Raw genomic sequence first — 72,089 nt, 5'->3', positions numbered from 1 at the left:
CTTAACATAGTCAATGATGTTGGCAGATATTTTAATCATACAATATCATAGCACAAAAGCAGTGGGCAAACTCATCATGGCCGGGATTGTACAAATACAGAATACTCCAAGTATGGGGAATCTATATGTAGTTAGGGGCTATTCCAGGAAGGCCTGCCGAAAGAGATCCTCCTTGACCGCTTTTTAAAAGCCATCTAAGTTGAATATTTGGCGGATCTCATCTGGCAGGCCATTCTATAGGGTGGGAGCAACAGTAGAAAAGGTCCTCTGGGAGATTACCTTCAATTTAGCCCTTACAGGTTGCAATAAATTCCTCCCAGAGGATCTGGAGCAGATTATATGGAAGCAGGCGATTCCTTAAATAGATTGGGCTCAAGCCATCTAGGGCTTTAAAGATGATAACCAACATCTTGTACTGTGCACGAAAAACTAATAGGCAGCCAGTGGAGTGACTTCAGTATTGGTGTAATATGGTAGCTCCTAGTTGTTCCTGTAATCAACCTGGCTGCCATATTCTGTACCAGTTGAAGTTTTAGGCACAAGGGTAGCCCCATGTAGAGCACACTGCAAAAATCAAGTCTTGAGGTTACCAGTGCATGTACTTCAGTTCTGAGGTCATCCAGTTCCAGGAAAGGGCAGAGCTGGTGTATCAGCTTAAGCTGATAACAGGCGCTCTTGACCATTGCATTCACTTGATTTCTCACATGAAGCGAGAGATCAAGAAGCACCTCCAGAATGCGAATACAGTCCTTCAAGGGGAGCATGAACCCCTCTAGGACTGAAGGTTGCAACCCAATACCTGGTTTGGGGCCCCTACTGTAAGTACCTCTGTTTCATCTGAATTCAACTTGAGCTTGTTTTCCCTCATGCACTCCATTACTGCCTCAAGGCACTGATTGAGGGGAGAGATAACATTTGTTGTCGTCGCTGATGACCGAGACTTGAAGAAATATATTTGGGTGTCATCAGCATACTGATAACACCCTGCCCCATGGCGATTGTTCATGGGAGGGGATAGGAGCATCAGTCATCTGCTTCCCAAGCAACAGGAGGAAGGGCTCCCATTGACTTCAGTAGCTTCCCAGCGAGTGGTGGTTCCAATGGTTGGGCTCACTGTGTACCTCTCTAACTACAGTAGTTACGCATTCTTAAATGCTAAATTTCAGCCATGATGTGTCTGTCAAAGCTATTCACATTTACAAGCTTGATCACAGAGTCACCAAGTTAAGTACATCATTTAATGGGACCAGAACAAAGACCACAGTAAAGTTTGGGATGGCAACCCTCCCTTAATCTTCAGAATCTCATTCTCTTATATTTAATTCAGATGTTTTAAAAATAAGTTAAGTCTTCACATGAAGGGAGAAAATTACTATGAAGTTACTAGCTGTGCTCTCCTCTATAAACTTTCTTATAATTCCCTACATACAGAGGGAATTCATCCATGGTCTAGAACCTTATCTGGGCATAGTTTGGAAACAACTGGTTACAAATAGATCTTCGGAGCAAGAAATTGGTTTTGCACTAAAATATAGCTAAGTTGCATTATGGGTATAACATGATAAAAGATAATTTAATTGCTGCTGGGGTGTATTTATAACCTTTAGGGTCACTTTTGTATTTATGGGTATGTGCCCTGACTAAAAGAGGGAAGAACAATATTATGTGGTTCAAGCCCAGGCTTCATGCTTAGCTGTGGTTTTTGAGAAGATGTCAAAGTGGACAAGGTGAGAGTTTTAGCCCACAGGCCAAAGGTAAGGAGCCTTCAGGTACATTTTTCAAAAGTAACTAGTTAACTATGTGAGAATGAATTTGGAATGTAAACTGTTACTTTTTAAAATATTAGGACCATGCCATTAGGTAACTATTTTGGGAGGGTATTTGAACTACAATTGTGAATGCTGGCTGGTATCTTATATCACAAACAATTATTATTATTATTATTATTATTATTATTATTATTATTATTTCTACCCCATTCTTCAGAAATGTTCTCAGACTTTGTAATTAAAAATGTAATTACAAATTACATTTACGTTTAGATAGTAATGTGTCTAAGGCTACCTAGAAAGTTTCACTGCCAAAGGAAGTTATAATCTGAATCAAGGTTTCCTTCAATCATGAACATTCTGGGAAGAGGGTAGATCTGAATCCATTGGTAGATATCAGGTGTATTTGTAGCAGATGAACAAAAATTACAGCTCCACTTACTTTAACAATCACCACAAGACAGAAATTTCAGAATGAGTAAAGCAGAATGTGACGGTATTGGTTTATGCCATATGTTTCCTGACAAAATGTATATTCAGTCTTTGCTGCTCTCCACCTCTGCTGATAAAAGGATTGGCTGAAGCTCTGAGATATGTCCAGTGCCTTTGCCTAGCTCCTGAATTAGTTTAGAGCAGAGACACGGAGTTTGAATTTGGCTAACAAACTTTCTTTTCTTTTTTTAAAGCAATTGAAGCCAATCTGTAGTCTTGCTGCAAACGTAATGACCACAGCATCTGGCCAGATTTACACCTGGTGTAAACTTATACCTTCACACCCAACTCTTCTTTACTCAGCCTGCAATCTCCATCTTAGTGGTTAGTCTAGAAGCAAGACTAATGGCCACAACATCTGGCCAGATTTTTAAAAAAAAAAATTAGTTTCCCTACCAATCCCCCATCTCCACCCTGATTAAGATTTCTGGAGAATAAAAAACTAGCACACTTTTTCATCATATTGGTTGGTTCTAGATATTATTTAATTTTCACACACACAGAAACAAACACACATACACTTAATTTTAGTAGGAGGTTACCTTGGTGTTACCTGGGTTGATTTAAATAATTTTACTTATGATCTATAAGAAACAAAAATTTGAGCAGCAGCATCTACAGCCATTAAACATTCTTTCACACCATGTAAAGTAGACAAAACCTAACTATTTTCTGAAAATTTCTGACCCTGCTTCATCATGATGATGGAGTTCTTTCATCTTAGCTACTTCTGCGATTGCCACCCTGACTCAAACCTCTACCTCTTAAACCAGGCAGCACCCAAGTGAAAGCTCTCTGAAGCACTTCAGGTCAGGCCAATGGACTTCAGCTCTCTCCTGGTCACAGGGCATGTTTTGCTGCTGGAGAGAATGCTCTGACTATGCCTCTGACTGTTGCAGTGACTAAGGATGGTATCTCTCCTCTGAATGCCTGTCTTGAGTCCTGTGTGTGCTGTTTGTTTCAACACAGACATCTGAATTAAACATGAGAGAATGAGAATTGCATGTTGTCTGCCATAGCTTGCAGGATAGTTTGTGGGGGAAAGGGGAGGTTGAGGTAGATGATGACCTAGAAATTTATGCCAAAGGAACACTGGCTAGAATCCTTGGTGAACTACATTGCCATTGGCAGTGGTGGCAGGAAGACAAAGCATTTGTGGAGTAAATAAGACTTTGTTTTGAGGTGGCAGATTTTACTTAGCTTCACACACCACCACTGTGCAACCTTAGAATAAGTGCAACCAATAACATTGCATGCCAAAATGATTCTATTAGGTAGTTTTTCAAGGGTAATTGTGGGAGTACATCAGCCAGAATCTGATTTACCTACACTAGGGTTCTTACTCATGCAGACAGTAAATAGCATTCTATATCTGAGAGACAGTTCTAGCGATAGAGCAGCAACTGACTCTGGTCAGAAAAGGACATCTTACACAAGTAGCGTACAGATACTGACAAAGCAAAGATGACATTTCTCAGACAAGATTTCTCCTTCTGCTCTGTGAACTAGAAATTCTCAAATGACGATCTGCAAGCAGATTTGACATTTTGACACTGAAAGTGCTGGAAGTTTACTTAATTTAAAATTATATCATATCCCTGTGTAAGGTGCTTTGTTTTGTTTGCAAAAGAAAGCCATAAAACTGCAGCTAGGCAATTCCCGAGTGGTTTATTTTTATTTTTATTATTAAAGTTTATTTATATAGCACCATAAGTTTACATGGCGCTTTACATAGTGAAACATACAAATAAAAGCCTGCCTATGACATACAGTCTAAAAACAAGAGACAGGAAATTCTCATCAACAGCATAATATTAAAATAACTCTAAAACAATCAGTGTATAAAACAATACAGATTAATACACATTATCTACTGTTTTGCATTACAGCACCATATAGATATGCTGAGGGTATTCAGGGAGTTCTAGTCCAAAAAGTAACTTTCCTAAGGTCTAGTCCCATTTTGGCGAGCCTGTGGCATGCATGCCCTCCCTGAGCATCACCCTCTGGAATCTGCCCAAGAGGAAAGAACAGAACCATTGCAGTACATTGTCGCCAATTCCTAACTCTCTCAGGTGTTCCAAGAGGATGTTGTGATCAATTGTGTTGAAAGCCACTGAGAGGTCCAGCAGCACCAACAGGGTCACACTACCCATGTCAATGCCCAGATGAAAGTCATCAGCTAAGGCAACCATGGCAGTGTCAACTCCATATCCTGTCCTAAAGCTGGTTTGAAATGGATCCAGATAATCGATTTCATGCAAAACAACCTGGAGTTGAAGGGCAACAGCCATCTCAATCACTTTGCTCAAAGAAAGTAGATGGGGAAAATTGCCTATAGCTGTTCATCTCCAGGGGGTCGAGGGAAAGTCTTTTTAGAAGTGGCCTAAGAGCCGCTTCCTTCAAACAAGATGGAACTTGACCTTCCCTAAAGGATGATTTGATCATGTTCCTCAAGAACATCCTCAAGGCATCTCCCCCTGGACAGCCAGGATCAAGAGGGCAAGATGTCTTCTTCACTCCACCAAGAAGCTTGTCCACATCATTGGTACTCACAGATTCAAACTGATCCAGTATAATCTCATCTATGGAGTTGCTGGTCAGGGAATAGAGACAGATCAGGGAATAGGGACATTGCCTGTGCTGGATGGAGTTTACTCCGTTAACTCATCAGTCAATTCTGCTAGAACACCAGCGTCCAAATCGGCTCTATAAGAGAGATTTTATCTGAGAAGAAGTTATTGAATGCATCACATTGAATACATCACAGCAGGCTGTTGTCAGGTTAAGTAATGGGTTCTGCACATATGGAATCTGTGTCAGTTCCCTTACCACCCTAAACAGCTCTGCTGAGCGGGAATCTGCAGAAGCAATAATTCCTACCCTCCCCTAAATCATCAGATTAAATAATTAATTATTAAAACATGCCTTAAAATAAACAACATAATCATATTCAAAGGATAATTCAAAGGTCTACAGCATATTCAAAGGGACAATACAGTTTGTTGGTGGCCAGGTTTACTATTCAGGAAAGGCCTGCCAGAAGAGATCCAGCTTGACAGCTTTTTAAAAGTTGTTTAAACTGGTCATATGATGGATCTCCTGCAGCAGGCCATTCCATAATCTGGGAGCGGTTGAAGAAAAGGTCCTCTGGGTGGTTTCAGTCAGCCTAGTTTTTGATACCATTGTCCATGGTATCCTTCTGAGCTGCCTCTCTGGGATGGGACTTAGGGGCACTGCTATGCAGTGGTTCCAGTCCTTCTTTGGGAGGCAGACTGAAAAGGTGGTGTGGGGGATACCTGCTTGACTCCTTGGCCACTGGCCTATGGAGTCCCACAGGGTTCTGTTCTGTCCCCCATATTATTCAACATCTACATGAAACCGCTGGGAGAGGTCATCCAGAGTTTTGGGGTGAGGTGTCATCAGTATGCAGATGACACCCAACTCTATTTCTCCTTTCCATCTGATTCCAAGAAAGTTCTGTACTGAACCAGTGTCTGCGGTCAGTAATGGACTGGATGAGGACAAACAAATTGAAACTTAATCCAGACAAGGCAGAAGTGCTTCAGGTCAGTCATAAGGCAGATCAAGGAAAAGGGGCATTGCCTTTGCTGGATGGGGTTAAACACCCCCTGAAATCTCTGGCTCACAGCTTGGGTGTGCTGCTGGATTCCACTCTGAGCCTGGATGCCCAGGTTTCAGCAGTGGCCAGGAGTGCATCTGCACAGTTGGAACTTGTGCAACAGCTGTGCCCATTCCTTGAGACATCAGATCTGGCTACAGTGACACATGCCTTGATTACATCCTGTTTGGACTAGTGCAATGCACTCTACATGGGGGTGCCTTTGGAAACTTTTTGTAAAATGCCGTTGCCAGAATGCTGACTGGGGCCAGTTATAGGGACCACATAACTCCCTTGCTGAAACAGCTTCACTGGCTCCCAGTTCATTTCCGAGCACAATTAAAAATGCTGGTTATGACTTATAAAGCCCTACATGGCTTAGGTCCAGATAATTTGAGAAACCTTATCTCCCCATACAAACCTGCTAGAGCCCTAAGATCATTTGGCAAAGGCTTTCTCTCAGTCCCTCCACCATCACAGGCTCACCTGGTGAGGACACGAGAGAGAGCCTTCTTGGTGGCTGTTCCTGCCCTCTGAAATGCCCTTCCACAAGAAGCAAGGTTGGCTTCCTCCTTGCTTGTCTTTCGTCGGCAGGTAAAAGGGGCTGTTCAGGCAGGCTTTTAATGTCTAGTCATGGGATGGGTTTTATATGGGATGGGTGTTGTGGTTTTACTGTGGTATTAATGTTTGTATTTTTATATTGTTTTTAGCTGATGTTTTAATTGTTTTATTGTTTTAGAATTGTTATTGTGAGTCACCTTGTGTCCTTTCAGGGAGAAAGGCAGGATAGAAATTAAATAAATAATATGAAATAAAATAAAAATAAACAGTGACTACCTCTCCAAATGTTCATGTATCTAAACAAAACAGATGCACAACTAGTACACAATGAAAGACTATCTCTGAGTCAGTATATATAAATAGCACATTTGGTGCTTGTCTCCTCTTGTCTTTTATTTCTGAGCAGACATGATTATTAATAGGGCTTCTCTGAAGCAAACATTTGCAAGCAATTTCTCTTGAATTCTGGACTTGGTTTTGCACCACATCTTTATAGGCTCCTTTCTCCACATTTTCATTGTTTTTGAAAAATAACATAGGTATCTCCTTTCTAAGAGATTTTCCTTTTTTATCTTAAGAGGGCCTATGCTCATTCTTCTCTTTCTTTCATGGCAAAGATGGTGGGAATGAAAGTTTAAAAAAAAAGATGAAAGGACACTAGAAAATCAATGTTTCAATAAAGGGAAATATAAAATTCTACATCCGAAGTACACTTTAGCATGTCTGTGTGTGTTCGTATAGTTGACAAGAAATGAAGCCTTCATTTCTAAAAGAAATGGGTGTCTGCTAATAAAAAGAGAGAAGGATGAATCAGAAGCCAAATAGATGCACTGGTCAAGATGTTCCTGACAAGAATATCAGTGAATAGGGGGGGAAGCTTTTGAATTTAAGAATGAGCTTGTTCAAACAACTGTGAAGTAAGTAGCTTGCATTTTGTACATCTGATAGAAGAAAACTAATAAAGATAATGGGTTAGTTCCAGGATAAGCTTCCCACAGATAGAGGAGCTTCTTTGTCAGTAGCAGGCTTTTGATCTAAGGGAGCATTTTGGCAGGCTCAATAGGGGGAGATGAAATATTCTCCAATTTCTCCCACTGCAAGGACTGGTCATTGGGGCTCTATGGGCCACAGAGGATGAAGGACTCAGCAAAAGCTTCCTGTTAATGGGAATATTTCTGCCTCCAGATTCATCCTCTTGCGGCATTTTACCAGCAAAATCCTTGGAAATGCCAGCAGCTGTGCTGTTTAAATACTTGTCTAAGGAGATATTCAATGCCCGCTTATGGAAGTTGCTTCCCCGTTTGCTCCAGCACAGTAGCATGCAATCACAGCTTCATCCTCCCCCCCCCCCACACACACACACATACACACACCATGACTTGAATGGCAGCCACAACACTCACCTGCCATTATCATAACCTCTGTATAGACAATGCCTGCTGAGGTTTACACTCCAGTGGTATTGAACACAATATCAGTTTGTAACTCTGGATCCAACCTTCTCTCGCTCTCCCTCTCCCTCTAGATAGATAGACAGACAAACAGATATAATATTACAGTATATTGTGTGTGTGTGTGTGTGTGTGTGTGTTCTTGTTATTGTTGTTGACTCATGGTGACCCTAAGGTGACCCTATCATAGGGTTTTCTTTGTAAGTTTCTTCAGATGGGGTTTGCCGTTGCCATCCTCTGAGGATGAGAGAGTGTGAATTGCCCAAAATCACCCAGTGGGTTTACATGGATTCAAACTCTGGTCTCCCAGTGTCCTAGTCCAATGCTCAAACTATTACGACTTGCTGGCCCATCTGTTTGTGTGTCTGTCTCATTGTGTGTGTGTGTGGTTTTATTTAGAACCCATCTTATTTCCTTTTTACATGGATGCCACGTTAATGACAATATTTTAAATCAAAATGCAGTAAGATCTCCATCTAAAACACCAACAGGGTCATGATAGACAGATAATAGAGAGACAGATATGAGTATATTCCTATTGTAGAAACTCCTGTGCAAATATCCATGCAGATTCCCATTTTGTACAGTGGAGTTTTCTCTAAGACAGGTATGCATACTATTGAAAAACAATCAAAGTTTGGAATTAATGTGTTACAATTAAGGACATTACTTCTGGTGTAAATATTCATTTCCCAAAGGAGCATAACAATGAGTCACTAGTTCTTTGGTGTGACAAGGAATCGCTTGATTTTTTAAAATTATCTCTTTATTGATTAGGAGGGGGTTCTGACTTGACATCCTCCTTTTTCCATTCCTTTTAAAATATCCCAGTTTCTGTCTCCTCCTGCCACTTTCCCACTTGGTCTTAAGCTTACTTTGATTGCTACAACAGAATCCAAAATGCAAAAGTAGTTTCCATGCAATTAACTAAGTATGGGACAGGGCAGTGGAGGGGGTAGACTTTTTTCTTTCCCTTTAGACTCAGGCAAATACAAACTGCTGTTGCCTTTGCCAGCTTGTGTATTCTTTCTCATTAATAACTTTTATCATCTTGACCACACTCTGATGTTGCTTGTCCCAATTTTTGTCTGTGAAATGTTTCTATGATATTGTGGCTTGCCTTACCTATTTGGGGTGCCTGTAGATTTCTTTTTTTCCTCTGTCCTTTACTTTTACTAGATTGATTATTATTTTATTTTAAATTTTTAATTGTTTTATTTGTTGATTGTTTAATAATATTTTATTGTGGTAAGGTTGGGGGGAGGGAATTAATGGGATGTATTTTAACTGTATGTTATGTTTTATCTGATGTTTTATCTTGATCCTACGGGAAAGGCAGCATATAAACAAAACGTTGTTGTTGTTGTTGTTGTTGTTGTTATAAATGGCTATTAAATCACTCAGAGTGACACAAGATTCTGCCCATGTGCTAAAGGCAATGTGGCAATTCCTCCTGCAATGTCATCACTAAAAGTATGCTATTATGTGACTGTCTAGTCCACAGAGGAACAACCAAAGGAGGCATTTTAGCAACCCATTCCTCACAAGCTTCTTGTGAAATTGCTCAGATTCTCTCTGACTTGGGATGCATCTGCACTGCAGAAATAATGCAGTTTGATACCACTTTGACTGCCATAGCTTTAACTGCTATGGAATCCTGAGATTTGTATTTGCAGTTTTGTCACATATTTAGCCCGCTCTGTCAGGGAGCTCTAGTGCCTACAATCTACAAATCCCAGGATTCCATAGCATTAAGCCATGACAGTTAGATAAGTGTCAAACTGCATTATTTCTGTACTTGATACAGATTTAGTGGATATAATTTTGACCCTTGCTTATCCTGAATAGCTAAATATGTTTCAGTTTGTGCTGCCTGAGGTTTTGGAGATGATTCTTGGGGAACAGAGAGTTGTTACATGAATGCAGGGTCTATGCCCTTCCCAGCTTATAGGAGTGGCTAGGTGGAAATTGGATGAGTTGATAAAAGGAATAGGAAATGCCTTATTATACCATGACACCCTGCCTAAAAGAGGCAGTGGCAAGTTCTTTACTGAAAAAATATTTTTCCTGCAATCCACTTGCCACTATCCCACTCTTGGGCAAGATTACAGAGTACATGGTGGTCTCCTAGGAGATTATCACATGCCACTTCCACGCTAGGATGGACACATGTTGTAACTGTCACTGATGGATCTTATTGCACTGCCCTGTGTCCAGGCAGTAGGCAGCCCATATCCAATCTGGGCTTCTCCTGAAGCTTTTCGTGAACAGGATTTTCCCATTCATGAAAAGCTGTGGAAGAAGCCTGGGATATTAGATATTGCTGCCTACTGCCTGGGGCTGGGACAGTGTGACAAGATCCATTGGTGGGGGTTACAATCCGCATCTATCCCAGTGTGGATTTGACATGCAATAATCTCTCTAGTTCTAGTTGGTCTTGGCTAGACCATCTAAATAAGAATAAAACAGTTGCTCAGGGGGCAATTTTTCCTCCCTCAATGCATCTAGGCGTAATGAAAATTATGTCACATCACTTCTGGGTGTCATTTTTAGCACTCTGTGCAAAGGTGTCTTTGGAAAATAGCAATAGCAATAGCAAGTACATTTCTATATTGCTTATCAGTGCACTTAAGAACTGTCTAAGTGGTTTACAATGTGTAAGCTGATTGCCCTAAACAACCTGGATACTTATTTTAGTGACCTCAGAAGGATGCCAGGCTGAGTTGACCCTGGAGCCCCTGGCTAAGATTGAACTCACAACCTTGTGACTGTGAGTGAGTGGCTGCAGTATCGGCATTTAGCCACTGTACCACTAGGGCTCCAGGAAAACATTCAGAAACTTCAGTGCTTCCAAAATACAATGGCAGACTGTTGGACAGGGCTGGTTACAATAAAACATACGTCTCTGTCCCAAAAGCTCCATCAAGTGTCTGAATAGTACTCTCTGTTTCTGGACACATTTCAAAGTTGTGGTCATGATCAGTAAAGTCCCTGGTCCAGACTACCTGAAACACCATTGTTTTTAAATTAAAAAATAGAAAATTCCTCTGACTTGTACAGTTAAGTTGAATGGCAATATTCTCCTTTCCTGACCCTTATTCTATCCACCAAAAGAAGACACAACAAGTAGCATAACATGTTCATTTTATGAAAAGCTAGAATTGTAGAGATGTTAGCAAAAGGAAAACTAAGGGGCTCAACAGATCACCCCAAAAGGGCGGGCTGGAGCCGCCCATTTTTGTTCCTGACAGAACCCCTAGCAACCCAACCCCACAGGCTCTCTCCTCACCAAAAAGAACCTGCTAAAATCAGGTTCTTCTTGGTGTGCATGGCCACTGCCATGAGTGCATCATTGGTGCACTGTGGCACATTGAGGACGCAAGCGTGGGGGCCGCCATGATGGCACCACCACTGCTGCACGCTATGGCTCAGGAGTGTATGAATACTCCACACTCCCAAGCCCTAATTTTGGCCCCAGGCTGCCATAAACTGGCAGTCTGTACTGGGCTTAAAAAACTGGCTTCCCCTGTGAGAGCATGCAAAATTTGGATAATTCTTATCAAACTGGCTACAAAGATATCCCTCATAAGAAGCATTCCTCTTGACTCAAAACCACCGTACAGTACCTGTGGCTTGGTTTCCAAAACAGTTTGCCTTTAGAAGAGCTTTAAAATCTATACAGCCTGCACAGTGAAACAGTACGGTACCAAAAAAAAGCTTTACCATGTGGTTCTGGTGATTATAGAAACTGACCACTCATTCAGTTTAGTGGCATTCTAGATGTGAGTCAGTATGTTTTCCCCACCCCCTTCCCAATAAATGTCCCTGCTTTTATGGTTTATTACACTTAATAGTCCATGTTTCTGCCAAAAGAAGCAAAAGAGAGTTTTACACTGTTCCCATCTAATAATTACAACCCTGTTAGGGAAATTATACCTGACTTTAGAAAGGAAGATTGTACCAATGGATACTGGGGGATTCTCAAAGCTGTCATGCAACAAATAATTTTTCAGACATCTGGATTAGCCTGAGAAATAACCTGGATCCAGCCATGTTGACATTTTTACAAACATGTGAACAAAAATGAAGTGGGATTGAGTTTGCTACTCAAAATGATGGTCCATGGACTTGGACTGGTCCCCAAACCATTGTCTGCCAGCTCAAGAAAGAAAGAAAGAAAGAAAGAAAGAAAGAGAATTGTAGCTGATGGGCAGAAATATAGTGCAAGTTTTAGGGGGAAGGGAGAATGCTCCTCACATAATATACCTTGAGACTCACTGCCTTAAACCATGAGTGTATGTCACATCTTTATTTATTTATTTAGGTTAAGATCCTGCATCATAAGATATAACTAAGATGAAACATCTCCTAATCATAGCTGAATCTGATGACTGTTGCTGTTGTTGTGTGCTTTCAGGTCATTTCTGATTTATGATGACCTTAAGGCAAACCTGTCACAGAGTTTTCTTGGCAAGATTTGTTGGAACAGGGGTTTGCTTTTGCCTTCCTCTGAAATTTAGATACTGTGAGCTGCCCAAGGTCATCTAGTGGGTTTCATGGCTGATCAAGCATTCAGACCTTGGTTTCCAGAATCATAGTCCAATACTAAACCACTAGGCCACACTGGCTCTGATGATGCTACCCCCCCAAAAAAAAAAAAATCCCTTCCTTTTCAGCCAGCTGCAGGATTTCGGAGGCACTGCAGATCAGGGCACTGGTAAATGAAATCCACAGCACTGTTCTGGTCATAGGACACATTGAGTGGAAGCAGCTAGGGAGACCCTGTGGGGTCCTGCTTTGACTACTGTCAATGCACCCTGGGACTGCAAATGTCATATCCCAACATCCTGATCTGTAACGTTTCACAAACTGGCTGGGATGCTGCCTTGCTGAATAAGTAGTTTTGACAAGGGGGGGGGGGTCACATTTGATCGTTAAGGACTATAAACATGAATCACCAAAGTTAAAAGGTTATACATACAGTTTAAAATCCTGTATATCTTAATTTATCATCTGCCTGTCTTCCTACGTAGGATATAATCTCTCTCTCCCTAACACCCACATGTACAGTGCAGGCAGCTCATCAGGAAGGGTGGACTGCATGCATACATCTCTATATTTAGAGCAGAGATGGCTAAACAGTGGCCCTAAAGTCTCTTCTTACTACCTTCGATTCCTCCAGAACAGATCTTTTTCTGCTCCCAAAAGACTGAATTTCCTTTGCAGAATCCTCCAGGAAAGGCTTAAATAGGTTGCAGGGCCTCTTGGTACAGTTTAAAAAACAAATAATATTCATTTTTAACACAACAGTAACATGGACTTGTGTCCACTTGTTTGAGATTTTTTGGCAGCTTTTGCTTCTCCTAAAAGGATCCAGAGGCAGATAGCTGGCCTCTAGAGTCACTGCAATTCCCCATCTTTGATACAGAGACTTCTTTGTGAGCAAGAACTAAAGGTACCTATCAAGGCTGACATAAGATGGTTTCCTACCTGGGGTGATAGACAAGATAGTAGCCTAACCTCCATTACATTGGCATTTGAATCTTATTTTTATACTAGGTACAGGTACGGTTCTCCACCACAGGCTAGTTTAGAGAACAAGACGAGGACTGGGAAACCTTGCCTTTCGGGATAAGAATCCTCCAGCCAGCATGGCCATGGAGACAGTCGAATTCCTGGGGCTTTTGCAGAAACAGTAATGTGGCTTACCCTCAACTTCACGTCAACTTCTAGGAATCCATGTAGACCACAAGTTGAACATGAGTGAACAGTGTGATGTGGCAGCTAAAAAGGCCAATGCAATTTTAGGCTGCATCAATAAAAGTATAGTGTCTAGATCAAGAGAAGTAATAGTGCCACTGTATTCTGCTTTGGTCAGGCCCCACCTGGAATAGTGTGCCCAGTTCTGGGCACCACAATTTACAAAGGGCGTTGAGAAAATGGAGCGTGTCCAAAGGAGGGCGACTAAAATGGTGAAGGGTCTGGAAACCATGCCCTATGAGGAACGACTGAGGGAGCTGGGGATGTTTAGCCTGGAGAAAAGAAGATTAAGAGGTGATATGATAGCCCAGTTTAAATATTTGAAGGGATGTCATATTGAGGAGGGAGCAAGCTTGTTTTCTGCTGCTCCAGAGAACAGGACCCGGAACAATGGATGCAAGCTACAGGAAAAGAGATTCCACCTCAACATTAGGAGGAACTTCCTGACAGTAAGGGCTGTTTGACAGTGGAACAAACTCCCTCAGAGTGTAGTGGAGTCTCCTTCCTTGGAGGTCATTAAGCAGAGGCTGGATGGCCATCTGTCAGGGATGGATTTCCTGCATGGCAGGGGGTTGGACTGGATGGCCCTAGTGGTCTCTTCCAACTCTATGATTCTATGATTCACCAAAGACATTTGCCTCACTCTGCCTAAGGGCAGATCCACCTCTGATTCCTGCTTGCATGGAAGCCTCTACATGTGGACATCAGTAGATGCAAAGTTCCTCTTTTTGCAGATATTTATGTGGATTCAGGGAAGCTGCTACTTTATCCCTGCAACACCACGGGAGAACTACACAGTGTGACACAACTCCATGCTTACATATTCAACTTACTTCAAGATATAACACTTAGCAGGGTAAAGTTTGTGGGGAGTGTATCCTCTTTTAGATCATGCCTCCCAGAATCCCCCAGACAGCATAGACTCTGACCACAGGGGAATTCTGGGAGTTGTCACCTAAAAAGTAACTTTTCCCAATAAGGTTATTGTGACTGTGCTGAAATCAGCTTCATGGCTGATGGGATTTGAACCAGGATTGTCTCATTTAGAGCTGACAAACCTCAGTACCGTTTTCTCTGGTCCTCTCAGCAAGGAGGTCCAGGGTGACAGCACTTCTTTGAATTGGGTGAGTGGGTAAACAGGCATGATCCTCATTTATTAGACTTGGGGTGTTTTATATGAATGGCATACTCCGTGCAACTGTCGTTGAAGTTTAATGTCTCATGCTTAAGAACATCACCGGGGCATCACCCTTTTAATATCTCCCTTGTAACATTACCCTTGTTATGTCACAGGAGGTCCACCTTCTGTGAGATCACTAAAAGTCATCCCTAGTGCTAGTTCACTGATAAATGGTATAGAAATGTATTTGCTATTGCTACTGCTATGTCACAGTTTTGGGCCCTTGAATTATGGAGCCTGGGATAGCCTTATGCTAGCAATTCTAGTCTTCATTCAACTCCTCTTCTCCCAGGCTCCTAGGAGGCAAAAGCATCACAAAGTAATTTTTAAAGTGTTTCTCACAACTATAGTATTGATGAAGAAATCTCTGATTCACTGATATGGATCACCAATGAAGGACTGTGGCTAGGATCAGTTCAAACTGAAAGATAAAAGTGAAAGGGGCCACGGTGTTGCTAGAAATCACAGCATATTGGGTAAAGAAGCCATTCCCTACACTAGTGCACTTACCAATATTAGTTCATAAAAGTAAAAGGAATTTATTTTAGTCTCAGATAATCCACAGACTTGCTTAGTAATATAAATACAGGGATGAGGCTGCAACCATTTAATACCGTGAATGGAATACATACACGCCACTCTCCCATACAATGATGGAAATCTCTCCTAATTCCATCTGACACAATGGGAGATGCTTTGGGTAGAAAATAAAGTTGCAATCACATTTGGGCCCCATATTTTGATTAGCTTGAAGATTCAAAAGGATTTTGGTAAGGAGGGGGGGGGGGAACAGTTTTTCCACCACTGACATTTCAAAACAGGAAATCAAAGCTATGTTGGACATTTATGAAAAAAGTGTACCTGAAATTTTGTGCTATAGGAAATACGGAAAGGTTATTTATCTATTTTTAAAGCTTTTTACGAAGTCTGAAACATTTTCAGCTGTATTTTGTACAGAGTTTGGTAAAGTCCTCCAGAGTTTAGGCCAGCCTTCTCCAACGTACAGCCCTCTAGATGGTTGGAGTTATAATTTATTTCCCATCAACCCTAAACATTAATATTAATATTAAAGAATTATGAGAATTGTAGAACCTGTGTGGTATAGTGGCTTGAGCATTGGACTACAGACCTGGAAACCAGGGTTCGATTCCCCACTCAGCCATAAAAACCCACTGGGTGAACCTAGGCAAGTGACACAGTCTCAGTCCCTGAAAGCCCCATGATAGCTTCTCCTTAGAGTTGCCATAAGTCAGAAATGACTTGAAGGCACACAAAACAGTAAAGTACAAAATTACTAAAGAAACTCAAGAAGGAAAGTGCCAAGGTAGGCTTAATGCTGAACATTAAGAAAACAAAATAATGACCACAGAAGATCTACAAGAATTCATTTTACATAACAAGAAAATTGAAATAATTAAAGAGTTCCCAGACTCTAGTCAAGAAATTAGAAGAAGACTAGAAGTGAGAAGGACAGCTATGAAAGAACTGGAAAGATCCTAAAATGGAAAGCTATTATTCATCACCATGTATAGATGTGAGAGCTGGACAGTGAAGAAATCCAAGAAGAAGAAAATCAACTCATTTGAGATGTGGTGTTGGAGAAAAGTGCTGAGGATACCATAGACAGAAAAAAAGACAAACAAATGGGTCCTAGAACAGATCAAACCTGAACTCTACTTGGAAGCCATCATGGCTAAATTGAGGCTGTTGTACTTTGGCCAAATCATGAGAAGACATGAATCATTAGAAAAGCCAATGATGCTAGAAAAGTTAGAAGTCAGCCGAAAGTGAGGAAGACCAGATGCCAGATGGTTAGACTCAATCAGAGAGACCATGGAATTGAGCCTGCAGGACCCGGGCAGAGCAACTGAGGACAAGAGGCCCTGGAGATGTCTCATCCACAGGGTTGCCATAAATTGAAGTCAACTTGAGGACAGTTAACAAGCACAAAGACCAAAATCAGGTTGGAGAAAGTTGATTTATGCCCTTCATTCGTTTTAGCCATACTTTCTTTTTGGAAAAGGCAAAAGCTGAATTTGTTAGGAATAAACATGAAACAGTTTGCTGATTATTAAAATGTCAGTATGGTGTAGCAATCTGAGTGTTAGACTAGTGGCCTTAGGCAAGTCACACACTCTCATCCTTAGAGGAAGGCAATGGTGAACTTCCCCTGAATAACTCTTGCCAAGAGGGCAACTTTTATTGCACTTCCCTTGCTAGTTATCATTAGGCCTGCAAACTTGCATGTTTGGGAAATCAAAATCTGTAAATCACCCAGGAACAAGCTTAGCATGGAATTTAAATTCACACATTTATAAGTTACAAGGATGTGAGTTCAATACCAGCCAGGGATCAGGCTCGACTCAGGCTTGCATCCTTCCAAGGTCACTAAAATGAGTACCCAGCTTGTTGGGGGCAATTAACTTACAGTTGTAAACCACTTAGGGACTGCTTAGAGTGATGTGAAGCAGTATATAAATAAAGCTGCTATTGCTATATATTTGTAAGTTAAGCTGCCATGAAATAAAATAAATAAATAATATGTTAAATAAAGAGATTGCTCTAGTGTCTGTGTCTACATATTCAAGCCATGTTTGTCTATATTGTTGCTGTCATTTATCCTAGACTGAAGAAATCAAATGCCAATGAAACCAAAACATTCAACTTTGCATTTCACTTCCATGGTTAAGAACTCAGTCCACATCTGATGAACCTAATGCCTTGTGCTACAGAAAACATGAGGAAGAATCATAGGAAGAGCTCATACTAGCCTTGTACCAAGGCATCAAGCTTACATAGTTGAATATCACCTTCTGCAATCAGAATGAAGGTGGACATCATAGCCCATCTTAAGCAGGTCATCAGCCCTGATTTGTTCTCTCTCTACTATTACATCCCTGCACCTCACCCACACCTCCCGTTTTCCAAAGTGGAAAATGTTTCTCTAGGGAACATTCAGCAGTACTAAGAAAAGAAAGGCCCAGTGGACAATTCATTTTGGGTTACATCACCTTGTGTTTAGACCCAGTATGGTGTAGTGCTTTGAGCATTTGACTAGGACTCTGGGAAAAAAGGATTCAAATCCCTGCCCAGCCATGAAAACCCACTGGATGACCTTGAGCAAGTCACACTTTCTCAGCCTTAGAGGAAGTGAAAGAAAAAGTCCCACTGAACAAATCTTGTCAAGAAAACTCTGTAATAGGTTTGCCTTATGTTTATTCTAAGTTGAAAATGACTACACCTTATGTTCTCCCAGCCCAGTTCTACTTTACAGAATGTGAGGCAGTCAGCTCAGGCATCAGACATTGAAAGGTGACAGCAGTGTGATAAAAGAAACTACTGTGTGTCACATAGGCTCTTGCTAATGCTAGCCTTCAGATTTCAGACCCAGTGAAGGATGCGGGCCAATCATCATCATTGGTTTGTGAAGTCGAAGGCTTTCATGGCTGGCATCCATAGTTTTTTGTGGTTTTTTTGGGCTATGTGGCCATGTTCTAGCAGAGTTTCTTCCTGACGTTTCTCCAGCAACTGTGGCTGGCATCTTCAGAGAGTGTTTGCCTGGAAAGGACTTGGCTATATATATTATGTCAGACAATTTATATAGCCAAGTCCTTTCCAGGCAAACATTCTCTGAAGATGCCAGCCACAGTTGCTGGCGAAACGTCAGGAAGAAACTCTGCTAGAACATGGTCACATAGCCCGAAAAACCCACAAAAAATCATCATTGGTTGTTTGCTTGATCCTGACACCAAAACCACAACAGCACCCTTTCTAGTTCAGTTTGGCACATAAATGCATATCAGACAACTTTTATAAACCCAATGGACCTGGCATGGGTGCAATTTTGTTCTTTGAAGAAAAGTGCCCCAGGAAGAAAAATGACTTGGCTCAGTTCTGCTGTTGGCTCTTTCTTAGCCTCAAACGTTATTTGAGTTCTAGTCCATGTTTAGCACAGCTCATGATCTGGCATGTCTGAGAGGGTAACATGCTTTCTTTCATAGAGCTCACCTCCATGAAAAATAATGACTGAAATGACCTGCCAAGATAAAGCCTTGATTGTATAACCTAACCAAGAACTCTCCTGCCTTCTCAACTCTGTTGGTATCAGGCTCAGGCAAAGGTATTGATAGTTCTTCCCTCACATAGAGACACATGTCCCTTTTAGTTCCCAACTAGGTTTCATTCATATTCAGCATCAGCAAGGAAGTGCTCTCCAGGCATCCAAAACAACATATCAAGGTACCAGTTTGTGATTTGATTAACCAGCTTAATCCCATTAGAAACTGATCTTTTAAACAGCAGGAAAACTGCTGACAAAATGCCAACAGAAACATTAAAATTCCACTCGTGGGTGGAATTTAATATCACAATTAGATGCAATTCTACAAAGGCATTGTAAGCATTCATTTGTATTTAGTCAATGACTTAATATTTTGGGAGATAAAACAAAAAGATTGGAAGATTCCCCCAGTGTTTGCTAAGCTGCTTGTGGATAAATGAATGTTGTTTTCACCCAAGGTCTTTGTACAATTCCTTTATAGTTCTCGTTTACCTTCTGCCAACATTTTCAAACCATCAGGCTTCACAAATTGGGGAATTTATGTACCCAGTACAAAAGACAGGAATAACAAAAGACAACATGAACAGAACAAATAAAACTTAGGACAGCTTTCAAATGTTTTAAAGCACTTTACATGCTAAGATTTTAATGGGGCTTTTGAAAGCATTGGAACACCTTCTTTCTTTCTCTCTGAAACTAAAATTATTTTCATTACTTTCGCCAAATTCTAATTGTGTGCTTTGGGTCTTAATACAGATGGAGGGAAAGCTAATTTGTTGTTGTTGAGTTTTTTAAAATAGAAATGCAAATAAAGGGGGAAAGAAAGAATCAAGAAAAAGTGGGTGGGAAAGAATAGCATAGGATATGAACAAGGGCTAGGCACATAAATTAATATAAGTTGACAAAGGCTGAGATCCTACATCACACCGGCAAAGTGTTGTCTCTGCTAACATATTTGTATATAATTATTAGTTTTGCTTGTATAAAACATTGTAGTATGACTATATCTTGGGTTCGGTTTGCATCTTTTTAGGAAGAAAGAGATCACACACAAAACATACACACACTGAAATTTGCAACCTATGTTGCAGATACTGTAATCTATTCAGTGCCAGTTAGTAACCAATATAAAATATCTATCGACTACAGAGCAGTCATTTGCTGCCCTCTTTTGGATCAATGACCTGAGCTAGGGAGTGAATGAGCTGGTGCTGATAAATTCATCCAGCTGTTCATCGAAAATGTTAGCCACAAATTTTCTATTCCTAAATTACTCCTTTCCTCAACTAGAAAACAGTGCATCTGCATCTACTCTCAAAAACTGAAATACACAGGAATCAGTGTTGTACAAATGTTAAACATATGGCATCTCTTTTGTCTTATTCTTCTCTTCCATGTTCAAGGAGATAGATGATTCTCCTCTTCATTATCCTTTCAATGATCCTGTCAGATGGACTAACAATGACTGGCACATGTTCATCTAATGAGCTTCCTAATCAAGGAGGCATTTGCATCTATGTCCCACTGATATTATTTAATTTAATTTATTCATTTATATCCAGCTTTTCTCCAATAAGGTACTAGTGCTCTACTCTCTCTATTTCATCATCCTAGATCAAGGGGGAAAATGTGGAGTTTTAGAATGACAGTTGTTGTTGTCATTGTTGTGTGCCTACAAGTTGTTTACAATTTATGGCAGCCCTAAGGCAAACTTATCACTGGGGGAGGTTTTTTTTTTTTTTTTTTTTTTTTTTTTTGGCAAGTTTCTCTAGAGAGAGTTTGCCATTGCCATCCTCTGGGGCTAAGAGAATGTGACTTGCCCAAGGTCACCCAGTGGGTTTACATGACTGAGCTAGGATTTGAACCCTAGTCTCCAGAGTCATAGTCCATTGCTCAAACCACTATACCACACAGACCCTGACAGAATGCCAGAAAATAGTATAAATAATATATTGTTAGTTACCTACCTGGGATTCTCAGAGCTGTAGTGCAAAATGTAATTTTTTCTAGTTCTTATTGTTAACGGGTGGGGTGAGGCTATTGGAAAATTTCTCTTCTCTAGCTACATACATGGGGGAGGGGGGATAAAGCTATTAAAATTAGCCAAATAATCAAAATCAGTCAAATCAAAGTTAGTCAAATTATCATAATAAATATTTTGAAGAACTATGGGAGGCAGGGGAAAATGGAGGCATTTTAATAATGTATTACCAACAAATGAGAAAAATATGACCTGGTTGTTGGTTTTAATTTTTTAAATAAATATTTATATGCACTTAAATACAAGCACATGCTTTCCGACATTTCATAGATGAAAATTGGGACACACATGGTGAAGCAACATCAGAGTGTCATCATAACACCCAAAGGTATTGTGGAAGAACACACAAGCTAGGAGAGGCTGCAGCAGTTTGAATTTGCTGAACTACTGGGAAGAGTAAGCTTCTTTCTCCTCCTCTCTTCTCACCCCTGCTGAGTTAATTAAGTGCAAACTACTTTTGTAATTTGAACTCAATTTGCATCCAACAAAGTAAGCTGAGAATGAAGGAGGAAACTGGGAGGAGCTGAGAGAAACCAGAACATTTTAAAAGCAGCAGAAAAAGTGGAAGGAGAGAGGATTAATTGGGATTGTTATTGCCAAATCAGGGTAGTTGGAGGGTACAAAGGCAAATGGAGGGTATTCAGCAACAGATAGCATTCAGCTCATGCACCTCTCATACCATTCCTCCTTATTCAAACTGTTCCAATGAAGAAGAAAAATGGGAAGTGTCTCAAGAAACTGGAATGGATGACTAAGAAACTTTCAACTGAGCTAAGTTTTAAATGGGATGTGTATAAGAAATGGAAAAGGGGGGGAATCACCAAGGAGGAATTCAGGCTAATAGCTCTCACATGTAGGGGTAAAGTCAGAAAAGCAAAAATACAGAATGAGCTCAATTTGCTAGAAACTTGAACTGTGGTCTCCCTGTAACCTGCACAGTCAATGATTAAGCAAAAAAGAGTGTGATATCAAGGCCCAAAAAGATATAGCCACCCTCAGTAAAACAGGCAATTTAAAATGGCTGAACTGATTCAAACGCACTTTTCAAAGACCAAATTATCTAAAAATACAAAAACCTGAGAGGCATTTACTCGAGCTAGATTTAATCAGCTTGACACCATGGTAAGATATGGTAAATTGAATGGTGAGCAAACTTGTATTTGTGGAAACCGAGAAATTGAAGATTTAGCTCATATTCTATTCAAGTGCAATTTGTACCAACAGGAAAGAGACCAGTATCTTCGTCCCTATATCAAACGATCATTGTTCTGGGATACCCATGTACTTCATACTTCATGAGTGGTCAAGATTCAAAAATATCTACTACCACAGCTCAGTTTCTATGTAAAGCAATACAGCTGAGAGGTAGATATGTGAGGACAATTGGAGTAAACTGTAGAAGTGATGAGGAATTTTGATGCGTAACTGATGTTCAATCCTTTGTTTTATGTACAGTGCGCCCTTACTCTATGTGGCGGATCCATTCCAGAATCCCCCCTAAATACCGCCTGTGCTCAAGTCCCATTTAAACACGTGGTGGCACGGCGGGGCACGCACACCACAGGAACACCCCCCATTCATCCCTATGGGACCCGCCGCCCTTCTCCCTGTGCAGCTTTCAGCATACGCTGAAAGCCACATAAAACGCACCAGCATATGATGCGGGCGCACCGTACTATCATTTTAAAGCTGTATTTCCCCCCTATCTTTTTTACCCATTTTTGTACTTTGAATCTTTTGTATAGATTTTTTATAATCAAGTTTTATAATTTTGCTTCATTTATGGGTATTGTACTTACATTGTATGGCATTCACATGGTATCTATACGGTATTTTATTCATATTTTAGATTTATTATATTTTAGCTTTTTCTAATTTCTATAGAACTTCTATAGAATTTTATAGCATGTTTTATCTGCTTTTGTATTATTTTGAGATGGTCTAAGGGCTAATCAATAAAGATTGATTGATTGATTGATTGATTGAGATGTTAAAAACAACAAAAAGGTCTTTTAGGGGTAGCTACGTAGCAAAAGGAAGAAGAAGGATATGATAGGGCCACCGCGTGGAGAAGATCGTGAAATGCTAACATTGGACAGAGAATAGGCAGAACTACTCAACACCTTCTTTGCCTCATTCCTCTCAGTAAAAGAAAAGGGTGCTCAGCCTGAAGAAAATAGAGCAAAGGGCACAATAGGAGAAATGCAGCGCAGAATAAGTAAAGAGGAAGTACAGGAATGCCTGGTTAATCTAAACAAATTTAAGTCTCCAGGACCAGAGTATTCAAGGGTATTTTTAAAAATTGCAAGTATAATCTCAGAGCCATTGGCAATAATTTTTGAGAACTCCTGAAGAACAGGAGAAGTCTCAGCATATATAAATGGCAGGAAAAAGTGGAGGAGGGCAAACATCCCCATTTTCAAAAAGGGAAAAAAGAGGATCCCAACAATTATCATCCAGTTAGTCTGACATCAATAACAGTAAAGATTCTAGAGCAGATCATTAAACAGAGAGTCTGTGAACATTTAGAAAGCCATTCCATACTCACAAAAAGTCAATATGGGTTTCAGAGAAACAAGTGATGCCAGACAAATCTGATCACCTTTTCTGATAAAATTACCAGCTTGTTAGATGAAGGGAATGCTGTGGATATAACATATCTTGATTTCAGTAAGGCCTTTGACAAGGTCCCACATAATATTCTTGCAGACAAGCTGGTAAAATGTGGGCTAGACAATGTGACTGTTAGGTGGATTTGTAATTGGTTGACCAGCTGAACCGAAAGGGTGCTCAGCAATGGCTCCTCTTTATCTTGGAGAGAAATGACCAGTGGGATCCCACTGTCCTGAGCCCAGTGCTATTCAACATCTTTATCAATGACTTGGATGAAGGAATAGAAGGCATGCTTATCAAATTTGCTCTGTCCAATTCTGGGCACCACAATTCAAAAAAGATATTGTGAAACTGGAGCGTGTCCAAAGGAGGGCCACCAAAACCATTCCTTATGAGGAAAGACTTAGGGAGCTGGGGATGTTTAGCCTGGAGAAGAGAAGGTTAAGAGGTGATACGATAGCCCTGTTTAAATATTTGAAGGGCTGTCATACTGAGGAAGGAGCAAGCTTGTTTTCTGCTGCTGCAGCTAATAGGACCTGGAACAATGGATGCAAGCTATAGGAAAAGAGATTCCACCTCAACATTAGGAGGAACTTCTTGACAGCAAGACCTGTTCAGCAGTGGAACACACTTCCTCAGAGAGTGGTGGTGTCTCCTTCCTTGGAGGTCTAAGTAGACCACAAATTGAACATGAGTCAACAGTGTGATGTGGCAGCTAAAAAGGCCAATGCAATTTTAGTCTGCATCAATAAAAGTATAGTGTCAAAATCAAGAGAAGTAATAGTGCCACTATATTCTGCTTTGGTCAGGCCCCACCTGGAATATTGTGTCCAGTTCTGGGCACCACAATTCAAAAAGTACATTGAGAAACTGGAGCGTGTCCAAAGGAGGAACTCACGGAAGCTCCACCCCCTCAGAAACAAGCACACCAAAGTTTTTTTAAAAAATTCAAACAGTCACCACTCAAAATGGCTGCCAGCTCCTTCTCTCCTCCTCCTCTCTCTGGCAAGAACTGCTTGTATGTATGTATGTATAGAATTAGAGATCCAGCATGGCATAGTGGTCTGAGCACTGGACTATGACTCTAGAGAGCAGGGTTCAATCCCACTCGGCCATGAAACCCACTGGATGACCTTGCTCTCAGCCTCAGGGGAAGACAATAGCAAACCTCCTCAGAACAAATCTTGCCAAGAAAACCCCATGATAGGCTTGCCTTAGGGTCACTATAAATCAGAAATTACTTGAAAGCACACAACACACACACACACACACATATGTATAGAACTAATGCCCCCCCCCTCACATCTGAGGACATCACACAAAATCTTAGGAAATTCTAGTTACAAAGGCATGTAAACTGTCATTCATAGGCTATGTTGTTTTTATATATTTATAAAGGCTAAGCTTGCCCTCTTTGTTCTCCTCCTGCTGGCAATCAAAGATAGTTAAATTTAGAAAGAAGTCTGGTTATTGATTGTTTGCTGTGGAATGATCTTTTATTGGAGAGTGCTGTACTTTTATTTTTATTCTATTTTAAATGCTTTTAAACTGTTTTCAATTAGTACTATTTTTAATAGGTTAGTTTATTAATTTTAACTGGCTTTTTTTCTTTTCATTTCAACAAAATGATTGCTTTTTGACCTTGTTTTAATCTGTGTTGTAAGCACTCTTGGGCCACCTATCAGGAAAATGCTGAGACACAAAATAAATAAATTATAAAATATAAAATAATAAATATTTGTACCAAAAGAGGAACAGCAATCTTTGTGTCTGTCAGCCTGGATGAATTAAAAAGAAACTCATCAGCCCATATGCTGGAGGATCTATCTGGAACACCAGAAGGAGAATAACACTAATAGGTTAGGACACTGGCCAAGGACACTGTGATTAATATCAGCAGCTCAAATTGCCTATTAGGCCATCTTGCAAGAGATGTTTTGAAATGACTGCAATTCTATATTAAGGAGATCTTGGTATACAAAACAAGTTGCTAGAGATAACATTATTGCGTGCTTAGAGAGACTGTTTAGGCCACTTAATAGTCACTGTGTCTGTATTAAATAAATAATAAATAAAATAATAATAGGTTCATTTAACTGGCTGCACTTTCTTGTATAAGCTACATGTTATGATGTAGGATAGAAAAAACAGATAAAGCCTTTGCTTTTTGTTGAATGCTTGAATAACCGGCCCCAGCTCAGGGCTCTTTTTGGATTTCAACTCCATGCTTCCTTGCCATTGACCACATTAGATAGTATTGATGATAACTCTGCTGGGCATTCAGTATTGCAGTTAAACATTCATAATCTAGAACTGTTGTTGTTAACTGCATTCAAGTTGCCTTGGACCCATAGCAACCCTTTTCATGAGACATTTCCAAGATCTCCTTTCTTCAGCCACTCTTCTCAGGTCCTGAGATTCTGACCCATGAGCTTTCTGATTGGGTCTAACCATCTGGCATGCAAACTTCAGAGTTTATCCTTTTAACAAATAAGCTGGCTTATCTCTTCCAGCTTGAATTCAGGAACCAGGTTGCCCCAGATGTTATCATACCTAAATTGCCACTTATCTAGCTGGGATGCTGCCGCTCAGATGCATCCTCGGTCAAAGCCTCACTCAGCCAGTACTTTTTTCGAAGTCGGGGAGCTTCTGACTTCAAAAATTAGCCAGCTGAGCAGGGCTTCGACCTGGGATCCATCCAGGTGGTGACATCCTGGCAAAATAGGCAGCAATTTAGGTATGATAACATCTGAGGGTATCCCAGATCCTGAATTCAAACTAGAAAATAAGATGGTTTATTTGTTAATGGGATAAACTCCTTCCTCTCTTTCTACTGCTTTCCACCTTTCCTATCATGATTGTCTTTTCTAATGAGTCATGCCTTCTCTGCCCCGCACACTCAGATCGGTCGGGAAGCATCTGTTGAGGCGAAATATATCTCGTCTTCACAAAGGGCATTCTCCTTCTTGGCCCCGCAGACCTGGAACTCCCTTCCCGACGAGCTCCGCTCCGTCACCTCTCTTGAACTTTTTAGGAAGAAACTAAAGACCTTTCTCTTCCGACAAGCTTTCCCCCATATGTCCTGCTGTTATGCGGTTCTCCCCCCCTGATGTACAACTGTTTATCCAGCTAGTTTTTGTGTGTGTGTTTTAAGAGGTTGTATGTTTTATAGTTTTTTTAAATTGCATTGGGATGTTTTTAACATGTTGTTGGTGATACTTGTTTGTTAAATGTTATATTGTATCACTTTTGTTGTACACCGCTGTGATCGAATTTGGAATTTGGAATAGCGGTATATAAATAAATAAATTATTATTATTATTATTATTATTATTATTATTATTATTATTATTATATTCTCAAGATGTGGCCAAAGTCTTAATTTAGTCATCTTGGCATCCAGGGAGAGTTAAGGCCTGATCTGTTCAAGGACCCAGCCACTTTCTTCATGTCCAGCTCTCACATCCATACATGGTAATTGGGAATACAGTGGCTTGGATGATCCTAATTTTAGAGTTCAGTTTTATCTTTGCATTTCAGGATCTCCTCTAGTTCTTTTATGGTTGCCCTTCCCATTCTAATCTTCTTTTGATTTCTGACTGCAGTTGCTCTTCTGATTTAAGATTGAGTGAAGATATGGGAAATCTAACTATTTTGATTTCTTCATTATCTAGGTTGAATTTATGTAAATCCTCTGTGGTCATTATTTTTGTTTTCTTTATGTTGAGCAGTAAGCCTGCCTTTGTGCTTGCTTCTTTAACTTTCCTTAGTAATTGTTACAGGTCTATGTTGTTTTCTTCTAATAGTATGGTATCTAAGATTGTTGATGTTTCTTACTCCAATCTTCACTCTTCCTTTCACCAATTCTAACCCTGTTCTTTATATGATATATTCTGCATACAAGCTGAACAAGCAGGATGCTAGAATGGAGCTTTGCCTGACCCTTTTTGGAATTGGAAACCATTCTGTTTCTCCATATTCAGTTCTATACAGTAGCCTCTTGTCCTAAGTACAGATTTCTCAGCAGGACTATCAAATATAGTGGCACTCCCATTTCTTTTAGAGCACTCCATAGCTTTTCATGATTTATGCAGTCAAAGCCTTTGCTGTAATCTGTAAAGCACATGCTTTATATTACAGATCCATAAATGCTCTGCATTCATTAAAATATGTAGTCTTATTGTAAGACTCTAGATATTATCATATGAGCTACATAATTCTCACTACAGTTGTGTTAATGGGAAAAAAATGCAAGCATACCATCTTAGGAACAGTCACTATCACCTGTGTAGGAGCCATTGCAGCTCTGGGACTCTGTTTCCCAGCATATTTCTTAACCCCACCTCCCTTCCCTATTGCTTTACTAGCATGCTTTACAGGTTTTTTTTTATTTTTCTCTCTTTTTAAAACAATTTATGCACTATGGTGATACAATTTAGGGTGGGAAGAGAAAAGAAAGAAAAGAAAGTTTGTTTGTTTTTTTAAATAGAAAGTCTGCTTGAGAATAGTGGGGCAGGAGGAAAAGGAAGAGAGAAGGAAACTAAAATCACAGGATTGCCCAATGCCAGGACTGAAGCCCAGATGTTATCACACACAACTAGTGCTACAGTAGCAATATTGATAGCAATTAATGGGGAATTAACAGTTGTATGATAGTCACTGATGGAGAACAGACCAGCTACAGCTTATCCACAGCATCATCAGATAAGGTTCAGCCATACATGCATCTGTTCTGCTTCACTTCCACTTTTTAGCCTCATCTGATAATGTCCTCTGGAAATGTTACCTCAAGCCCACCTAAAGAGCCAGCAGCAAAACGGGGTGAAGGAGGTATGCTCAGCTTCCAACTGGGGTGCAAGGAGGGAAATGTTCTAATCTCTCTTTTTTTAAATAAAATTACCAGCTTGGTAGATGAAGGGAATGCTGTGGATATAGTATATCTTGATTTTAGTAAGGCCTTTGACAGGATCCCCCATGATCTTCTTGCAAACAAGCTAGTGAAATGTGGGCTAGACAAAGTAACTGTTACATGGATTTGTAATTGGTTGACTGGCCAAACCCAAAGGGTGCTCAATAATGGCTTCTTTTCATCCTGGATAGAAGTGACCAGTGGGGTCCTACAGGGTTCTGTCCTGGGACCAGTGCTATTCAACATCTTTATCAATGACTTGGATGACAAATGCCTTAATAGATTAGAACACTGGGCCAAGGCTAACAAAATGAATTTCAGCACAGAGAAATGTAAAGTAGTGCACTTAGGGTGGAAAAATGAAATGCACAGATATAGGATAGAGGACACCTGGCTGAACGAGACTACGTGTGAAAGGGATCTGGGAGTCCAAGTAGACCACAAGTTGAACATGTGTCAACAGTGCAATGAGGCAGCTAACAAGGCCAATGTGATTTTAGGCTGCATCAATAGAAGTATAGTGTCTAGATCAAGGGAAGTAATAGTGCCACTCTATTCTGCTTTGGTCAGGCCCTACCTGGAATCTTGTGTTCAGTTCTGGGCACCACAATTTAAAAAGGAGGTTGAGAAACTGGAGCGTGTCCAAATGAGGGTGACTAAAATGGTGAAAGGTCTGGAAATCATGCCCTATAAGGAACAATACAAAATTTAATGAAATATAAAATAATTCTGAAAAGGGGAATGGAAAGGGAAGTTATCTATGAATTATACGAATTCTCAGAGGTAGCACTCTGTTGACTTGTCCCATGATAATTTTCCTTCGAATATAAATTAAGACAATGCTGCCATCTTTGCTAACTCACAATCATTCTTCTATATCTGAAATTTCAGAAGATCTTTAAGCCTTAAAATATAAGGAGTTGCATAGAATGCAGTGGTCTCCTTAAGAAGATGATCAAAAACCTGGAAGGGGCGAAAGCTGGTGTGACCAATAGACAAGATAGTGTCCAGCAAATGGGCTGAGCCAGGGAAATAGCTCCCCATATCGTTTGAGGATTATGTGTTTCCTTTTTCAGTCCATCATCCATCATTGAACAGAATGTTCAAGTACTATAAAGTACTGTATTCTTGGTAACTGGAGGCCATATTAATTTTTTATTTTTTTTCATACTTTTCTGACTGCTTATCATAAAATTTTGTTTAAGAAAAATATCTCTCCCAGCCTATCCTCTGTAAGAATGATTCTGTCCTGAATTTCTTGAAGAAAGGTTAGGATTAAAGTATAATATGATGGAGAACATCATTTGTTCATATAAACCTAAACTGTAATAAACTGTAACTAGTATATATACCTTTTTAACCACTAAGTAAATGTGGTTTTAAATCCTGCCTGTGCAAGCAAAACCAAGAAAGCTTTGCATGAAATGTCACTGTGGCTGGATGTGTGTTTGGGAGAGGGGGGTTTCCATGATACTCCATTGGATGTCGCATATATGCTTAGTTAGCCTTCTCTCAAATGAAAATGGAGCTATCTCTGTACTTAATATAAAAGATTCAGATTTAGGGGTTAAATGTATAATCTGCTATTATCATGCCGCAGGTAAAGCTCTGAAGTTAGTTCTTCCAACAGACAAATGTTATATTTTTTTTTGGGGGGGGGGGTTGAGCTATGTGGCCATGTTCTAGAAGGATTCTAGAACATGATCACATAGCCCAAAAAACCCACAAAAAACTATGGATGCCAGCCATGAAAGCCTTCTACTTCACAAACTGTTATATTGTTCTTCCATTGCCCATTATTGGATATTAGTCAGATCACTGTGTTGATCTAAACTAGGTACTGGCTCCCATCAGCCCAGCCTATGGCCAGGGGGTTGCAGTCCAAACATGTGTAGAATCAAGAGTTCCCTCCTCCTTGATCTAAGGACTGTAGATGAACAGTACAGTAAAGTCATTTAGTGGTTTCAGACTATTATTATTATTATTATTATTATTATTATTATTTGTATCTCATGTTTTTCCCATAAAGGGACTCCAAGTGGCTTACAATTTAATGATGATGATAATAATAATAATAATAATAATAATAATAATAATTTATATCCTGTTTCTCTGTTACAAAAACAACTGGAGCAGCTTACAATTTAAAATTCCAACAATACACTAATTAATAGCCCAATCTTCCCTCCCCCCTTAAAATGACAATTAAACATATGACAATGAAAATAATCTATTAAACAAACCATAAAATAAAATTATACATTTTCAGTTTATCAGACTGACGAAGGGACTGCAGGAGACACAAACATGAGTGGACTCAATTTATGTCCGGGTTTTTCTATTCGGAAAGGCCTGCCAGAAGAGATCCGTCTTGACAGCCTTTTTAAAACTACCTAAGCTAGTAATATGATGAATCTCCTCTGGCAGGCTATTCCACAATCTGGGAGCGGCAGAAGAGAAGGTCCTCTGGGAGGTAGCAGTCAGTCTGGTCTTTATAGGCTTCAATAAATTCCTCCCAGAGGATATGAGAGCACGAGGTAAATTGTATGGAAGAAGTTGATCTGGTAAATAGGTTGGGCCCAAGCCATGTAGGGTTTTAAAGGTCAAAACCAACACCTTGTACTGCACCTGGAAACCAATAGGCAGCCAGTGGAGTGATTTCAGGATAGATGTTATATGATCACTCCTGGATTTTCCGGTGACCAACCTGGCTACCATATTCTGTGCTAATTGAAGTTTCCGGGTTAAGCACAAGGGTAGCCCCATGTAGAGTGCATTGCAGAAGTTAAGTCATGAAGTTACCAGTGCATGTACCACAGTTTCCAGGTACCCTGGTTCCAGGAAAGGACGTAGCTGGTGTATCATCCGAAGCTGATAGTAAGCACTCCTGACCATCGCATTTACCTGATTTGTCATCTGGAGTGACAGATCTAGGAGCACCCCAGACTGCAAACACAGTCCTTTGAGGGGAATGTGACTCCATCTAGGACTGGTTGTTGTATCCCGATACCTGGATTAGGGGCCCCTACTGTGAGTACCTTGTCTGGATCCAGTTTTAGTCAGTTTTTCCTCATCTAGTCTATTACCGCTTTAAGACATTCATTGAGAGGAGAGGAGATATACCAACAGCAGTCAAAGCTGTAGACCGAGACATGGAGAAAGAACAGTACAATTAAAAACATACAAAAGTGATGCATTGAAATACAATTAAATTATTGCAATATTAAAACAGAATACTAGTTTAAAAAAATAAATAATCCTGGGGAGGGGAGACAGACAATCCCTGGAAAGGCTAGTAAAAAATTAGTGGAGGCAACTCAGGAGTAAGAATAGGTGTAGTCCTGAAAGAGAGAAGGAGTATTAGCAGTGATCATTTACTATTGGGTTATTACGTCCCATATCTTCTAGCACTTTGAGCTTCTGATTTACCAGCACTAGTTTAATGTTAAGTTATTGGTAGGAGGCAGGGGGAGGAGCCACGAGCGATGGTGTGAGCAGCTAAGATCGACCGCTCCTGAAAGCAAAGCCTAAAAAGCTAAAAAAAATCTCTCCTAATGAGAAAAATAAACTGTGAGTAACTGCAAATAAATATATTGGAAAGGGAAGAGAGCAGATTGGAACTGTTTAATTAAAGTTTTAAAGGGAAGGAAGAGAAATAAACAGCAATCTTACATACGGCATTGCTGGCTAGAGGTTTGTCAGCCGAGCAGACGCTTGGATTGCTGGTAGATGTCTAAAAGCCAAAAGAAAAATAAGGAACTCAAACAAACAGTGATAAACTGGGGAAGAGAGTCTAAACAACACCCTTCCGATAAGGCTTATAGTCGTTTGCAAAGAATAAGTTCACAAGAGAAGCTTGGAACTTGTAATAAAGAAATTAAAAAGACAACGTCTATGGAGGCGGTGGGAAAAAATGGAGCTAGACCTAAAGAACATGGCGAAGTTCCGGGAACAGAGCCAAAACAAGAAGAAATAAAGATATGGTTAGAAAAAACTCTCACTGAAAACCAAAACAAAGGTTTTGAGACCATGAACGAGTTGATAATTAAAAATAATGCTATTTTAACAGAAACTATAACTAAGACAATTATGGGCGAAATGAACAAATCTTTTCAGATGATTACAAAAGAAATTGAACAAGTGGATAAAAAAGTCCAATTAATACAAAGTCAACAGAAAGATCAACAAAAAATAACTTTGGAACATTCAACCAGATTGGACCAGCTGGAAAGGAAAATTATTGACTTGCAGGATCGTAACAGAAGGAATAATATCCGCATTCGAGGCTTTCCTGAGTTGCCAAATGAAACATCCAGATCATTAAGGATTAATAAAAGATATTGGTATAAACCCCAAAAAGAAGGAGGTTTGGGTCTCCCAAATTTAAAACTGTACTATAATGCAAACCAAATAAGATATATTATAGATGGAATCATAGAGAAAGGGGAATTAGATTGGTTAGAGATGGAAACAACAGGAATAGAGGAAAAATTGGAAAATATATTTTTTAAAGAATTTACTATGAAAGAAATGAAGGAAATAGAAAACCCCTTTTTAAAGAATATATTAGAAATTTGGAAAAAAAATAAAGAAAAACTAATGCCAGCTATTTCACCTTTAACACCAGTTATAATGCTAAAAAAATTTCCAGTAAATTTAAAGGAAGAAGTAGGGAAATTAGTAAAAGGTCAAGAAATATATAGGATAAGAGAATGGATGAAGACTATGAGGGAGAAAGGGAAAATAAAGGAGAAATTGCAAGGATCAAAATTAACTTGGTATAATTGTATTCAATTGGAACAATGGATAAAGAAGTATGAGAAAAATATAGGAGAGATTAGAGAATACACAAAATTTGAACAGTTGATTAGGCAAAGAGAAAGTATAGAGGCAAATGAAACTTTGAAAGGGGTCACAAGTGAGATATATAAATTATTATTAAAATATAATGAGAAAGAAGATTATTTAAAGACAACATGGGAGGTTGATTTAGTACAAAAAATAAATGACCATGAATGGGGGAAAATTTGGAATCAACGCCATTTAAAATTTTATTCTATACGAATAAAAGAGAACTACTACAAAATAATTTGGAAATGGTATTTAACGCCTGTAAGGTTAAGTCATATAAATAAGAATTATTCAAGGTTATGTTGGAGAGGGTGTCAAGAGATAGGCACTTATATGCATATGTGGTGGGGTTGTAGAACCGTAAGGAAATTTTGGCAAATTGTATTTGAGGAGATAAAAGAAATAACAAAAATTGATTTAGAATTTAGTCCAAAGATAGCGTTATTATCTTTATATGATAAAATTAACTGCACCCAAGTTATAAAGGATCTAATTACAAATTTATTAACAGCGGCGAGATTAATGATAGCAAAAAAGTGGAAAGACCAGGGAGATTTACAAATACAAGATTGGGATAGAGAGATTTGGCAAATAGCAATTAATGATAAGTTAACTAGTGAAATTAAGTTTAGAAGAGGAATAATCAAGAGAAATGATTTCGAAGCAATATGGAAAACATTTGTACAAAAAGTTTTAGGAAAAGAAGGTGGTGTTTTACCACCAGAGGAAGAGTTACAATTCTGGAGATAGAGTAATAAGAAGACAGGCTCGGGTGATGGGGAGCACTTGGGGGAAGGGGGGAATTATGAAAAATATATGATGAAAAGAAATATGAATTAAAGTTAGATAAAGTAGTAAAGAATCGAATATAAAGGGATATATTATATGTGTGGGGAATATAATGTAAAAGTCTTTTTTATATATTATTGTAAGGTGAATTTAATCAATATTTTATCAATTTATTATAATAACATGTATTAATTTCATTCTACCAATAAAATAATTAAAAAAAAAGGAACAATTTAGGGAGCTGGGGATGTTTAGTCTGAAGAAAAGGTTAAGTGGTGATATGATAGCCCTGTTTAAAATACTTGAAGGGGTGTCATATTAAGGCTGCTCCAGTGAACAGGACCCAGAACAATAGATGCAAGCTCCAGGAAAAGAGAGTCCACCTCAACATTAGGAGGAAGTTTCTGACAGTAAGGGTTGTTCAACAGTGGTACACTCTTCCTCAGAGAGTGGTGGAGACTCCTTCCCTGGAGGTCTTTCAACAGAGACTGAATGGCCATCTGTCAAGGATGCTTTGATTGAGTTCCTGTATGGCAGGGGGTTGGATTGGATGGCTCTTGCGGTCTCTTCCAACTCTATGATTCTATGTTTTCACCCTATTCCTGCCACTGAGTGAAACTGAAAAAATCAGAATTAGGACCCCTATCTCAAACCTTTTTGCAGCTCTACTCACTGGTGGTAGGGGAGTGGAAACCCCATCCTCCTTGTACACAGTTTGACCTCCTTTGCCTGATCCAGCTGCTGGCTCTTATGGTGGGCTGAAGGGCTGGGGTCAGGCCAGGAGATCTTACCTATGCATACATAACCAAGCAGCTAATGTAGAAGACGGACACATGTTTAAAGCATCTGGAGGGTACCAGCTGGGACCCCCCTGCTGTGGTTGTTAATCTAAAGAATCTGTTTAACTTGATCCTTAGAGCATGCATATAAAACTTGTTTATTTTAGATGCACTTAATTGAAATAATAATTATCCCCTATTTACTAATTTAAATGCCACAGTCTGGATGCTATGTATGGCCTAAATGAGACTATTAGTCCTAACGAGAGTATCAGCATTGAATCAATAGGTTTAACTTATGCTTTCACTCACAAAACACAGATTTTTAAATAAACCATGGTATTTCTTTCTTGTCTGCTTTGCCCAATGAAGAGATCTAGAGAACCCCAAAGCTTGCTATTAGTGACATAAGTTGATTCTAATAAAAGTATTGTCCCAGTCATGGGCTTTGAAAATTTTCTTTATTTATGGTTTCTTTGCGTGTTTAAATTTGTTAAGTTTCCTGTATTTTGAAATGGATTTCTGTGAACTATTTTCTTTTCTCACAATAAATTGCTAACCATTATTATCCATTATTATTGCATTTTACTTTTTACTTCCTGTGAAAACTTACATGACAGTGTTCTTTCTTTTGTTCTGAGTACCCTTTGAAACTGCATTTACACAACACACCAGCAGTTGCACGAAGTTGTGGTAAAATCAATATGCTAAAGTTATTTATCTCAGCATTCATCAGCTTTTATACTCCTGGAATCCACTTTTTAGCTCTACAACATAGGGCATGCTTTTCTCATTTTACCAAATATGTGACTGTCTTTCTCACAGTTTTCTGCTTCTTCCTGTCTTCCTTTCTATCCTTTTCCAGCTCTCTCTACCCACTAAAAAAAGGTCAGTCTTGAACTGAAATCAGAAGCACCTGAAAATAAATATGAGCAAAATACAAAAGGTGTAAAGTACATTTTGAGAAGATTAGCTTTGTCTCACGTTACCTTCCAAAAGACATAATGATGGTATATTTCTTGTTAACGCTCCATTTCTAAATGTATATATTCACAAATATTTGATATTGATTTGGATGGAATTACCTATCAAGGAAACATATTTTTAAATGGTAGACTTCATATCTCCATTTAAAGAACCCTGGATTTATTATTATTATTATTATTATTATTATTATTATTATTATTATTATTATTATTATATTTATATTTATTTGTATCCTGCTCTTTTCCCAGCATTGGGATTCAGAGCAGCTTCACAATATTAAAAGAGCAATACAATTAAAAACATTGAAAAGAGGTGTGTTAAAAAGTAATTACATTATTACAACATTAAAATCTCTCTCTCTCTCTCTCTCTCTCTCTCTCTCTCTCTCTGGCTTTGCTTCGCAAATGAAGATTCAGGAAGGACTCATCCCGCGCTTTGTACAAGCGCGTTGGTGACTAAAAAGGCCAATTCGGGATAAACAGGTCCAGTTGCAGAAAGCACAGCAGAAAGTCTCCTTCGGTGATGTTTCCAGATTGCAGTTCTTTCTGCGTTGTCGTTTCTCTTCGAGGCTCGTTCAGTGTGAGCTTTCAAAGAAGGCTGCAGCGTCATGGATAGTGCGTCTCCATGCCTCCCGATGCGAGGCCAGGGAGGACCATTGTTGGTGATCTATCTGGCCAAGCCTGAGATGTTGTTTCAGGTAGTCCTTGTATCTCTTCTTTGGGGCGCCCCTCTTACGCTGACCTGTGGCGAGTTCACCGTAGAATACTATTTGGGGGGAGGCGATGGTCCTTCATCCTAGAAACGTGTCCTGCCCAGCGCAGCTGCATCCTCAATAGCATGGCCTCAATGCTGGTGATCCCTGCTTGCTCGAGGACAGCAACATTTGTCACATAGTCAGTCCAGTGTATATTTAGAATTGTGCGTAAACAGCACTGATGAAAGCGTTCAAGGAGTTGTAGGTGTTGGCGATAGGTGACCCATGTTTCAGACCCATAGAGGAGAATAGACAGTACAGTGGCTCTATACACACTGATTTTTGTGCTTCGCCTCAAGTGTTTGTTACTCCAGACTCTTTTGTGAAGCCTCCCGAATGCGCTATATGCCTTTGCCAGTCTGTGATCTATCTCTTTATCAATCTTGGCGTCTGAGGAGATTATGCTTCCCAGGTAGGTGAACTGCTGGACGGACTTAAGCACAGATGTGCCTACAGTGATGTGGGGATGGTAGTGTTCTTCCTGTGGTGCTGGCTGGTAGAGAATTTCCATTTTCTTCAGACTGACTTCCAGCCCAAAGAGCTCTGCAGCTGTTGCAAAACAAGATGTGAGGCGCTGCAGAGCTGCTTCCGTATGGGCAACGAGGGCAGCATCGTCAGCAAAAAGCAGCTCACGGACTAGATAGTTTAGAGTCTTAGTGCAGGCCCTCAGGCGGCTTAAGTTAAACAGGCTACCATCAGTACGGTAGCGTATATAAATGCTGTCTTCTTCTTCTTTGAGATCTGTCATAGCCCTTTGGAGCACCATGCTGAAGATTGTAAATAAAGTTGGAGCAAGAACACAACCTTATTTTACACCATTAGTTATTAGAAAGGGCTCCGAGAGAGCATCACCATATCTGACTTGACCTTGCTGGCCTTCATGTAGCAGGATGATCATTTAGAGGAATTTGGGGGGGGCATCCTAGTCGTTCCAGGATCTGCCACAGACCTTTTCTACTCACAGTGTTGAAGGCTTTGGTGAGGTCGACAAATGTTACATAGGCCTGTTACAGACTGCCAAAATAAAGCTGCTTCGGGTCTCTTTGGAGGTATGCTATTTAAATGATGCATGGGTCCTAAGAGCCCGGAGGATGCGCCAAAGCCACACTCCATTCCTAAGCACTGGAGTGCAGCTTTGGTGCAGCTTCCGGGTTCTTAGGATGCATGCATCGTTTAAACAGCATACCTCCAAAGAGACTCGAAGCAGCTTTATTTTGGCAGTCTGTAACAGGCCATAGAGTCCTTTGTTCTGCTTGCTACATTTCTCTTGCAGTTGTCTGAGGGCAAATAGTGCTCCTATTAGCTCTGAAGCCACATTGGCTTTCGGGGTGAAGTTCTTCTGCAATGGCAGGAACTAATCTGTTCAGCAGTATCCTTGCGAGGATTTTTCCAGCAATGGAGAGCTGTGTTATACCTCGGTAGTTCGAGCAATCCGTTTTGCTCCTTTTTTCTTATACAGGGTGATGATGACTGCATCTCAGAGATCTGATGGCAGTTCGCCTTTTTCCCAGCAACTCACAAGGAGTTCGTGGAGTTTAGCATGGAGTGCATGACCTCCATGTTTCCAAGCTTCAGGTGGAATTCCATCAATCCCGGCAGCCTTGCCGTTTTTCATCTGCTGTATGGCCTTAACGGTTTCTTCCAAAGTGGGAGCTATGTCCAATTCTTTCTTCATCTGTTGTTGTGTCATCTGTTGAATAGCTGAATCTTGGACTACTCGATTGGCACTAAAGAGGCTTTGGAAGTGTTCAGCCCATCGGTCCAGAATGGAAGCTTTATCTGTGATTAGTGTTTGACCATCTGAACTGCATAGGGAGCATTGGGTCTGATATGTAAGTCCAAACACTGCTTTAAGAGCTTCGTAAAATCCTCTGGAATCACCCAGATCTGCACAACGTTGTGTCTTTTCTGTTAAATTGATCCACCACTTGTTCTGAATGTCTCTGAGTTTTTGTTGGAGTTGACTACATGCGAGGCGAAAGGCTGCTTTTCTTACATGGCAGGATGGCTGGGCGAGGTGTGCCTGGTGAGCAGTTCTCTTCTTTGCCAACAGCTCCTGCATCTCTTGGTTGTTTTCATCAAACCAGTCTTGGTTTTTCTTGAGGGAGAACCCTAAGGATTCTTCCGCAGACTGCAGGATGCTGTTTTTGATATGTTGCCAAAGCGCTGTAGGAGAAGAGTCTATAGGGTGGTCTTCAAGTTTTGTTTGCAAATTTGCCTGAAAGTTGTCTCTCATGGCAGCTTGTTGAAGATTGTTGACTTGGAGTCTCCTCTTTAGGATGCCACCCCTCTTAGGTTTAATCTTAAAATGAAGATTTAGTTTTCATCTTACGAGGCGATGATCTGTTTGACATTCTGCACTGGGCATCACTCGGGTATGATGGACATTGCGAATATTTCTCTGGCGCACTAGGATGTAGTCAATGAGGTGCCAGTGTTTGGATCTGGGGTGCATCCAGGTTGTCTTCAGGCTGTCTTTCTGCTGAAAGATGGTGTTTGTAATAGTCAGCTGCTGTTCTGCACAAAATTCTAGCAGGAGACGTCCATTATCATTACAGTTTCCAACACCATGCTTGCCTAAAACACCTTTCCAGGCTTCGAAGTTGTTTCCTACTCTAGCATTGAAGTCACCTAGGATAATGATTTTGTCTTCTGCAGGGACTTTTTGCTTAAGGTGGCATAGGTCTGAGTAGAATTTGTCTTTCTCTGCAGGGTCAGGTTGCATAGTTGGGGCATATATACTGAAGAGAACAACATGTGGGAGGCGTAAGGAGATAATGCGATCAGAATGTCCTGTTGGCAAGGTTTCGAGTTTGGAGGCGATGGAGGTTTTGATCATGAAGCCTACACCTGAAAGATGTTTTTCAGTTTGGGGTTTGCCAGACCAATAGAGTGTGCAGCCGGCACCGTGTTCTTTAAGGCTGCCTTCCTCATGGAAACGAACTTCTCTAAGAGCAGCAATGTTGATGTTAAGTCATGACAATTCATGGGCTATTAGAGCAGAACGACGCTCAGGACGTCCACTGTTTGCAGAATCTTGCATGGTTCTGATGTTCCAGCATGCAAGCGTTAGTCTGTTTGCACCTTTGGAGGCTGGTGTGTGCCTTTGTCTCTTTGTCTTTGTTTGACCGCATCAGAAGATTCCCGTTGGCCGCAGCTAGCCAACCAGGTTGTTGGGGATGAGCTTTCTGTAGGCCACCTTTTCTAGGCCCCTCTCCATATGGAGCAAGCAGTGCTCTCCTTAAAAAAGGCTGCTTGGTCATTCAGGATGCTTCCGAACAAGACTATCATCCCCTGTCAGTCTCGAGCGACCAAAGTCCTGAACTGCCTGCATGCAGGGTTGGGTCTGCGGCTTCCAGCGCATCTTTACACGTGCCGTTTCATCCCTCACCTATCGCTACAGGGCTTTTTCGGAGATTGGATGTGTCCTTCGAGCCTGTGCAATGGATTTTTCTGGTGGAGCGTAGCGTGCACAGAACTGGCCTCACCCTTTAAACCAGAGGTTTGTCTGCTGAGGCCTTGACAAGCATGGACAGTGGCAGCGAGGTCCTCGGGTCATAGGTTTGATTAGAGTTTCCTTCTCTGAGATGGTTGACCTTGCAGGGTTAGACAAGCACCATCTGCCGGGGTTTGGGATTAGAGTTTTCCTTCTCCTAGGATGGTTGCCATAAGGCTAGAGAGCCCATCCTGCCCTTTGGCGCTCTTGGTCAGACCCTTCGGTTGTGACCTGTCTGGCATGGGAGGCCCTGCTGGTGGCTATTATACCACCGCCAGCATAGCTCACAGCTTCATTAGGGTACGCAAGCCTCTCCCCCAAGCCTCTCCCCCACAACAAGGGGGCATCAATGGAAAGGACGACATTAAAATAGATAACTATTAAAAGAATAAAATGCATTTTAAAAAGATAAAACTGTATAAAACATTTCAAAATGAAACAACATCACATGCCGGTCCTTTACAAACATTCCATTTTAAAAGCCTGCCCAAACTGGTAGGCCTTAGCCTGCTGGCGGAAGGCCAAAAAGAAGAGAGCCATTTTGGTCTTCTTGGGGAGTTCCAAAGTCTAGGGGCAGCCACTGAGATGGCCCTCTCTAGTGTCCCCACCAGGGCTTGTGATAGTGGTGGGACAGAGAGAAGGGCCTCTCCACAGGAATTCAAAGCTTGGGCCAGTTCATAAAGGGAGATATGGTCTGCCAAATAGCGTGGACCTGGGTCATACAGGGCTTTATAGGTCATAATCAGCACTTTGCATTGTGCCCAAAAACCAATTGGCAGCCAATGGAGCTGTTTCAACAGAATGGTTTGATCAGCTTGTTCTTAAAAAGTTGGTGACAACCAGGTCCCTATGGGAAGCCTGTAAAGAGGACAAAAGAACAATAACATACTCCCACTCATGTTCCTCAGCACCTAGTAAGTCAAACCTGTGACACTTCTGAGTTTAGAGGATATATCATCACTGATAAGACTTAATTCCCATGAATTTTCCTAATGCCATTTTGAAGCCATCTACATTGAAATTCAATGGAGCCCTGGTGGCGCAGTGGTTAAATGCCTGTACTGCAGCCATTCACTCGAAACCACAAGGTTGCGAGTTCAAGACCAGCAAAAGGGCCCAAGCTTGACTCAGGCTTGCATCCTTCCGAGGTCGCTAAAATGAGTACCCAGACTGTTGGGAACAAATTAGCTTACTTGCTAATTAGCTTACTTGCTGTTCACTGCTATGATCTTTGGAATAGCGGTATATAAATAAAACAAATTATTATTATTATTATTATTATTATTAATATCCAGCACTTTGAAAAATGAATATTGTGGACTAGAACTCCCAGAATCCCCCAGCCATAATGTCCGGAGCATCCTGAGAGATGACATCCGTAAAGTAATTTTCCAAGTTCTGTTATCATCACATGTTGTGGCATCAAATCCATAAGTTAAATTACGCAGGTTGGAGTCCAATGAACTCTAGAAGAACATCAGAAAGATATGCTATCCCCACTTTCTGACAGCAGATTTCCCTCTCCACCTAGAAATCAGGTCTGCCTTTGCAAGCCTCCTCATCCTAGGCATGGCATCTTTGCTGCTTCACTTCCAGTGCTCCAGCTATGGTAACATCATGCTCAGGTTTGTGCTACAGCAGATATGAGAAGTCCTTTGATATTTTTAGATCCTCTTGTTTCACCAGTCTGCTCCCCAAAAACAAATCTAGATTTTTCCATTTTATATAATGGACACCATTTTACTATGCCATTGTATATAATAGTATAATTTTAGAATCCACAGGGTAGGGGTTCTGGAACCATACCCCAGAACCATGCTCCAGAGAACAGAACCTGGAACAGTGGATACAAGCTACAGGACAAGAGATTCCACCTCAACATTAGGAGGGACTTCCTGACAGTAAGGGCTGTTCGACAGTGGAAGACGCTCCCTCGGAGTGTGGTGGTCTCCTTCCTTGGATGTCTTTAAACAGAGGCTGGATGGCCATCTGTCGGGGATGCTTTGATTGAGATTTCCTGCATGGCAAGGGGGTTGGACTGGATGACCATGTGGTCTCTTCCAACTCTATGATTCTATGATTCTAAGATACCACAATGGCCCATTATAATTTTACCAGAGTTACCAAGGAAATGTTAACATAGCAAATATAAGAGTTCTATTTTTGAACTATTTTCAGTGTTTCAGGCCCTGTACAGATGGGCAGGAAGGGATGGTGAGATGCCGCTCCTTTCTCCACCGTATCATTGCTACGGCAACCACATGGACACGGGAATGATCCGCTCCAAAAAGGAGCTACAAAATGCAGCTCCTTTCCACGCCATTCCCAAGGCGCCATTAGCACCCTGGAGTAGCACAGTGATGTGTCTTGTGCCCTGTCCTGTTTGGACGTGATGCACATGGCACGTCATCAGCATGTGCACTGTGTGAATGCACATGTGCCAAAATGGCACCTGGAGAGCACAGAGCTCAATCTCCCAAGCCCTAATTTCGGCCCCAGGATGGCACTTTTTGCCCATCTGTATTGGGCCTCACTCTGCAATGCTAGAAATTTAGGGACTGAAGAAAAATCTCACTACAGAGACAGAGTTCGTATTATCCTTCATTTTGCTCCCCATGATTCCCAGCATCCTTCAGCATCATTTAGTAGGAGTTTCAATCCATCAGTATCTAGTGGCCCACCCTACATTAGCAAGTTCTTACTCACAAAATAAAGATAATGGTATTATCTAAACAGACCTGATCAGTGTGTTCTGAGAACCCTGCTCTTGTCTGGCTGCACAGGCTTTGGATTTACATTTTAAAATGAAGTGTCAAAAACTGTCAATGTCTACATAGCCCACACCATTCACTTACAGAACAAACTGCATAATCTGGATCAAAGTAGGCCAGAAACAGAAGGCAAGATTATTCTTCACCTAGATGTTCTTCAATTAATTGTATGTAGTTCAGCAAACTCTGCATTACTAAAAGAGAACAAAGAAATCAAAACTGAATGATCTTGTGTTGAAAGATCCTGAAAAGACAGTTCAACCTGGCTTGCAAGCAAGGGTCTTTCTTCCTATCCACTTTCCACTTTTTCAACTAGAACTAAAACAAACAAACAAAAATCCATTAGCTTTTGCTAATACAGAAATGTAATCCTCAAAATTCAGAAGATATCTTTCCTTTTGTGCTGCATCCTCCATTTCAGGAAGAAATTATTAGGTTGTGCTTAGGGCTCTTCTTTCTCATCAGGCTTCTGTGTGCAGCACCTTCACTCTTTCATCACCATTCCCAGGTTGAGCTTTTAAGAAAGAGGTTGCCCATTGTCCTTCAAAGAATCTCAGGACCAGTGGTGCTTTATAGTTAATGTATCACCAGTATGAATTGCATCTTACTCCATGGATACTCGAGGGGTTAAGATAATAGAAAAGACAGAAGGGAGGGGGGGAGAAAAAAGTGAACCACAGCTGTCAGCTATTTTATGCTCAATTCTAGTTTCCTTGAGGGGTTTCAAACTGTCACTATGATCAAAGGCTTGGCACTTATGGCAGCCCCCTAAGGCAGCAAAAGGAGAGCAACACTTATCCATTTAGTATCATTCTCTATCAGAATTCATAATCTAAAGGTGTATAACCTTCATCTTAACAGAATTTCCATATTGGAAATAAAACATATTGGCAAATGTATGCCTTGTCACAAATATGCACTTTTCCTGCATCAGCAGGCTTAAGGCGATATGGAATTATAGCTCAATATTGCAAACAGCTACCATTTTATGCCCATAAGGATGCAGCCCGCTATCCTGGGGTGAGGGGTGGAGGCAAGTGAAAATGTGACACCACTTTTGTGTTCCACTAATCTTGGAAACAGCTATTACCAGCTATAAATCTAAGCTGCAACATGCCATCTTTACAGTGTGTGCCTGCTTTAAGAAAGTATCACTCCAGTAACTCTGCTGCTTTTCAAGTTGCATTACTATCCAACAAAGCAACTGGCTAGGTACAATATAATGCAAGGAGAAGGAGGATGACAACAACAACAGGTATATATTGCAGCAACTATAGTAACTGCTTGACCAAAGGGCTTGAAATTAACCAAATTGAGAACTGGGAAGGAGATTCATTGTATCCTAAGGGCATAAAATATGTGGACAATTTTTCTTCTCCTTATCAAGAAAGGGTGTAAAATTCACATGTGCAAAAATACAGTTTTTGTACAATGAGGGAGAGGACAAAAAACCAAGGGTTTTTTTCCACAAAAACCAAGCTTTTCTCCAAGATCAATTGGTTTGCAAAAGTCCCAAAATGTGAAAAAGTATCCAAAAAATGTCCAAAACCTCTTATAATTTTGCTTAGCAAGGAGAAAACTTCTAAAGTTCTTTTTTCCCTTGCATTTAAGAATGAACTAAGGAAAAACTTTAATAATAATAATAATAATAATGATAATAATAATAATAATAATAGATCAAGACAGGATTACAGCAGTAACTAATACAAAATAATACAAATAATACAAAATATTCATGCATCATTAAAAACTAACACTGAATTTACCAATTCCTACTAGTGCTCTAAAACCTATCTTTCTATAAACAAAGTTGAGAGCCCCCAACCCTAGTAAGTACACAGTACGTACAAAATGGCGGCGCCCATTCTACATGGGCATCACCATTAGGACATCACAACCACACCGCCTCCAAACGGAGTGGTGTGGATATGATGTCCTGGTGCTGCGTAAGGGCGCCTGTGGCGGCCATTCCGTGGTGCAGGAAAGAGCTCCGAAACGGAGCTGATTCCGAGTTTTGTGTCAGTGGCGCAGCCTTTAGAAGGCTGCATCAGCGACACAAAAGAGAAAAGGGCCGAGCGGCCCCTTTATCTTTTCCCCGCTGCTGTTGGGGAGTCCTTGGGTCTTGAAGCCCCAAGGACGCCCCTTTCCAGGCCATGGGAAGCAGCCTTTTGTCGTTTCCCGCAGCCTGGAAAAGCGGCGGATCAGGACCTCAGGGCTGCTGCTGTGGCAGCTGAGGCCCCAATCCGTCGGGGAAAGGAGCGGGTACAGGCCACCCCAAAGGGGCAGTCTGTAATGCACCAAAGTGTCCATCCAACAGAGAAGATGGATGTTGCAAGAACTTTGACTCAGAGAAGCATCCCAATGTAAGGTGATGGAGTAATGTCCATTGTTCCCCTAGGTGGACACATGTCTGATTTTCAGACCATTCTATTGCTTCATTATCAATTGAATGGACTGAATCAGTGGTATAATAATATATACTAAAAACAGGAGGAGAAAGTGCATCCTGTGGGTCACTCCTAGACCTCACCTTGCTGGCCCCTGACCCCCCCCCCCACCGGCCAGCATTCCAAAGCATTCCCAAAACAGCAGAAAGCCTCCAAAGTGTGTAAAAACACTTGGAAACAAGCCCACCCACTCCACCACTCAAAATTCCCCACTACCCTAAAATACCTCAATTTTTATTGCAGTCCCACTAAAAATGGTGATGCAATATCACTTCTAGTTGAGAGGGATTGCAGAGGAAAATGAGGATAACTGGGTTTGCTGGGGAAGGTGCTCACTGGATGGAGTGAGAGGAATAATCAGCCCTTTGCCCCCATGCAGTTGACTACCCCTGTGTTAACTGAACTGCTCATTAAAAAGTCATTATCTCTGGACCAGTAATGACCTTCTCCCCCCCCCCCCCAAAAAAAAAAATCCTGCATCTTCTGTATCACAATGGATAAATTCCAGAAAAAGTCAAAATATATTCCTGTGGTCCATTTCCACATATCCTAATTTGGAGTGGGGGGCCAATAACATAGGACCAAGAAATTCCTGCTCTTGATGTCCCTTTTAGGAAATGGGGAGAAAAAGCTCAGGCCACTGACATTTCACAAAATTGCTGTTCACACTGAGCAAGCCTCTCGTGTTTGTAAGTTACTGACATTACTGTCACAGCTTGGCTCTACAGTATAAAGAGGAAAGGCTATTGACATCTTCCCTTTGAAGTGAAGTCCTAAAGCTTTAATTCTGTCTGGGGTAAAAAGTCTCTTGCTGATGTGTCAGTGTGGCCCTGTTTTCAAATTGTCCACATATATAATAAATAGGGAGGGAGGGAGGGGGGAGGGAAAACAAGTTTCTACCAAATTGTGCATGCAGAGAAAAAGAGAAGGAAGGAAGGAAGGAAGGAAGGAAGGAAGGAAGGAAGGAAACCAGATTTGTACACAACAACAGAACAATAAGTAGGTAGATAGATCAGAGTGTTCCATGCAAATCTATAAAATTCCTGATCGAAAAACAATAAAAGCCGATGAGTTACAAAGACTACTTTGTGACGTTCTGCCCTCCCTCCATCAACCCCCAAAGGTTTGTGAGAGCTAAGTGCGATGGAATTTCATGGCATCTCCTCATTGGCTCATTTATGTCATACCGCATTAGATGGGCTGTGACAAAACTTAGTACTGCATTATAACACAACATAGCCCTATGGAGGAAGGAACCTAAGCAGCTTCATTTAAGTGTCCCCTATGCTCCTTATAATGTTTATGAAGAACCACCTCACATTATGAGTCAACTCAAATGAATGATTACACCATCTCTCATATCCACATCTGGATCTGACAACCATTGCCTTTAAAACAAATGCACTCCCTGGGACACAGAGAAGAAAGTGTCACATAGATGAAACTGTATGGGAAATGTGCAGTTCAGGTTTGGAGAAGAAGTGGTCCCATGCTAACAACAGAGTCCCACCAGAGCATTACTTAATTATTCCAAATAAATATGTGTTTATTTAATGCATTTACACAAAGCTCTGCAAAAACTTGCAGTAAAATTAGATTGCCATAATAGAGCCTGGTTCCCCAAAGTTCAGTTTTCTTATTTCTCCCTTTAAGGGTCAGTAAATAGCAGTTAAAATACAATGGGTATAGCTGCCCTAAAGATTAACAGCACTTTGATACCATTTTAACTGTCATGACTTTGTTCTATGGAACCCAGGGATTTGTAGTTTGGGAAGGTACTTACTTGGACTTCTCTTTCAGAATGCTCTAGTGTTATAGGCAGACATGTAATTTTTCATGAATTTCTTCTTGAATGTAGCAGAGTAATTTCAGCTATTTTCTTCCCCCTGCAAGAAAGTCATTGAAAACTACGTTTTTTTAAAAAAAAAAAAAATTATTCTCAATTCAGAATTTATTCTGCACAAAATTCACACATGGTTGTTTTGCACAGAAAACAGCCTTTTCTACACAGGAAATAATACTTCTGCATTGAAATATTTCTATGTAGAAAAGGCAGTTTTCTGTACAGAAAATGTTGTTTTCTGCAAATCAGCCATGCACAAATTTTATGCTGAATAAATTCCTAATTAGTGCAAAACAACCATATGCATAGTTTGTACAGAATAAATCCTTTAATGTCCTTAAACCACAGCCAGTCCACCAGTGAACCAACTTTCAAATTAGCCAATAAAGCAGCAAGGCTAGGGAAATCTCAGGGGCTGAGTGTAGTAGCAGTACTCTCTGCAGATGGAGTACTGCTTCTACCATGCCTCACCTATCTGAAAGTTTTTAATCTTTTTTTTTCTGAGAGAAGAACTGCTGGACTTTATCCCCTTCCCCACTGCCACTCCCTTCTCCTTTTGTGCCATGTCTTTTTAGATTGTAAGCTTGAGGGCAAGGAATTGTCTAATTAAAAATTTGTAAGCCTCTCTGAAAGCCTTTGTAGCTGAACAGATGAGTATAAATATTCCCAATTAATTAATTAATTAATTAAACAAGTGCTTCTGGTTTACCTGGTTTGATAAAGTCTTGTCTTTGGCCTTGTGATCTTCTGTTCCTTCTTCTCCCCTCTACCTTTCCTAGCATTATTGTTTTTTCTAGTGATCCATGTCTTCCCATTATGTGGTCAAAGTACACCTGCCTCAGCTTTATCATCTTGGCTTCCAAGGAGAGTTTTGGCTTGATCTGTTCAAGGACCTATTTATGTGACTTTTTGGCTGTCTATGGTATCCTAAGCACTCTTCTCCAGCACCACATCTTAAATGTACTGAATTTCTTTCTGTCTGCTTCCTTCACTGTCCAGCTGTCACATCTGTACATGGTGATGGGGACAATTCTAACTTTAGTGCTCTGTTGTATGTCTTTGCTCTTCATGATCTTTTCTAGTTCTTTCATAGCTGCCCTACCCATTCCTAATTTTCTCCTTATTTCTTGACTGCAATCTCCAATCCGGTCAATGATTGAGCCTAGGTATGGCAATTTCCTCATTGTCCAGATTGAATTTATGTATTTCTTCTATGGTCATTATTTGTGTTTATGTTCAGCATTAACCCTGCCTTTTTACTTTCATTTTTAACCTCCCACAGTAACTGTTTAAATCTGTGATATCTTAGGTTGTTGTTGATGATATATTGATTGTTTTCAGTCTGTTGGCCGCCTCCTTTTTTATTACTTATTTATTTTATTTTGTAGGGGGTGCAAATATTAATCAAACATTTATAAGGGGTTTGGGGCCAGGAAAAGGTTGGGAGCCATTTGTTCAAAGAGTTGCATGTGTCAAAGGAGCAGAACAGACAGGCAGGAAAAAGTGGCTTGATCCTGCTTTTTCCAAAAGCAGGTCAAAACCCCGCTACCTGCATGGCCCGCTCCCAAGGCTGGCAAAATAAGCATAGGCCGACTACATGACATGGTGTCAAGCCACACTGCTGGGTATTTTTTGTTGTTGTTGTGTCTCCACCATATATGCACACTGTTACACAAACACATTGTCTGTGACCAAGTACCTCCCACATATGTCTAGATGCTATCCCATTACGTGGCTGTCCCCTTTGATCAGCCACACATTCACATCTGTGATTATCTGCCAGTTCAGTGCTTCGGTTTGTGAGTGATTAATTGGCAAAGCACAATCATGGAGGCCCCCCTACATGCCCCCTGCACCCCATGCCCCCTTGGACTTTCTGGTTTCTGTCTGTTGTCATTGCATCCATTGGAGTTGTCACACTTTCATTTCTTTGCTTTTCTGTGGCCCCACATTCACCTCAGGGCATTTATATGCAGCAGCAAAGATGTGCACTTTCCACCTTGAGTTGGATTATCGTGGCTTCTTTTTGCTCCAGTTTTTCCCCCTGAAGTGTGGCTTCAGTCTGCTTTCTAGCCACTTTCAAGGAGTGTGTCTTCTGAACAACTCACTTTCATAATGGTTGGAATCCCCTTTATTTTGCCTGTCTTTTTCACTCCTTAGAGAAAGCAGCAGTGCTAGTGTTGACCTAAAATCCCTTCATGCCTTATCCATCGAACCTAGCCTCTTTTGGGTCCAAAACACACTGCAGAAATTATCCAGTTTGAGATGGCTTTAACTGCTCTGACTCAGTGCTAGGGAATCCTGGAAACTGTAATTTATTGTGGCACCAGAGCTCTTTGATAGAGAAGGCTAAATGTCTCACAAAACTACAATTCCCAGAATTCCCTAGGATTGACTCAGGACAGTTAAAGTAGTCTCTAACCAGATTATTTCTGCAATATTTTGGACCTTAGACTGATATTCTTAGGGAACATTTCACCTCTTCTCTCTGTTTCTTTTTTACTGTTTCACTGCTCCAGAGTAATCTTTCTTACTCCTCTTCCTGTTCTAGTTTACCTTAGTCCAGCAGCTTTAGAGAGCTTTGCTATCTCTAATGGCATTCCTATAATAAAAAATTAGATTATTTTCTAATAATAATAATAATATGTTTTATTTATAGACCGCTATTCCGCGATGATCATAGCGGTGTACAGTAAAATCATAATACAATACAAAATACAGTTAAAGGAGGGAGAAGTCTCGTCCTTCAGGCAGTCCCTGATGTTGCTGGGTCTGCCTGATGGCTCCCTCTGAGGCCGAGATGACAGTTGAGGAGGGAGGGGCCTCTTCCTTCAGGCAGTCCAAGATGTTGCTGGGTCTGCCTGATGGCTCCCTCTGAGGCCGAGATGACAGTTGAGGAGGGAGGGGCCTCTTCCTTCAGGCAGTCCCTGATGTTGCTGGGTCTGCCTGATGGCTCCCTCTGAGGCCGAGATGACAGTTGAGGAGGGAGGGGCCTCTTCCTTCAGGCAGTCCAAGATGTTGCTGGTCTGCCTGATGGCTCCCTCTGAGGCCGAGATGACAGTTGAGGAGGGAGGGGCCTCTTCCTTCAGGCAGTCCCTGATGTTGCTGGGTCTGCCTGATGGCTCCCTCTGAGGCCGAGATGACAGTTGAGGAGGGAGGGGCCTCTTCCTTCAGGCAGTCCAAGATGTTGCTGGGTCTGCCTGATCGCTCCCTCTGAGGCCGAGATGACAGTTGAGGAGGGAGGGGCCTCTTCCTTCAGGCAGTCCAAGATGTTGCTGGGTCTGCCTGATGACTCCCTCTGAGGCCATGATGACAGTTGAGGAGGGGGGGGCCTCTTCCTTCAGGCAGTCACTGATGTTGCTGGGTCTGCCTGATCGCTCCCTCTGAGGCCGAGATGACAGTTGAGGAGGGAGGGGCCTCTTCCTTCAGGCAGTCCCTGATGTTGCTGGGTCTGCCTGATGGCTCCCTCTGAGGCCAAGATGACAGTTGAGGAGGGAGGGGCCTCTTCCTTCAGGCAGTCCCTGATGTTGCTGGGTCTGCCTGATGACTCCCTCTGAGGCCGAGATGACAGTTGAGGAGTGAGGGGCCTCTTCCTTCAGGCAGTCGCTGATGTTGCTGGGTCTGCCTGATGGCTCCCTCTGAGGCCGAGATGACAGTTGAGGAGGGAGGGGCCTCTTCCTTCAGGCAGTCCAAGATGTTGCTGGGTCTGCCTGATCGCTCCCTCTGAGGCCGAGATGACAGTTGAGGAGGGAGGGGCCTCTTCCTTCAGGCAGTCCCTGATGTTGCTGGGTCTGCCTGATGGCTCCCTCTGAGGCCAAGATGACAGTTGAGGAGGGAGGGGCCTCTTCCTTCAGGCAGTCCCTGATGTTGCTGGGTCTGCCTGATGACTCCCTCTGTATACATATAGCTATTGGTGTGAATACCTCTTTGTCACAGTAGCTAGCCAATGCACACTCTCTATTAGATCTTAGCCTTCCCTTTCATAGATTTAAAAATATTGTCTATAGATCCACTCTACCAAGGATGGTAGAGTACAGCTCTACATTTGTCTACTCAAAAGCAATATCATTGGTTTCTATTAGCTTACTTCCAGGTAAGTGGGTACAACCTTAAAGTTTTAATAGCAAACTTTTGAAAACACAGAGAGGGAGATTTTCCATTCACAGCAATTCTGTAACCGCATCCTCATCATCATCATCCTCATCATCATATTTTCATACATAAACAGTCTTATGTCTAACATTTCATGACTTAGGGTCACATTTACAATGCATGTTATTTTTGGTGCAAAAACCTGGGGTAATGGGGAGATCAAAGTCTTTTTTTAAAAAAGATTAACTTCGTACCTTAAAGACTTCCATTTCACAAATGACTGTGTACCTGTATGTCCAAAATCTGGCAGGCTTCATACTTTAAGAAGATTCAGCTATACCTAAAAAGTCCAGTACTGTATTTAAAAAGGTAATCTGCAATTCAGGATAGATAGATAGGATAAGACAGACACACAGATGCACACAGGCCTTTACCTATCTTGTTGAAATTCAGCAAGTTTTCTGCCATGAAGCAAAACATGCAACAGCACTTTCTCGATATCCACATTATAGGCAAAGGGTTGAGGCACTTGAAACTTTGGATTTTCCAAAGCAAGTTTTTGCTTCACACCTACACTTCAGAAGGTGACTTTAGAATCAGTTTGAGATTCTGTGTTTTACTGGGCCCCTTTCCAAAGCACAGTTTAAACCAAATCTTGTCTACTCTCCACACTTAAGTGTATATTGCCATTCTGACAAAGCACTCAAGGTCATATACAACTTACTATAAACTATCTTGTTATATACCATTCTTCACTTGTAATCCACCAAATTTTTCTTTTGTTTGGAATATATGTCAATTACATTTCAAGGGCTGGAATATTAATTCTTATTCATTCTCAGACTATTATTTTTTAGGGTTTCGCAACAGTTAGGCAATCCTGTCAGGCAGAATAAGAGAAGAGAGAGGGAAAACTTGCACAATTTTCTCACTGTATTCAAGAGTCCAGAACTGTTGCTGTGGAATTATTCTACACAGTACAGCACATGTGGATTTGGTGTGCATGTCTGCAAAAACTCAGGGAAATACTAAGGGTGATTCCATGGTCAGGAATACTAGAAGGAAGATCAGGACAAATGGGAGTTTCTCAAAAGGGAAGTACTGAAGGCTCAAACTGTTCCAATAAGGAGGAAAAATGAGAGGTGTCTCAAGAAACCAAGATGGATGACTGATGAACTTTCAACTGAGCTATGTAAAATTTAAACACAACATGGATAAGAAATGGAAAACGGGAGGAATCACCAAAGAGAAATTCAAACAAATAGCTAGCAAGTGTAGGGGTAAAGTCATAACAGCTAAAATGCAGAATGATCTCAGGCTTGCTAGAGAGGTTAAGAGGAATAAAAAGGGCTTTGGAGGGTATGTCCGTAGCAAAAGAAGAAGAAGGAAATGGTAGGGCCACTGCATGGAGAAGATGACAAAATCCTAACAAGGGACAGAAGAAAAGCAGAACTACTCAACACCTTCTTTTCCTCAGTGTTCCCGGAAAAGGAAAAGGATGCTCAGCCTGAGGAAAATGGAGGAGAGGACACAATATGGGAAATGCAGTACAGAATAAGTAAAGAGGTAGTACCGGAATACCTGTACTAAATGAATTTAAGACTCCGGAACCATATGAACTGCATCCAAAAGAACTGGAAAATGTAACCTCAGAGCCATTCACAATAATTTTTTAGAACTCCTAGAGATCAGGAAAAGTCCCAGCAGACTGGAGGAAAGCAAACTGGAGAGACGCCAGCGCCAACCCCCCACGCCATCGGGAAGGAGCGCCCAGTGCCCAGCGCCCAGCGCCCAGCGCCCAGCGCAAGAGGGGACTCTGCCTTGCTGCTTGGAAGTGGCGTTTTGAAGGGGGAGGAGCCGGTGGGAGCGGCTTCCTCCATAAGGCAGGCCTGCCGGCCCCTGGAGAGACGCCAGCGCCAACCCCCCACGCCACCGGGAAGGAGCGCCCAGCGTGGGAAGGACTATCTCCTGTTAGGAGGGTGCTTGATCTGGTCTGCCAGCAAGCAGCAGGGAATGATTGCGGTATCTTCCCCCTCCCATCATTGCTGCATCATGGGGGGAGAAGGAGGGTATGGATGGGGGATATGTTTCAGTTGGGGAGGTGGGGGATAAACATCTAGATAAGTGTGGGGCTCCTATTGAGGTAGTGTGGGGCAAGGGAAGGTATGGCGGTATGAGTGTGGACTGGTGTTACAGGGGAAGGCGAGATCGATGCTTAATATCTATCTCTCCTTCCTGTCCCTCTCCTAACCAAAAGGACCTGAGGGTCATTCCAACCATACCACAAACCCTGTCTCTGCTCCTGTGCAATGCCAGGTCCATTAAGAACAAGTCCCACATTGTTCATGATATGCTAGAGGACAACAACTGTGACCTGGATTGCATTACTGAGACCTGGCTCGGGCCTGAAGGGGAAGCTGTGTGGGCTCAGGCCCTGCCAGCTGGGTACTCAGTGAAGGACCAGACCAGGTTAGGTGGGCGGGGGGGTGTCGCTTTGATCCATAAGAACACCTTGGCCTGTTACAGACTGCCAAAATAAAGCTGCTTCGAGTCTCTTTGGAGGTATGCTGTTTAAACGATGCATGCATCCTAAGAATCCGGAAGCTGCACCAAAGCTGCACTCCAGTGCTTAGGAATGGAGTGTGGCTTTGGCGCGACCTCTGGACTCTTAGGACCCATGCATCATTTAAATAGCATAGCTCCAAAGAGACCTGAAGCAGCTTTATTTTGGCAGTCTGTAACAGGCCCTTGTCTCTTTCCAGGAACCATGTTCGTCAAACCTCCTACATCGAGTGTATTTACTTGACCCTGAAAGCCAGGGACAGTCTAGGGATTTTGTTGGTCTATCGGCCACCCCGTGCGCTAACAGACTCCCTTAACGAGCTGACACAGTTGGTCTCGGAGCTGATGCTGGAAACACCCAGGCTACTTGTCCTGGGTGATTTCAACATCCCCTTCGCGGCCAATTATATTCCATCCGGTGCGGCTCAGGAATTCATGGATACCATGACTTCCATGGGCCTGTCTCAACTGGTCTCGGGTCCGATGCATTCTGCGGGTAATACACTCGATATGGTTTTTTGTACGGACATGGAAAATCTGTGGGTGGAAATATCTAATATTTCCCCCTTGTCATGGACGGATCACTTCCTGGTGGAGGCAAAGATCAAGGCTTCTACCCAGATCCCTCCCGGGGGTGGCGGACCTATTCGAATGGTCCACCCTCGAAGGCTGATGGAACCCAAAAGGTTCCAAGAAGCCCTAGAGGGGTATATGGTTGGAAATGACGGCAACTCTGTTGATGCCCTGACTGGTATCTGGGATACCAATCTTTCTAGGGCTATACACAGCATCGCTCCCAAGCGCCCTCTCAGGTCTGCTTCCAAACGTAAGCCCTGGTACACGGAAGATCTTCGGGCGCGGAAGCGGGTCCTGCGACGGCTAGAGCACCGTTGGCGGAAACACCTACGCTTAGCCGACAAGGCTCTCCTAGACCGCCTTTTGGAGGACTATGGAGAGGCGATACGAGCAGCTAAGAATTCGTTCTATGGTGCTCGTGTCACATCCGCGGAGTCGCGTCCAGCAGAGTTGTTCAGGGTGGTTAGGGAGCTAACTCAGCTCCCTCCCGCCCTGAACCAGATCCTTGAACCTTCTAAGGCCTGCTGTGACCAATTTAACAACTTCTTCGCGGATAAAACCTCTCGGATAAGCGAAGGTCTTAACGCCGGCATTAGGGCAGAACCTAGGGTAGGGGCATCCAGAGCCTCCGTGGACTCCATTAAACTGGATCGGTTTGAGTCGGTTAGTACCGATGATGTGGACAAGATCCTTGGAAGAGTTCGGAAGACAACCTGCTCTCTCGATCCCTGTCCCTCATGGCTTGCGGCCCAGGGGGACCGGTGGTAACTTCGATGTTACACCGGATTATTAATACATCTCTGAGGGATGGGCAATTTCCATCCAGCTTGAAATTGGCCACTATAAAACCGCTGCTAAAAAAGCCCTCCCTCGACCCCCTGGTACATAGTAATTATCGGCCAGTCTCGCTGCTGCCATTTTTGGGGAAGGTGATCGAGAGGGCGGTTGCAATCCAGCTTCGATCGATCTTGGATGAAACGGATTATCTAGACCCATTTCAAACTGGCTTCCGGGCGGGTTACGGGGTTGAGACGGCCATGGTTGCCTTGGTCGATGATCTCCGTCTGGGCATCGACAGGGGAAGCGTGTCCCTGTTGGTGCTTTTGGACATCTCAGCGGCTTTCGATACCATAGACCATGGTATCCTTCTGGAGCGCCTGGCAGAGGTGGGAATCGGGGGCACTGCGCTCCAGTGGTTCCGGTCCTACCTCTCTGGGAGGTTCCAGATGGTGCAGCTGGGAGACGTGTGCTCCGATAAGAGGGCCCTCACAACCGGGGTCCCTCAAGGAGCCATTCTGTCTCCCATGCTTTTCAACATTTACATGAAACCGCTGGGAGAGATCATCCGGAGACATGGGGCGCGGGGTTATCGGTACGCTGATGACACTCAAATAGTCTTCTCTATGTCTCCGACTGATGCAGTGACTGAGGATGGCATCTCTCCTCTCGTGGCCTGTCTGGAGTCGGTAATGGGCTGGATGAGGGAAAACCGACTCAGTCTGAATCCAGAGAAAATGGAGGTACTTGTGATAGGTTCCCCTGGTCCAGGAATGGCGGTGGTTCCACCTGTCCTGAACGGGATCACGCTTCCTGTGAAGGACTCTGTGTGCAGTCTGGGGGTGCTTCTTGATTCGTCGCTTCATCTCACAGTTCAGGTGGATGCGACGGTCAAGAGCACCTGTTATCAGCTTCGGCTTATTCGCCAGCTGCGCCTATACCTGACCCAGAGGGACCTTGAAATGGTAGTACATGCTCTGGTAACCTCTCGATTGGATTTCTGCAATGCGCTCTACATGGGGCAACCCTTGTACCACACCCGGAAGCTACAGATGGTACAGAATATGGCAGCCAGACTGGTCACTGGTACTTCCAGGGCCAGTCATATTACACCTGTACTTAAAGATCTGCATTGGCTGCCCATTTGCTTCCGGGCGCAATACAAGGTGTTGGTTATAACCTATAAAGCCCTACATGGCTTGGTCCCAGGATACCTAGAGGACCGCCTCTCCCCATACATTCCGCCCCGCACCCTCAGAACATCTGGACAGCAACTACTGAGGGTCCCAGGGGCTAGACTGGCCTCCACAGCAAGGAGGTCATATACCATCATCGCCCCGACCCTCTAGAATACGCTGCCCATAGAGCTCTGCTCGGCCACCTCCCTGACCCAGTTCAGGAAGGAATAAAAACTTTCCTGTTCCGACTGGCATTCCCAGACACAAGCTCCAGCTAATCCTCCCCCCCTCTGACAGCAATGGTACTTGGTTGATCGGGTTTTAATACTGGTTTTAATAGTTTTATTGTACTGTATCTAAAGATGTATTGTATTTGTTGTGATTTGTTGTGCACCACCCTGATCATAGGAAGGGCGGTATATAAATAAATTTTTTATTTATTTTATTATTTATTAAACGTTGTCCCCATCTTCCAAAAGGGGGAGAAAGAGGATGCCAGCAATTATCGTCCTGTTAGTCTAGAGCAGCTCATTAAACAGAGAATCTGTGAACTTTTAGAAGAGAATGCCATCATCACAAAAAGTCAACATGGGTTTCTTAAAAACAGGTCATGCCAGACTAATTTGAACTCTTTTTTACTATATAAAATCACCAGCTTGGTAGATGAAGGGAATGCTGTATATATAGTGTATCTTAATTTCAGCAAAGCCATTGACAAGGTACTCCATGATATTCTTGCTAAGAAGATAATAAAATGTGGGCTAGACTATGCAACTGTTAGGTGGATTTGTAATTGGTTGACCAGCCAAACACAAAGGGTGCTCAACAATGGCTCCTTTTCATCCTGGAGAGAAGTGACCAGTGAGATGCCACAGGGGTCTGTCCTGGGCCCAGTGCTATTCAACATCTTTATCAATGACTTGGATGACAGAATTGGGGGCATACTTATCAAATTTGCAGATGACACCAAATTAGGAGGAATAGCTAATACCCCAGAGGACAGGATTAAAATTCAAAATGACCTGAATAGACTAGAAAGCTGGGCCAAAGCTAACAAAATGAAATTCAGCCGGGAGAAATGTAAGCTACTGCACTTGGGGCGGAAAAATGAAATGCATAGATATAGGATGGGGGGCATTTGGTTTAATGTGAAAGGGATCTAGTAGTCCTAGTAGACCACAAGTAGACCATGAGTCAACAGTATGATGTGGCAGATAAAAAGCTTAATGCAATTCCAGGCTGCATCTATAGAAATATAGTGTCTAGGTCAAGGGAAGTAATAGTGCCTCTCTATTCTGCTTTGGAATACTGTGTCCTCACCTGGAATACTGTGTCCAGTTCTGAGTACCACAATTCAAAAAGGATGTTCCTCACCAGAGGAAGGTGAACAAAATGGTGAACAGTCTGGAAATCATGCCAGATTAGTCTGGCATGACTTGTTTTTTTAGAAACCCATGTTGACTTTTTGTGATTACTTGGGAACTGGATATGTTTAGCCTGGAGAAGAGACAGTTAAGAAGTGATATGATAGCCCTGTTTAAGTATTTGAAGGGGTGCCATATTGACAATGGAGCAAGCTTGTTCTCTCCTGCTCCACAGAATAGGACCCAGAACAATGGATGCAAGCAACAAGAAAAGTGATTCCAGCTCAACATTAGGAGCAACTTCCTGATAGTAAGAGCTTTGCAACAGTGGAACACACTCCCTTGGAGTGTGGTGGAGTCTCCTCCTTTGGAGGTTTTTAAACAGAGGCTGGATGGCCATCTTTTGAGGGTGCTTTGATTGTGAGTTTCTGCATGGCAAGGGTTTGGACTGGATGACCCTTGAGGTCTTTTCCAACTCTATGATTCTATGAAAAAATCATCAACTATATTTTCTGCATGGAAATCAGGTTTCCCATGCACTTCCCTGATGCATTTTCTGTGCAGAAAACACTCTTTCCCAGGAGAAAACTGTGCACTGTGCACTAAACAAGAATTTTGCACAAAATTTTATTTCTCTATGCAAAATAATTCATTTGTCAGCCATGTACATGGTACTTTACAAAATAAAATAGTCACAGAATAAAATTACTGAAAAAAATTTAGAACTATTCCAATAATAGAAAATACTAAAAGAAACCAATTCTAACCCCACACATAAACATAATGCAGAATAAAACAAAGTAGTAATTACAGATAATCAAATATACTAAAGATATAAAGTATTAATGCAAAACTCTAAAAGTTTTAGAATATTAAAAAGTTTTCAATGTTTACAGGGAGATGATTCCCTGTATAAGGGGCAGCAAGAGATAAAGGATGATGGTGAGCCAAGGAGGAGGAAACACTTGATTGGGTGAGAAGCCCAGAATTCCCAGAGTTCATATTTCTAACAGGCTGGTTAAAAAAGAAAGATAAGAGCTGCAAGGTAAGGAGGTGCTAGGTAATGCAGGACCTCAAATGTCAGAACAAGCAGCTTATAATGAATCCCAGAGGGAATAGGTAGTCAATGAAGGGACATGATGAAATTATAACATGCAGGTGTCCATTGCACAATGGTAGCCAGTGGAGTGACTGGTTCTCCGAAGCCCCAATGTGTAATGGACACACTGCTAGGAAGTGGCAGAGTGCAACAGCGTGCTTGATGCACATCAGAAGCTCCCAATGAACACCCAATACACATCAAAAGCACCAGATGTGCATCAAACACTCTTAACAGTGTGCATCACAAAAGAGGAACAAAGATGTACAAAATTCACTAACAGGATTTCATTATATTTTTGCAACATAGCTACAGCTTCATAAAGTTAGGAAAAGTAGACCATGTAATAGAATCTCAGCCAATATATTGCAGAGAGTGGGAATTCAATTACTCTTGCTATTTATTTTATTTTATTTTATTTTATTTTCCAGGCAGAATACAAGGTGTTGGTTATTACCTGTAAATCCCTACATGGCTTGGGTCCAGCTTACTTGAAGGAAGGCCTCCTCCCATATAATCCTTCCCACACACTCAGCTCCTCTGGGAGGAACTTACTCCAGGAGGAGGGCCTTTTCAGCTGCCGCTCCAAAAATCTGGAATGATGTGTCGGAGGAGGTTCGTCAGATCACATTTCTTGATGCTTTTTAAAAGGCGATAAAAACGACCCTCTTCCGGCAGACCTTTCCAGACTAACCTCTCCTAAAACAGAATAAACTGCCCATGCTAATCAAACCCCCCCCCTCATTATTGTCTATTCTTTTCATATTGCTGTCACTTCTTGCCGAGCTGTTTTAACTGATGTTATTCCAGTTAAATGTTTTTATTGTTATTATTTTGTATTGATAAGAGGGTGGGTAGAAGGGTGGGGGTTTTCAGGGACTGTTTCCTTATTTTTTTTTCTGTGATTTTGTATTTGAAATTTTCCTTACTGCTACCCGCCTCGATCCTCAAATGCCAAAGGTGATATACAAATACATATTTTATTATTATTATTATTATTATTATTATTATTATTATTATTTATATGCCAACTCTTTCACAGATTGGACCCAAGGCAGTTCTCCCCCCCAAAAAAATGCTTATAAACAATAACAATAAAACAGTACAATTTTAAAACATAATTAAAACACCACATTAATATAACAAGTAAAAAATGCAAAATCCTTAAAAATACTATGTTCAAAATATAAAACCATTAAAAACATACCATAGCAAACATCCCAATATGAAGCTTCCCTGGGAGCTATTATAAATTAAAAGCCTGCTTGAAAATATATATATATTTTTTTGCCTGCCAAATAAAGGAGAGCAGAGAGCAAGCCAGCCTAGCCTCCCATGGAAAGGAGTTCTCGAGGCTAGAAAGAGCCTCCACCAGAAAGGATGGGTCTAAACCAGATTTATAACCATGTGGGTTTCTGTTGTTTTGGCATCTTACTTTATTCCAGTACATTGGGCCCTTGGTGTCCTCTAGGGTTTGTTTTCAGAACCCACTATGGATACCAAAATCAATGGATGCTCAAGTCCTATTTAATTCAGTGGCATAGTAAAATGGTGTCCCTTATATAAAATGGCAAAATCAAACTTTGCTATATTCAAGCTGTGGATACTTGAATCCATGCATAAAGAATTCATGGATATAGAGGGCCAATTGTACACCACATTTTTACTGTTGGTTAATAATCAGCACTGTCTATCTCAAACTCTGGAATACTGTGGAGGGATGGGATATATGTAGATGTGAGTTGAGAAGAGGGAAAACTCCTATATATTTCACAAAAAAATTAAAAAAATAAAACTTAAGTCTAATATTTCTATTAGAAAAAATATGTTATAAGGGGGCGGAGCTAGCAGACTAGCTTTATATACCACCTTCCAGAGCCTTCCAGAACAGTCCGGCCAGAGAGAGGAGAAGGAGAGGAGCTGCTTGGCAGCCATTTTGAGACCGTGTGCTTGAGACCGTGTGCTCGTTGCTGAAGGGGCGGAGCTTCTGTGAGTCACATCTGTGAGTCACAAGGGGGCGGAGCTAGCAGACTAGCTTTATATACCACCTTCCAGAGCCTTCCAGAACAGTCCGGCCAGAGAGAGGAGAAGGTTTATATACCACCTTCCAGAGTAGCGCGCCTAATGGCGCGCGAATTTTCATTTTCTTTAACTCAACAACTCTGCTCAAGTGGCATCAGGTTAGAATCAGATATTGAAACAAAACCTTCCCTTTAAGTGTAAGATAGCAGCCAGTACTTACCTTTAAAGAAGTATTCCCAGTAGATTGACTGTTATATTTATTACTAAAGACTTTGCAGTATGGACAACGAGGGATCTGCCGCAGTCACCTGCAACTCTTGTGGGATGTTTCTCTTCTTGCCTACAGAAGTGGAGAACTTCACATGCACCAAGTGCAAGTGGGTAGCACTCTTGGAGGAGAAAGTGCAGCAGCTGGAGTCCAGAGTAGCTACACTTCAGCATATTAGGGAACAAGAGGATTTCCTGGACACAATAGAACTAACCATCTTGGATGAGTACCACGCAGAGGAAGATGCTAGGGTGGAAGAGGTCACTTGCCAAACAGAGGAGGCAGACAGCTGGAGGAATGTCACAAAGAGAAGTAAGCCAAGAAGGAATTGTTCGGGGAGCTTGCAGCTAGAGAATCGATTCGAAGCTCTTTCCCTTATCAAGGAGGATGAAGAAGAGCAGCATGGACAGACTTCAGGGACAGAGCAGGGGAACCTGAGAGTCCCACCCGAGGGAACAGTCGCTGCTAAGCCTCGGAGGAGGCGTGTGGTCGTAGTGGGGGACTCCTTGCTGAGGGGTACAGAAGCAGTGATTTGTAGGCCTGACAAGATGTCTCGAGAGGTGTGTTGTCTTCCAGGTGCAAAGATCCGTGATGTGACAGAGAGGCTGACAAGACTGGTCAAGCCTACTGACAAATACCCCTTCCTTTTGGTCCACGTGGGAACTAATGATACTGCAAGACACAGCATTCAGAACATCAAAAGGGATTACAAAGCGCTTGGTAGGAAGCTGAAAGGAATGGATGTACAGGTTGTCATCTCGTCTCTTCTGCCAGTTGAAGGGCATGGTCCAGGAAGGGAGAGGAAAATAGCAGATGTGAACAACTGGCTTCGCAGATGGTGCCGCCGAGAAGGATTTGGATTCTTCGATCATGGCCTGCGGTTCCATGAGGAACTTCTTGCAACAGACGGGTTGCATCTCACGCCAGTTGGAAGAAATGTTTTTGCCAACAGTCTCAAGAACTTGATCAGGAGAGCTTTAAACTGAGTTCCGAGGGGAAGGGAGACAATATTAAGGAAGGCGAAAGGGATGGCGAAAATAGTCAAACTGACATAGAGGAAACAAGGCAAACAGTGCAAGGACCCAACAGTGGGAGGCAAAAAAACTTGCACAGGCAGCAAGTAAAAGGGAACCATGGTCTGCGATGTCTCTACACTAATGCACAGAGCATGGGAAATAAGCAAGATGAACTTGAACTCCTAGTACAACAAAGCAAATATGATATAAAAGGCATCACTGAAACCTGGTGGGATGAGTCTCATGATTGGAATGTGGAAATAGAGGGGTATAACCTTATTAAGAGAAATAGGCCAAACAGGAAAGGAGGAGGAATAGCACTATATGTCAGAGATATTTACACCAGTGAAGAGATCCTGGATATCAATCATGGAAGCCAGGTGGAGAGCATCTGGATAAGAATCAAAGGGGAGGGAAACAACAAGGGTGTTACGGTGGGAGTCTACTACAGACCCCCAAGTCAGACTGAGGAATTGGATGATATCTTTCTAGAACAGATGACCACACAGTCAGAAAAGAGAGATGTAGTAGTGATGGGCGATTTCAACTATCCTGATATTTGCTGGAAGTCAAACTCAGCAAAATCCTCAAGGTCTAGCAAATTCCTCACTTGCCTGGACGACAATTTCATGGTCCAAAAGGTGGAAGAGGCAACAAGGGGGTCAGCTATTTTAGATCTGATCCTAACCAACAAGGATGACTTGGTTAATGAGGTGCAAGTAGTGGGATCATTAGGTGGAAGTGACCATGTTCTCCTGGAGTTTGTAATACAATGGAAAGGAGAAGCCAGGCAGAGTCAGACACGCATCCTAGACTTTAGGAGAGCGGATTTCAGTAAACTTAGAGAAGTATTGAGGGCGATTCCATGGTCAGAAATACTAAAAGGAGTTCAGGATGGATGGGACTTTCTCAAAAGGGAGATACTGAAGGCACAATTTCAAACAGTTCCAGTGAGATAGAAAAACGGTAGGTGTCTCAAGAAACCAAGATGGATGACTAAGGAACTTTCAACCGAGCTAAGTTTGAAACGGAACATGTATAAGAAATGGAAAAAGGGGGAAATCACGAAAAAGGAATTCAAAGAAATGGCAGGCATGTGTAGGGGTAAAGTCAGAAAAGCTAAAGCGCAGAATGAACTCAGGCTTGCTAGAGAGGTTAAGAACAATAAAAAGCGCTTTTTTGGATATGTCCGCAGCAAGAGGAAGAAGAAGGAAACGGTAGGGCCACTGCGTGGAGAAGATGGCAAAATGCTAACAGGAGATAGAGAAAAGGCAGAATTACTCAACACCTTCTTTGCCTCAGTCTTCTCAGAAAAGGCAAAGGGTGCTCAACCTGAGGATAATGGAGCAGAGGACAGAATAGGGGAATTTCAGCACAGAATAAGTAAAGAGATAGTAGAGGAACACCTTGTTAATCTAAATGAATTTAAGTCTCCGGGACCAGATGAACTCCATCCAAGGGTATTAAAAGAACTGGCAAAAGTAATATCGGAGCCATTGGCAATCATGTTTGAAAACTCCTGGAGAACAGGAAAGATCCCAGCAGACTGGCAAAGGGCAAATGTCCCCATCTTCAAAAAGGGGAAAAAAGAGGATCCCAACAATTATCGTCCAGTTAGTCTGACATCAGTTCTAGGAAAGATTCTGGAGCAGATCATTAAACAGAGAGTCTGTGAACATCTAGAAGGCAATGCCATAATCACAAAAAGTCAACATGGGTCTCAGAGAAACAAGTCATGCCAGACAAATCTAATCTCTTTCTTTGATAAAATTACCAGCTTGGTAGATGAAGGGAATGCTGTGGATATAGTATATCTTGATTTCAGTAAGGCCTTTGACAAGGTTTCCCATGACATTCTTGCAAACAAGCTTGTAAAATGTGGGCTAGACAAAGGAACTGTTAAATGGATCTGTAATTGGTTGACCGGCCGAACCCAAAGGGTGCTCAACAATGGCTCCTTTTCATCCTGGAGAGAAGTGACCAGTGGGGTCCCACAGGGCTCTGTCCTGGGCCCAGTGCTATTCAACATCTTTATCCATGACCTGGATGACAGAATTGGGAGCATACTTATCAAATTTGCAGATGACACCAAATTAGGGGGAATAGCTAATACCCCAGAGGACAGGATCAAGATTCAAAATGACCTGAATAGACTAGAAAGCTGGGCCAAAGCTAACAAAATGAAATTCAACACAGAGAAATGTAAGGTATTGCACTTAGGGCGGAAAAATAAAATGCACAGATATAGGATGGGTGACACCTGGCTGAATGAAACTACGTGTGAAAGGGATCTAGGAGTCCAAGTAGACCACAAGTTGAACATGAGTGAACAGTGTGATGCGGCAGCTAAAAAGGCCAATGCTATTTTAGGCTGCATCAATAGAAGTATAGTGTCTAGATCAAGAGAAGTAATAGTGCCACTGTATTCTGCTTTGGTCAGGCCCCACCTAGAATATTGTGTCCAGTTCTGGGCGCCACAATTCAAAAAGGACATTGAGAAACTGGAGCGTGTCCAAAGGAGGGCGACAAAAATGGTGAAGGGTCTGGAAACCATGCCCTATGAGGAACGACTTAGGGAGCTGGGGATGTTTAGCCTGGAGAAAAGAAGGTTAAGAGGTGATATGATAGCCCTGTTTAAATATTTGAAAGGATGTCATATTGAGGAGGGAGCAAGCTTGTTTTCTGCTGCTCCAGAGAACAGGACCCGGAACAATGGATGCAAGCTACAGGAAAAGAGATTCCACCTGAACATTAGGAGGAACTTCCTGACAGTAAGGGCTGTTCGGCAGTGGAATGCACTTCCTCGGAAGGTGATAGAGTCTCCTTCCTTGGAGGTCTTTAAACAGAGGCTGGATGGCCATCTGTCAGGGATGCTTTGATTTGGATTTCCTGCATGGCAGGGGGTTGGACTGGATGGCCCTAGTGGTCTCTTCCAACTCTACGATTCTATGATTCTATGATTTGTTAATGCACATGTACTTTTTAAGTTACATTTCTGTGATGTAGATAGTAATTTGGCTGGAACCTGCATGCTTTTATATTTGCAAACACACTTACGCTCCAGGGCTGGAAAGATGAATAGTCATCATATGTTGTTAAATAGCTAGAATATCTCAGTGTTCTAGCTATGCAAGAACTTTAATTTTATAGACACTAACTCTGAGGAAATGTATTGTTGGAAATAAGGTTCACTTATTTTAATGAATATGCTTAGCCGATACTCATATCCTGTTATACTTTCCCTTCCCCCTTTCTCCTTTCTTTTTTCCTCTTCCTTTGCCCCTTTTCTTGATAATCATTGTTTAGAAATCCAATAGATTCAAATTAAAAACCTAAATATTTCTATAACAAGACTGTAAATAAAAATATAAGCCTTAGAATGTATGTCTTTCGGGACCAGAAAGGGGATGGGTGTATGTACTCTCTGACTGCAACCAGACAGTATAAGGCAAAGAAAAAGAGCCTTTTATAGCTGAACATGAGAGAATTATAAGTCAGTTTTTTCTTGAGAACTCAGTTTAAAAATAAAATTATTATTCAAACCCAGGGTTGGTTATAACCGTACTCCAAATTACAGTAAGAGGCAAAAATGGAATAGGTCTGCTGAGGCATTCTGCAGGAAGAACATTGTGTCATGCAGCCCAACAGCAAAATAGAAAAATTGCTCGTAATTATTTCCAAAGCTGAATGTGATGATGGTGATGTGCATGGGAAGAACTAATGGTGATGCACTCTGCTTGTTAGGGGCCTTTCCTTCTAAGCAGCTCAAGGTTACAATAAGTGCACTCTGCTGGGGCTATTCCTCTCTTCTCCCCTCCCTCCTCCCTTTCTCCTTCTGCTAGAATGTCACATCCGCAAATAAATTCTGCATCCATGGGGTTAATAATGCTATGGGGATATTCTGAAATAATGTCAACTGAAGTCTGGTGCAATCTGAGCTTAGCAATAATTTCTGTCCCCCTTCCCCCTCTAACTTGAGGCATCCTGTATTGATTGATTAATTATTCTCCCAATGAACTAACAAATATTGACCCCATACAGTTGAACAACATTTAGCCAAAAGTCCGTAATCTACATTGATCACTTAATGGAACATCAAAGCTCAGCAGCTCTGACAGTTTTATGTCATTCAGCAAAAATCTGCCTATACTTTGATGATACCTTGACCTTTCTTGTTAGGCATCCTTTGCAGCAAACTCAGAGCAATATAATAAAATTAAAGGCCACGGCTAATGCTTTGTTGTCAAAAAATGTCCTGCCAGTCATATAGTCTTCCCAACACATTTGCTCTCCAGTAGCTCACAAAACTGATTTTAATTCAATGTTTCTTCAACTAAAACTGGATTTTTTAAAAGGACGAGCCAGAGGTAGGAAACACAATGCATTTGGACTACAACTGTCCAAATCTCAGGCCATTTTGGTTTCTGGATTGAGAAGCTCTAGTATAAAAAAGGTAATTTATTAGGCTTTGGCTAGAGACCATCTAGTTCAACCCACCTTGTTATGATGCATTTTTTTAAAAATCATATGTACTAATCAGTATTTAGGCTGCTGGGATTTGCACCAGAGCACCAGAGCTCTCAGACAGAGAAACCTGAATATCTCACAAAGTTACAGATTCCAGAATTCCATCGCATTGAGCCATGGCAGTTAAAGCAGTGCAGATTAGATCTTATATTAAGTACCTTTTGTTACCAATAAGTTCTCCAAGTTTCTATCCATATGTATTCAAAATGGCATGAGCCATGCACAATGAAGAGTTGTCAGGAGGCTTGGGGAAAGAGGAGCAAATCTGAAACAGCCCATGGAGGACTGAATGTGCCCAATAGATGTGGAATGCTTACTAGCTGTTGGCCAAAGGAGGCATAAAAATAGGAGATGCGAGAACAGAACAGGATGGCTAGAAGGGCTGAACAGAGAACAATTTGGAGTGGAGCATTTTATTAGAGATTTTTGTTATTTTTTATATCCATATCTCATAAGGGGCTTCTTTGTAAAACCTGGCTTCTAATGCTTTGTACAGAATTTATAACTGGTATATTCAATGATGTAATGTAGTAAAACTGTACTACTTCAGGTTCCAGGTAGAGGTTTACAAAACTAAACTAAATGGTCAACAGAGAAAGGGATTTGAACAAGAACATGTAAAAGTGACTGTTTTAAAGTGACAACTCCCGGAATCTCTCTGAATTGTATTTGACTAAATATTTTCTCTTCTATTCTTTTATCCTGTAATGCAGTCAATTGTGATGTCTGTGAGCCAGGTCAGCCAGCTGAATGGCAGAGCTCCTGCCTGACTCATAGCCGCTTCAGGGGAATAAACTATCAAATATGCAGTCCTTCACTTGCATTAGCTTTGTATTTCCCATTCTATTCTTTAAAATGTTCCATTTTTTCTGCTCTTGAAGTTGCTCTTAGTTAGGGTCCCCCTCCCCCTTGGGTGTAGCTTTTTATTACTATGCCACACTTGATCTTATTCCCTCTTGTTCCTTTTTTTCTGGCATGTTATATAACTCAAATAATGTTCCTGCTCCTGAATATTCCTTATCTGTGCACAAAAAAGCAGAAATCTAAACCATGTTTAAAGGATTCCACAATTGTTTCAATTTCTGAGCATGTTTTTGTTTGCATACCGTGCTAAGATTACTATAGTTCCTTGCTCTTAATCACTATTTCTTGGCTTTCCAATCTAGGTAAGGATTACTTGTAATTAATCTTGTAATTTGCAAAGATGGATTCATGTTGCTGGAAATGCTTCTTCCTCCAAATTCTGGGAGGGGGATGAGAGAGAGAGAGAGCAACAGGCTTGACAATGCCACGATTCCATGCTACAATTATGAAGAATAGTTGAAAATATTCAAAAATTATTTAAAATGTGTTGTTCAAAATGTCAGTGAACTCTAGTGAGAAATATCCTGGACTAAAGAGGATCTTCATAGCACAGGACGTACTGTAGAGAAAACAACATTTTCTGTTCAGAAAATAGCATGCAGAACACACTGTTTTAGGCACAAAATAACCACACACACAAAAAAAGCCTCATACTACAAATTCTCTTGACTTTCTCTGTCTACATCTGAGAAAGTAGACTAAAGTCTACAAAAGCCCATGCTGCCAATTTCTTTATTTCAGTTAGTCTCAAAGGTGCTACAAGAGTTTAGCAGCTTTCTGAGGATGAGGTTTTGGATAGGGTGCAAGAGGCCAGAGAATAGTCCTATGTGCCTCATTTAATACATACATAAAGCATGTATTATGTCAATAACAGCATTCTGTCCCCAGAGTACATTCGCAGACTCAGTTGATTCTACCAGCAGAACTTTTATATAAATAAATTGAAGCACATACAACCTTTGTTTTGGCAGTATACAACCAAATTTTATTCACTCAAGGGCTACTTGACCATCCCAAAGGGACTCAAGACTGAAAGATAGTATTTTACAAAATCTTATTTCTCAGAAGTAAACTGGATAGTCTTCAAACTCTCCTGTGATGTTGTTCCTACAGGAGCTTGTCTGCCACCCACACCCACATGCTGAAGGAAAGTGGTCCACCAATCCAACCTCAAGAAACCCTCTGATGCCAGGCAGAGCTACTTTTTCTGACAACTTTCAGAACATGGTGGGCAGAGTTTTCCCCACCCAGGCCTAGGTGATAAAATGCAGCAGGATAGTCCTAAGACATTTTGCTGCCTGTGACAGAACAGCAACACCAACACCACCCCAAAAAGAAAAAAAAATCAGAGAGCATATTACTTAAGCCAACCATGTTATTTTTGGTATGAGAAAGAAAATCATATAAACACCTCTCCTCATCCCTAGCATTAGAATGCAATATGACCAAGGTAAACAACCAACTGTTCCCATTTCATTATATTATATTTTATTATATATCAGATTAGCTGTTTCAGATAGACAAGTCACTCGGCCTGACAGCAGAGCCATTTGTGAAATGCAGAGTTCCCTGTTCCAAATCTTCTGCTACTCAACTGTGGCACTTCAGCTATTTCATTGTAGCACACATACAAAGTATTTCGAATGTTTGGGTTTTTTCCCCTCTGCACTGTGTGATTATGAAAGTTATGTGATGTTTTTTTCTTTTTTGCATTTGGAGACATTCTTTTTGCAAAAAAAATCATTTAAGCAAAAATATTTTGCATAGAAATAGTTTGTTCAACAGACATGGTTTTCACAACAACAACAAATCCTAAAATTCATTTTTAAAATCTCATGACAATTAACCATTTTTGAGAGCTGAGATATCCTTAGCTATTGAGAATGGAAAAAATTGCAAGTATTTAAGGAAAAAACATTCCTAGTGTTTTCATTACCATTAATAGGATTGTCGTTAGGATGGTTCTAACATTTATGAAACACTTTGAACTGACTAAAGCACTATATAAATGCGAAGATGATGTTGATGTTATTGAAGATATTGATTTTGCTAGCATAAAAACCTATTTCATTTCAAGAGGGCTCAGATTGTGTTATTTTCTTTGAGGGCCATTTCATCCTATATAGTGCGTGTGAAAATTATACTCAATTTACAACGTCTGGAACAAAGAACATTGTTTAGAAATCACCTGTGAAAAAGGCACAAATGACCTTTTAACACACTAGCACTGCTCTAGGATATCTTTTATATTTTCTCTTGGTCGTAAGCCCAACACAAATTATGAGAAGGTGGCTAATTTATGTTTTCCAGCATTACATTCTTAGAAATGGTACATTCGGCAGCCATCTGAAGATGTCCAGCAATCAGTGTCAATTTCTGTAGGTTGTCATGGTAACAAGAGAGCCAACATATCTTAAATCTTCATTGGGCCAGGAGTTTCACACATCTTGTACCATTAAGAAAGCCTTGCTCACAACAGGTAGGAACAAAAATACTCCTAGATCTTTCTTACAAAATTTAAAAAGGATTTTTTTTGTCATTTTGTCTCTCTTCTAAACAGAATAGAATGGAAAATATTGCTCCAAGCTGTCTTTGAAGATTTTTACCCATCCTAATAGGGATTTTTAAATACACACACACACACACACACACACACACACACAAACTTTATATTCTAAAACAATGCTACACAAAGGGATGGTCTGTGAACAACTGTGCTAATCCACAAGCCATCATTTGCTAGTCCACAGTGGTTTTTGTCTACACTGAGAAAATAATAGATTTCTCATGGGGTTTCATTCAGTAGGGTGCTACAGCAATTTTCTAAGCAAATACACACACATACGCAGTCATCTAGGAGTCTGTTTAATGGGAAATTTGGTCATTTAACTTTTCTAGTCCTTTTGGATCAATGCATCTCCAGATAAAGATAAAATACAGGGGGACCTTGGTGTCCACTAAGGTTTTGTCCCATGACCCCCGAAGATACCAAAATGTGTAGATGCTCAAGTCCCATTAAATACAATGGGATAGTACAATGGCGTCCCTTATATAAGTGTTATTTAAACACTTATAGAAGATTTTGTTAATTCCTTTCTTCCCTTGCCTTTGAGTTGTAGGCAAACAGAACAGCAAAGCAGGTAACAAACCTCTGCAAAAGGCTCCATAGCAAAATCAAGGTTTCCTATTTGGAATTTATACTTTTTAAAATCTCTTCAAGCCATGAATGCTTGAATCTGTGGATACAGAGGATTGACTATACAACTTTCTTTGTAGCAAAACATGCACACATTGGAATTGCTTGCTGTGTTTGGCGCTATAGTCATCCTTCGCAAGAGAGATTTGGCACATCTTATTCATGCTTCAACTGATGTTGTTATTTGTTGTCAAATCTGCTTCAACTAATAGTGACCTTACAAATGAGAAACCTCCAAGAACTCTCCTAGATCTTGCAAACATAGGACAGCAGCTCCCTCATTCGAATCAACACATCATTACTTCAGCCTCCCAATGACACTACTAATAATTCAATCAAAACTTCCCTATCATTTAAACAGGTCCCCATACCATTGTTTTGTTCTTTGTTCTGCAGCCCCTGGTCTAATCTCAATATTCCTCTGCAAATGAACAATTCAAGCCTCTAGCAAGAGGAGTCCACCTCTTTGAGGCAGCCCACTAGGTGGGGTGAAAGGAGATGGGGAGGAAGACCTTTACTGCATCTGCACTGCAGAAATAATCTAGTTTTATAGTGGTACCAGAGCTCTCTGACAGCAGGGATGTAGCCTGGGGAGAGGGGGTCCATGGGGTCTGGAACCCCCTTCTGTTAGATACAATGAATGGTGCGTGCTGCTGCGCCGCCATGCCCAAGCCGCATTATAATGGTGACACTTAGTCTGGACCCCCCTTCCCAAAATCCTGGCTATGTCCGTGCTGACAGGGAAAGCTAAATGCCCCCACAAAACTACAATGCTCAGAATAAGCATTGAACCATGGCAGTAAAAGTGGTGTCAAACTGGATTGTTGCTGTAGTGCAGATGCAGCCAGAGAGGAGGAGGAGGAGGAGAAAAAGTGAAGCCATTAAAAGGAAAAAGGACCAGGAGGGAGGAAAGAATGACACAACTTAGTGGCAGCTTGTCATTCCCATTTCAGCGGGGTGGTGAATTAATTCTGAGTTTTAGCAATAATTGAAAGGATTTCATTCAATTTATAATTTAATTCAAGGTACTGAATCTTGTTTGAAGAATAAGTTTCAGCACTTTGGATAGCTCTTTTAAACCCTGTATTAAAGCCCCACACAAAAGCACTGGGTTTAATCCAAACCAACACTGCTTTGTGCCCTATATAGAATATGACTCTTGACAACAAGGGGAGAGTTGCTTGCAACTAAAAAGTATCCCCCTAAAAATCCTCATCTGAAATGCTAAATATTATTTTGCCCTGAAATTAATGCTGATTTCACTCAAAAGCTGCCACATTCTAGGGATTCAAGAGTAAGAGAGACCTAGAAAAAAAGCATGATTTGTCTCTATTAACTTTGCTACCCTCTTTATAGAAACACTTTTATATAAG

The sequence above is a fragment of the Sceloporus occidentalis genome, unplaced genomic scaffold (genome assembly GCF_023333645.1).
Source record: "Sceloporus occidentalis isolate IW3139 unplaced genomic scaffold, rSceOcc1.0.p SCAF_1, whole genome shotgun sequence".
NCBI classification, from domain to species: Eukaryota; Metazoa; Chordata; class Lepidosauria; order Squamata; family Phrynosomatidae; genus Sceloporus; species Sceloporus occidentalis.
The sequence above is the reverse complement of the archived record's forward strand: the minus strand, read 5'-3'. Positions refer to the sequence as shown.